This window comes from Glycine soja, chromosome 18 (assembly GCF_004193775.1).
Source record: "Glycine soja cultivar W05 chromosome 18, ASM419377v2, whole genome shotgun sequence".
Taxonomy (NCBI): domain Eukaryota; kingdom Viridiplantae; phylum Streptophyta; class Magnoliopsida; order Fabales; family Fabaceae; genus Glycine; species Glycine soja.
Genome location: NC_041019.1, coordinates 10,379,238 through 10,451,326, shown reverse-complemented (window position 1 = coordinate 10,451,326; position 72,089 = coordinate 10,379,238). Strand labels below are relative to the sequence as shown.

Sequence of the window (72,089 nt, the reverse complement as noted above, 5' to 3'; positions counted from 1 at the left end):
CGACTAAAGTCCACAAATATTGGTATTCTTAAAAATGGACTTTTGATTAAGCTCAAACTCAGTCAAACTTATTCTGTATTATTTCTTGCTTTTTTGACACAAGGTTTTTTTCCCCTCCAGCTAAGTATCTAAAATTTAATATGATAAGTATAAGTGTTATTTGATAGATATTGCTTCTTTATTATAGACTTTCATTCCTAGTTTGATCGTCTGACCTTGGAACAAAATGTACTTCTAGGATGAATCAATTGAAAATAGCCTGGGTCTAGGTGCTTCTTTTTATCCCTCTCCCATTTCTTGAGTATCATTTCGAACTCATGTCAACCCTTGTCATACACATTTACTTGAATCTCCTTCGTAATATATTCCCTTTCTTCTAGGATCTAAAAGAGAATATCTTTGAACTTGGGCATGTGCACTAAGAACAAGTTCGACTTGTCACTGGTGAGTTGAGTCCTTTATGGCATGCTCAACTCAGTCTTTCACGATTCCCCCATTCAACACAAATTCTGGTTGTTGCTAGTACAATTTCTCTTTCTTCTTAGGCCAAGTCCTTATCCCTCCCTGAACTTGAACTCAAGGAGGGCTCTGCCATAATAACTCTTCTAAACTTAAAGAAGTTTTATTGTTTAATTAGGTCATGGTAAATTCGTAGTGTATACATACCATATATGCATGTGAAACCCTCACTTGCGTCACTCATGACTCATGAAAAACCATATATAGTAAGCTAGGGTTAGAAACTATTTAATTAGAAGCATGCACATGTTTCAAAAATAAGCAACACAATGAAAAAAGGGAAAAAATAATAAAATGCATGAATGATATTGAGAGAGGATTCTGATAGAATCCATGACTTTTACCTTGCCACCAAGTGAATTCCTCACCTGAAAGACTGTTAATGGATTCTATCAAAATCGTTTGTTAATATTATTCATGTATTTTATAATTTTTTTTCCTTTTTTATTGTGTTGCTTATTTTTAAACATGTGCATGCTTCTAATTTTTTTCCTTTTTTCATCGTGTTGCTTATTTTCTAACCCTAAGATACTATATATGGTTTTTCATGAGTAACAAGTGATGCAAGTGAGGGGTGCACATGCATAGTATATATACACTTTGAATTTACCATGACCTAAACAATAAAACCTCTTAAAGTTTAGAAGAGTTATTTTGGTAGATCCCTCCACAAGTTTAGGTTCAGGGAAGGATAAGGACTTGTCCAAAGAAGAAAAATAAATTCTAGCTAAGGGCCAACAACAACTAGAATTTGCGTTGAACATGAGAATCATGAAAGACTATGAGTTAAGGATGCCATACAGGACTGAACTCATCTGTGACAAGTTGAACTTGTTCTCAATGCGTGTGCCCATGTTCAAAGATATCCTCTTGAAGCTCTTGGAAGAAGGCGAAGATGTTATGGAGGGGATTCAAGTAAATTTGTAGAACAAGGGTGGACAAGAGTTCAAAATGATGCTCAAGAAATGGGAGAGGGATGAGATGCTTTCTACTTTAACTCCTAGATTGATCATCTAACCTTGGAACAAAATGTACTTCTAGGATGAATCAAGTGAAAATGGCACTAGAGAGTTGTTATAACTTGTTATTGGCGCAACTGTTGCACACTCCCATAAGCACCTATAGATATGCCACATTAATGAAGTCCATTGAACCAAAGGAATGTTCCCTAATGGGCTTTGCTTTATTATTAGTTGTTCAAAATTGTTACCATTTCGGCTTTCAAAATCAATACTCAAATATAATATTATTGTTGAACATGGGAATCGTGAAAGACTACGAGTTGATGATTTCATACAGGACTGAACTCACCTATGACATGTTGATCATGTTCTTAGTCCGTGTGCCCAAGTTCAAAATTTACTAAGACATATATTTTCTCCCAAATGAAGGGCTTGTTCCAAGTTGTAGCAATACATGGGGATTTGAACAAATCGAGTATAGAGCAGGTGAGAAGAAACCTAATACATTAGGAAAGCAAAATGTTCTTCATCAGATACTTCCCCAGTTTCTTTGGCATTCTTTTCGATGAATGCTCCATTGTATTTGGTGCTTTAGTTGATTTCAATTTCACTCCTCTCTATTTGATCCTTGAATAAACCAAGGGCATAATTTTTCCCTAAAGGCTTCAAACTAGTGATGGAAGCAATATCCATCAAAGTGGAAAAATTAAACCACAATGAAGTTCGAGGGCATGTAGGCTTCAATTCCAAAATAGAAAAGAGGCCATTAACATAGGCATATCTAGGCTGACCACATCATATTTGCTCAATTGATTCAAGTCATAAATGCCTATGTTTTTCTAGTGTTGAGCTTCTTTTGCCTCTAAATGTTTTAACCAAGTAATGTAATTCTTTCTATCCTTTGGAGGAGAAGCTCTAAAAATTCCACTCTTATCCTTTAGGAAATAACTTCTAATATCATCTTTGTGAACAAGAGGTTGCTCACCTTCATGAGTTGGAAACCAACCCTTAATGGTTTCTAAATCTATGTGAGGATGGTAAGGACCTGCAAAGCAAATGTGTTCAATATCAAGAGATGTTGGAAGTAATAAACCAGCCCTTAATGGTTTCTAAATCTATGTGAGGATGGTAAGGACCAGCAAGGCAAATGTGTTTAATATCAAGAGATGTTGGAAGTAATACCTGAGTCTCCCAAACTCTTTTGTATTCTTCATTATGTTCAAGTATAAGAATCAAATCAAAAACCCTTTGCTTTTGTGTTCTAATTGTGGACAATGGGGTTTGAGTGCTCTTTTCATTGTTAGTCGAGGTTTCTTGTTGTTCTGTTGGTAGATTTTGGTGAGATGAAGATGCCATTGTGATTACTGGAAGTAGTTCTTAACGAGAGTGAGAGTGCGATTTGAGAGGTGAAGAAGACAATGCATAATGTTGATTTAGGGATTTGAAGGAGAGAGGAAGTGAAGGGCGAGTATGCTAAGGTCGGTTTGTATTTATAACCATTAAAAGATAATTTCAAATATATTTAATTTCAAATTAATGATAAGAAAGGATAATGTGATTAGTGGGGATTGACACTAATACAAGAAATTTGTAGAACATGATATAAGCCGAGCTTCAAATATCGATCAAAAGTCCATGTATTTCCTTATGGTTTACATATGCTTTTACGAGCAACGAGTCATTGTGATTCAATATCAAAGTCAATGTATCCCTTTCATCAAACAATAAAGGTGGTGCTCGATGTTTAGTTATGTTGGTCCTTACTCTGATCAAGATGGTAAGTACCTCCTTGGCATGCCTTCTTCTAGCATTGTTTGAGGGCCTCCCTCCAGCATATCCCTCTACTACGATATATATTATTTTTTGAATTCTTTGAGGGGAATTACCCCGGCTTAAGCTCATCGACTTTGTTTCTCTCGTGTTCCTATGAGGAGAGACGTAGCTTGACGTTACTTCGTGAATGACCTCCTTAACTTGTCATTATGGAGATCTTTTAAGTCATTAAAGGGGTCAATCTTTGTCTCTACCCTGATGTCAAGCCTTCTAGATCTATGTCAGATGTTATTCTGATGATACTTTTCATAATTATTTTTTTCTTCATAATTTTTCTTCTTTATGAAGAATTTCAACCTTCCTCTCTTTATCAGCATTTCAATTGCATTTTTTTTAACTAAAATTAATTATTTGTGTCATGGATGGCTATCTTATGGTACCTGCAGTACTTAGATAGATCTCTTCCTCCTTGTTCTGACCTAATGGATTTGGGAGTGTCTAACTCTTCCTAAAGCATTTCAATATCCAGCCTGGTGGTGCAATTAGTGGAGTATTATTTGTATACCATCCTAGGCCTGTATTGGTCTCTGCTATCAACTCGAGGTGATCTTTCTAACTTTGGCATTATTTCCTTCTTTTGACTAGCCTTATTCTTTATCGCCTTCATTTTTCCTACCTCAAGGATGTTTTCATAGTTAATATATTTTTCTGCCTTCTTCAAGAATTCTTCCAACGTTGCCAATAGAGTCTTGGATATAGATACGTATAAAGGAGATCCTTCCTTCATGTTGTGCTTTGCTAACATCTGCACCACTTCTGGCCGCAAATTCCCCACCAACCTAGCTTCTTTATTGAACTTTGTAAGGTACTCTCTCAATGGTTCATCAGGTCCTTGTCTTATCCTTCTCAAATCGGCTTTAGATTTAGGTCAGCCTTTTTTTGTTGCAAAAACATATCTAAATTTCTTACTTAAATCCACTTATGAATTTATTGATCGAGGTGGTAAAGATTGGAACTACTTAAGCGTATAGCATTTTAACAGTAGCGGAAAGACTCGACACATAATTTACATCATAACTCCATTTTATGATAGCAACAATTCCAACACAGACAAGCTATCTTTTAGATTGAAAGATCCATCGTAAAGTTCCAATGTAGGAAGTTATAACACCGTATTTTTCGTAAAATAAATTAAAAAAGATTTTATTTAAAAATAAATAGAATTTAAAAAAAAAAACTAATGAGATTTTTATAATTAAATACATAAGGAGAAATAATTTTATTAATTAAAATAATGGTTTGAAAGAAATAAAAAAATATTTTATTTATTCATTTATCCGGGCTAGTTGTCCCCATAGTTGTCAACATGCATCCGTCCCTGAACACCATTGCTCTTTGGATTGCTATGCTCACCATAACAATGAATCTAGAATAGTTCCAGCAGATTCTTAATCATGTGAATTCGAATCTAGTCCCACAGACAATGCCAATGTTATGATGTAAATCATTGGAATGTTGTGAGCGTGACCGATAAAGATAGTTTTTTGGTTATGAATAAAAGTGTTATCTTATTTGTACATGATTATAGTATTAATAGAGCCACGAAGGGCCTTTTGGTGGGTAAGTTCGTTATGCCATGTGTTGCCTATGGTTTGCGTTACATAGCCTGCACTTATAGCTATACATATGTCGGTCGATTTCTCGTCATACATCGGCAAATGGAAATGTAAGTCTCGTCATTGTTGCTTATCCAAAATTTGGAATAATGAGTAATCGAATTTGGATAAAATAAAAGAAGATAAATGCGACATCTTTTACTGTGAATCTGAAAATAGGGCACCTAAATGTATCTTTCGTGGAACATAGACATGATCAACACCATTACAGTCCTTCAAAACTACCAAATCATTAAATTATTAAATATTAAAAAGCACTTCACAAATACTTAGCTTGATAGCAAGGGAGGATGTGGAGGAATGGGATGTGGCGCCGGTGGCGGAGATGGAGGAGAATGAGGGGAGTTTGGGGTCGAGGGGCGTTTGGCTTCTCCCTTGAGGAATTGGCCTGTTGTAGTTTAGAGTTCCAAACTACGCCTTCTCTTCCAGTTCTCTCCCTCTCGTTTTTTTTGGCAGGGTTAGAGAAAATGAAAAACATTAGAATGACAACATCGCTTTTTAGTAAAACCGATGTTGTTGTTTCTTAGTTAACATTAGTTTTTTGTAAAATCGATGTTAAGGAAGAAAACACAATATTGGTTTTTAAAAAACCAATGTTAATTGATAAACAACAACATTGGTTTTTCATAAAATTGATGTTTAAGGGATAAAATACAACATTGTTTTTTAAGAACCGATGTTAACAATGACATTTTATTTACAAAAATGCCACCATGTATTTCCAAAGTCAATTTTCGTCACAACCGATGTTAATTGGGCAATGTTGAACCCTTTCTTTTCAGTAGTGTAGAGCAAAAACTTCATGGAAATCCAAGCCAAGTTTTTGCAAAAATTCTTTGGGCACTAATCTAACCTTGTATTTAGCAATTTCTCTAGTTGGCTTTACTTTAACCTTATAGACCCACCTTACAGCTATAGATCTTTTTTTATGAGGCAAAGAGACCAATTCCCAAGTCTGATTTTTCTCAATTGACTTCAATTCTTCTATCATTGCAGCCACCTAATTAGAGTCTTGTAGAGCTTGCTCAAAACTCACAAGTTTTGTCTCAACAAACAAGTCAAACTACACCAAGTCTCCTTCTACAATAACTATTGTATTAGGAAACATTTCATAATCATTCAAAGTTTATGGTGTAGGCCTCTCCCTTAGAGACCTTCTAGGCTGATTTCCAACTTTTACATCGCTCTCTTTGTGTTGATCATCTTTAAGATTCACAACCACAGTCTTTTCAATGCTTCTGGCAGTATTTGTTTCCCAATTCCAACACCTTGTTTCATCCATAACATCTTTATTAATGACAACCTTTCTTATTCTTGGATCATACAACTTGTAAGCACCAGTTGGATGATATCCAAGAAGCACCATTTGTTCAGCACAATCATCCAATTTTCTTCTAGTTGGTTCAAGTACATGCCGAAAGCTCAAAGATCCAAATATACGAAAGTGGCTAACACCAGGCCTGTTCCCTGGCCAAGCTTCTTTAGGTGTTATTCCCTTCAATCTCCTAGTTGGACTTCTATTCAAGATATAGGCAACAGTAGATATTGTTTCCCCTTTAGAAGTGATGAGGCATATCCTTCGTTTTCATCATACTTCTGACCATGTTAAGAATTGTTCTATTTCTTCTCTCAGCAACACCATTATGTTGAGGTGTGTAAGGAGACACTTCATGAATTATATCCTTTTTATCATAGATTTTTTAAAATTCATGTGAGTTGTATTCACCCCATTCATATGTTCTAAGTACCCTAATCACTTTCCCACTTTGTTTTTCAACAAGCAATTTAAACCTTTTGAATATGTCAAACACTTAACTTTTTTCTCTATGAGATAAATCTAGATTTTTCTAGTAAATTCGTCAATAAAAGACAAAAAGTAGTTTTTACCTCTCAATGTTTTCACTTTAAGGGGCCGACCACACATATGAATATATCACCTCAAGCTTCTCTTTCGATCTAATTTGTACTTCTGACTCGAATGAATGTCTTGGTTGCTCTAACTCACAACATTCAACACAATTGCTTTGGCATTCCAATTAGAGGAAGACAATGCACAATACTCTTGTTTCTCAATAGATTTAAGCTTCTGAAATTTAGATGCCCAAATCTATGATGCCACACCCTACTCTCATCACTTATTGTTGTGGCTAAGCATTGGTGTTCCATAATTTGAATCCCAATCTTGAAGGTACTATTTTTTGAAAGAGGGGCCTTCAAGATTAGTCTTCAATGCTATCAAACATCTTTAAATGATTATGCTCCATGTTCATTGAGTAGCCTTTCTCCAATAGTTGTCCAAGGTTGAGAAGATTATTCTTCATGTTGGGAACATACAACTGTTAACTCATTAGAAGTGCACCAAATTGTCCCAACTAGTAAAGTTAAACGGATGTCCGAGTGTCGAGTCCACATAGATTTTGTTTGTACTCAGAGTTGTGCTTATCCAATTTTTCAAGCAATTAATGAATGAAATTAAAGATTTGAGAGATGGAAAATTAAAAGTAAATTAACATAAAATTAAACTAATTAACTAAAACATGTAAGAGAAGAAAAACAAACACTTTGGGGCTATAATGCAAAGGTTGATTTAGAATACAAATATTTTGGGCTTTAACCTACCAAAACTACTCTTGATGTAAAGTTAATTATTTTTCTCTATTTCATATTATTCCAATTATCACCTACATCTACTCATATACTCTAACTATGATCCCTCAAGTGAAAGAGTCTAATTTACCTAATCCCTTAAGAGAATAAACTAGTTAGATTACATTATGAAAAAAGATGCATAAAATAGGCTAAGCAATATTATTCTATCCCTAGACATGAATCATTTGTTGGATCGAGTGGCCTAAGAATAATTAAGAAGGGGGGGTTGAATTAATTATTCCTAAACCTTTACTAATTAAAAATTTACTCTTCTAAGGCTTTTACTTATGTTGTTAAGAGAATAAGGAGTAGAAGAGAAACTTAACCAAAAGTAAAAACGGAAATTAAAATGCACAGCGGAAAGTAAGAAGGAGACAAACACACAAGAGTTTTTATACTAGTTCGACAACAACCTACGGTCCTTGAGATTTCTTTTCAACCTTGTAAAAATCCTTTTACAAGCAAAGATCAACAAGGGGTGTACCCTCTCTTGTTCTCTTTGAAACCCTAGTGGATGTACCCTCCACTAGAACTGATCCACAAGAGATGTACCCTCTCTTGTTCTCAGCCAAACCCAAGTAGATGTACCCTCTACTTGTACCACAAAGGATGTACCCTCCAATGTGTTAAGACAAAGATCTCAAACTGTTAAACCTTTGATACTTTGTGGATAGGGATACAAAAGAATTCTCAGGCGGTTAGTTCTTTGAACACTTTTGTATTAGGGAAAGGGAAGAATCAAAAGAATTCTCAGACTGTGTCGTTTTGAATTCTTTGACAAGGGAGAAGGGAGACACAAAAGAATTCAGGCGGTTAGTCCTTTGTTCTTTTGGAAAAGGGAGAAGAGAGACACAAAAAGAATTCAGGCGGTTAGTCCTTGGCGAATTTTTTTTGGCAAAGGGAGAAGAGAATGAAAAAGATGAATAGCACAAGTTTTCAAGGTTTGGAAAACCAGAAAACTTCAGAAAGCTTTTGGTACAAAGAAGAAGAAGTTCAAAGAGATTCAAGGCTTGTAAAGGATTGTAAGAGATTGATTGGATTGTTAGAAAGATTGAAAGAATGAATTGATTGAAAATGCAAAACAAAGCCTTGCTTTTATAGACTCTTCATGTCTGGTCAAGAAGACCATTTAGAATAGTTATAACTTTTAGAAAAACTTAAAACCAATTTGTAAAAGTCAAAACCTTTTTGAAGAGTTACATCTTTTGATTTATTCAGAAACAGTCACTGGTAATCGATTACCAAATAAGTGTAATCGATTACACAAAGCTTTTATGTGAAAGGATGTGACTCTTCACATTTGAATTTGAATTTCAACGTTCAAAGGCACTGGTAATCGATTACTAAAACATTGTAATCGATTACAGCTTCTTGAAATTAATTGAAATGTTGTAAATTCAATTTGAAAACTTTTTCAAAACAATTTTGCTACTGGTAATCGATTACAACAATCTAGTAATCGATTACAACAATCTAGTAATCGATTACCAGAGAGTAAAAACTCTTTGGTAAACATGTTTTGAGAAAAATCATGTGCTTTTCAATTTTTGAGAAAAACTTTTCATACTTATCTTGATTAAGCCTTCTCTTGATTCTTGAATCTCGAGTCTTGAATTTTGATCTTGATTCTTGAGATCTTGAACCTTGAATCTTGATTCTTGACTCTAAACTTTCTTCTTGAGTCTTGAATTCTTCTTGATTCTTATCTTGACCTCTTGAATTGTTCTTGATTCATTTGAGTTGTTCTTTGATTGATCTTTGAGCTTTTTGTCATCACCTTTGTCATCATCTTTTGTTATCATCATTGTTATCATCAAAACACCTTTGAATCACCTTTGATTCATCATGAAGCTTTGCTTCTACACAGAGAGCATAATTATAGTCTTCTAAATCAATATTCGTCATTAGCAGTACATCATCATTAGATCAAAACCCTCATCATGCACCAATTTAGCTTCATCTTCCTTTCTTAGCACTTTCTTGCCCTAACATTCATCAGCAAAATGACCCCACTTTTGACAATTATAGCATTTGATACCTTTCTTGTTGAATTTCTTCTTGCCACCTTTATTGTTTCCACCATTCTTCTTGTTGCTTTCTTTGTTATGATTCTAATTCCAATTGCTTGAACCTTCATCAGAGTTCTTTCCTTTGTTCTTCCATTTTCCCTTTCCTTTCTTGTTCTTGCCACTATCATTAGAATTTCCTCCATATGTCTAAGCTTCTAGGGCTTGATCAAAGGATCTCATGAGTTTCTTTCATTGAGCCTGAATTCTTGTACCTCAAGTATCCCTTGCAACTCTTCCACCTTCATCCCTTTGAGATTTGTGCCTTATTTTATTGCAACCTTCTCTTGATCTTGTCAATGATCATCACATCATATACTTTCTTCTTTAATTTGGGTTTGCAATTTCAGTTTCTTTAATTTGTCAGCACCCCCATAAGACTCATCAAGAATTTCCCTTTCCTCCTTTATAGTATTAGCATACATTACTTTATCAAAGTTATCTACATCTACACTTTGATGTATGATGAACAATGCCTTACCATCTTTCTTATTTGCATCATGATAAGCTACCCTTTACACCTCACTAGGATTTGTCCCAAATTCTTGAACATCTTCTTGTACAATTTTTGTGACATCTTGGAAGCGAAAGATTGCTCTCATTTGGACTCACCACCTATCATAATTCTTGCCATTGAGAATGGGTAGAGAAGCTAGGAGATTTCTATTGAAAGATGCCATCATTGTGCGTGGAAGCATGTGATTCCAAGAAATGAACAAAACTCTAAATACCAATTTGTTGAAACACTGATATATTAATTTTTTTTATCTCTAACGTCAGTTAAGTGATGACATATCCGTTAAAAATTTAAAATGTGATTTTGAGTGGTTTCTAAAAACACTATTATTCATTTAAAAATTAAATAGCAATTTCTGGTGGTTAAAAAACATAAATTTAATTCAAGCCAAATATATACAAAACCCAAATATTGACTTCTTCTAGTCATCTTCATTAAAAATTAAAGCAAATAAAACACAAATTCAACAATAAATCCCAAAATCAAACCAAGAATCGATGCAAATATTACAAGAAAAACATTTCCTTCACCAATCTATTAGATCCTTTACATGCAGGAACAAGATTCAAAACCAAAACCCCAAAATATTGGAAATAAAATCTGGAAATTAAAGTTGTGGAAGACAGGTTCTTAAAACAACAACCCAATGCACCTAGTAAACTTCCTTAACCTCTCAACATTCATGTTCGACCCATATAACTATTTCTCCCACCGATCGATTTTGCTAATTTCCTAATCGCACGTTGCAAACACACCCTTTGTTGCCACGGCAATTCTTGAATGCAAGAAGCATGTCACCAGCGAGGACCACGACCTCCTCCCAAAAACCATGTGGTTGGTTGACTTTCTGCGTGTTGTCCATATAGGGAAAATCATTGGCGACACACATGGCGAAGATGGTGGTGACCTCATTGTCGTCGCCGAGGTCGTACACAATGATGCATAACACTGAATGGACCTTTTTGCCACCGATGAGGAGGGAGTAGTGCAATGGTTGTGTCCAAGGCTTGTTCCACTATGTGGGCCTTGGCGAATATGTAACCCTTGAAATTGAAGTTGAGCGCTTCTTCAATTTCCTCTGTTGTCACTATGTATTCCTTAATGGGCACAACAAAGACGTGAAAAAAGGAAATAGAAGAAAAAAAAAGGCTAAATTATTGTTTAGGTCCTCTAATTTATTTTTGAAGTTCGATTTGGTCCCCTAATAATTAAATGGTTCAATTTGGTCCTTTAGTTTTTAAAATTGGTTTAATTAAGTCTTTCTGTCTAAATTAAGCTAACAATATTGAAGCAGTAGGAGAGATATGTCACTTTTAGACATTCTGGTAGTTTAAAAATTGTCAGTAAGTGTTTTAATAATTTATTTATTTATTTCTTATACTAGAAAATAATCCTACTGTCCAGCAATGAGGAATTCCCAAAAACTCAAACCCCTTACCTTCTACACCCTACCCAAACCTAAACAACAACTTATACAACACCAACCCAATCAATCTTCGAAACCCCACACAACATATTGGTTCCATTAAATTCCCAACCTCTAGAAGTTTATCTTTTTTATTTATTTCTTATTTATCTTTTTGCATTTGTATGTTCTCGCTGCTATTACACTTCTTCTGTCTATAGCCCATCCAATTGTTAATATATTTATTTTTTTCTTTCTAAAAGCATTGATGTGAGACATGGCCATGCTCCAAGATTTAGAGAACTCATCTTTAATTGATTGTGGTGAATTTTAACTATTAGAAATTATAATTTAAGTTTTTAATTAAAGACACATCATCACTTAATTAACAACAGGATTCTAAAATAAAATTTTAACAAATCAGGTATCTAATGCAGAAAAAGATATTAAAGACCCAAAACAAGATTTCCTAACTTATCAGAGACTTAAAACATGTTTTAACCTTACAAAAATATTAAAAAAACTTTAAAACCAAAAATTATCTTCAAAAATAAATTTTAGATTCAAGAGTCAATATTTATACATAAAAAAAAGTTGTAACAACTTACAATGTTTGATTATCCTTACTATTTTAAGCATGCAATTTTTTGGTATAATATGTTAACTTCACGTCATATGTACAAGAGATGACAATAAGACAGGTAGACACACTTAAAAGAGCATCTTTAGAAGATCTCATTTTGATATTTTAGTCACATTTTTTGTAGATCTCACAGTGTCACGTCACTCTTAATATCTCCTTTATTTTTACTCCAATAATAGATCATATTTTGAGATCATAAACTATTTTTTTAAGTTCTACAAGAATTGAATTCAAATAAATTTTGTGGAGAAAGGGAAAAAAATCAATTATTTTTAAAATGGATGCAGATCTTGCCAGTTCTTGCAAGAACTGGATCTTCACATAAAGATTAAACATCCTCCTCCAATAATGAATCTTAGCCAGATCAGATCTTGAGACCAAGATTTCTTATTGAAGATGCTAATAGCCCCTTGTCACCCACTTATATCCTTACAAGTATTCATTAAATGGATATCCAACTTTTGTAAATATCTACAAGTAAAATATAAAATTTTTAAAAAGTAAAAAAATAAAGTTTAATTAAAAATTAACAATTTCAAAACAATTTATAACCTAAAAACAAATAATTTTAATATATATATATATATATATATATATATATATATATATTTATAATAAAAATAAATTAAATAAATTATTTCATATATAATAAAGGCATTTAAATAATTCAAAATTGTAAGTACCCATGGATACAAGTACCTCATTGTTTAATTTTTTTTTTTTCATTAATCAGCATATATCCAATAATATATCAAATTTCAACCCATAATAGGTTTAACTTGCAAATATCTGCATGTGTAAGTTTTCTTTTGTTGTCCCTAATGTGGATTTTTGATGTGAGATTCTAATACTATATGAAAAAAATATGAAAAACATTTATTATGAAAAAAAAATATCAAAAGGCCAGGATACTAAAGACCTGAAAAAGCATGGTAATCACTACAAAAATGACTCACTAATTAAATATTTGTATAATTGAAAGAGATAACTAAAACTAATAACCTTCAATAATATGATTTCAAGCCACACAAATGACTTCTATGAGTATGCTTCCGAATTCCAATGCGCAAATGATCCCGGAGTTGGTGTAATCGGATATTTATATTGAAATAATATCAAGGGAAATAAAAGCAAGAAAAAGATGAGGAAAGCAAAATAAAAGATAGAGACATGATCTTGCACTCGAGGTTTGGTATCTAGTCTCGCAATCAAGAAAGATCAAGAGTATTTGAAATATTAGGTTCATGTAATCGGAGGCCCATATCATCATGTTTGGATATTTTTGGAGGGTTTTAAAGTATTTTTATGATAAACAATTGTGACATCCTTTATCTCGAACATTTATCATATAACCTGTGTAAAAATAATTATATGGAGGAAAGCGCGTTCGGGTCAACCGTATAAATAATATGGATCTAACATCATACCATACTATTTTAATTTAAATATATATTGTTTTTAGGAGAAAAACTGAATATCATGAAAGAATTTTCATACGAAAGCCACGAATGATGTGGCAAGTGTCTTTTTTTTATCCTCTCATGTTTCAATGTTGTACATGAGTTTTCGTTCCTCTTTTTTCTGTTGTGTTTCAATTGCGTTTCCGTTGGTTGCTTATGCTCTTCCGCAACATCGAACTACAATCCCGTTCATGTATTTTTGTTCTTCGCTTATGCTCTTCGACGGACCCGAATCACAGTTTTCGTTCGCACGTTTGTGTTCCTCACTGAATCACACTCCTCTCAATATCATTCATGTGTGCGTGCCCCATTGATAAGGTGTTTCTATCTAGACATAGAATCGGTCTATCTTGACTCAAACCACCAAGGATGGCTGAAGATACTTGTTGTCTCATGTTTTGGGGTTTTCGAGAACAAAAATGCAGATGCGTGGACTGATTTCGTTACTCTTCTTAAATTTAGAGGCATCAATATGGATAAAATAGGGCATGCCAATCCTATAATAGTTACTGTAGTTACTTCAATTATTGAACCCCTAGGAGAATATCCTTTGAGGAAGGAGCTTATAGGGACTCCAAGTAGATTTGTGGTGAAATGGTTACAATGATCGGATATGCTCATTAATGATGGAATAAAGTTGTCGTTAATTGATGCTTCCAAATTTACTTATTAGCAGTGGTTGTAGGGGGGAAGGAGTGATGATGTTCGGTACTGGGGTTGCTGTGTGGGAGCACGTACAATATGGAGAACCTTTCGTTCATACGGCGCTGTAGTTTCTAATTCTGTTAAGGCTCATCACCTTTTTTTTTAATTAAATTAAGGAAAGGAAAAAAAAAACGAGCGTGGGAGAATGAAAATTCACGCGTTTGTCGCAATTCGTGCGAAAGGATTTTCGTAAGATATAACACTGCTCTTTTCTTAGTTTCTTTTATTCTTTCTCATTCTGCACAATCAAACCACTCCTTAGGATTCGTTAATGTGAAGTCCCAAAACACTCGTACACAAGTGAGGCATGCATTTTTTACCCACAATTAGAGTGACAAATGGATGGATTGGAATAATACTAATTCGTATTCTAATGAATTGAATCAAAATAATCCATAAATCTATTTTGATGCATTAAAAATTATTTAATGGATCCGATTCATTTGATAAAAAAATTCTTTCAATCCATTCATTAACACTTTTTTATGGGTGGATATCCCATCCAATCCATAAAAAAAATTTAAAACTTAATTATTTTTAGTTTAAAAATAATATAATTTAAAAAATTCACAATACTTTCTAAAATAATAACAACTTCAACAAAAGTTGATTGAGGTTGTTTTCGGTTGACCTCAATCTAGGTTAATTTTTTGTCGACATCAGCCGAAACTATTTTTCGGCCAATGACCGATGATGGTTTTTTGGCCAACATTGGCTTAGTTTTTTCGATCGACGTCGGCTTGAGATATTTTTCGACTGATGTCAACAAAGTGTCTTTTTGGTCAAAGTTGGTCAATGATGTTTTTTCACCGACATTACCTAGGGCTTTTTTCAGTCAATGTCATCAGGGTTATTTTTTGGCTGACAACGACTAGGTTTTTGTCAGGACTTTATTTTTGGCTAACACTAGCTAGGTATTTTTTTGTTGATATTGGTCAAGATTATTTTCTTGCTAGTGTCAGCTAGAGTTTTTTTTAGTTGATGTTAATTGAGGCTATTTTTTGGCCAACATTAACAATGGCTGTTTTTTTTTGCCGATGTGGTCAAGACATTTTTTTGTTGGCATGGGCTAGGGTTTTTTGGTTGACATCAGCTGATGATTATTTTTGGCAGCCATTGGCCATGGCCATTTTTTGGCTAACATCGATTAGGTTTTTTCTATCAAGATCGATCGAGACTATTTTTTGATCGATGGGGAAATTTTTTGGCCGACGTTAGCTTGGATTTTTTTGGATGACATTGGCCGGTGATATTTTTCGGTTGACGTCTATCTAAATATAGCACCAACTAATATTGACAAGAAAAAATCTAGCTGACGTCAGCTGAACAACCCCTCGGTCAACGTCAACAAAAAACAAACTTAGCTGATGTCAACAAAAAAATAACAATGATTGATGTTGACCCAAAACCCTAGCCAATGTGAGCAAAAAACATATCCATAATTGATGTCAACAAAAAACCATAGCCAATGTCGGCCAAAAAATGGCCTTGAAAAACATCAATAGAAATAAAACCTTAGCTGACATTGACCAAAAATAGCCTTGATCATTGTTAGCCAAAAAACATCATCAGCCGATAAGTTCTATCCTATTTTATTGTGTCCTTTTTTTACTCTTAATGTTTTCTTTGGCCAGTCCAACCATTTGAATGATGTAAGAATAGATTATGATTGGAAAGTTAGGATTTTATTTGGAACTGAAATTGGATGGTTGATGTGTTATGATTTAGGCTTTTTCTTATCGACATCAGTTAGGGTTTTTTGGTTGACATCAGTTGATGATGATTTTTGGTAGACATCGACCATGGCTATTTTTCGATCGATTGTCAATTGGAGCAATTTTTTGGTTGACGTCAACTTGGATTTTTTTGGACAATGTAGGCCAGTGATATTTTTCGGTTGACCTCGATCAAAAAATAACACCAACTAATGTTGATAGGAAAAAACCAAGCCGACATTAGCTGAACAAACCCTCAGCCGACGTCAACAAAAACAAACTTAGTAGATGTCAGCAGAAGAATAACAATGATCGATGTTGACCCAAAATCCTAGCCGATGTGAGCAAAAAAAAAAACTGTAATTGATTTCGACCAAAAAAACCTAGCCATTGTTGACCAAAAATGGACATGGCAAACATCGAAAAAAATAAAACCCGAGCTAGCATCGACCAAAAATAACCTTGACCATTGTTGGTTGAAAAATATCATCAATCGATGAGTTCTATCCTATTTTATTGTGTCCCTTTTATTCTTAATGTTTTCTGTGGCCAATCCAACTATTTGAATGATGTGAGAATAAATTGTAATGGGAAAGTCATCATTTTATTTGAAACTAAAATTGGATGGTTGATGTGTTATGATCTAGGGATGGGTTTTAATATATTAGCTTTATAAGAGGCTTGCTTTATATGTATCAAGATTTTATGATTTATCTTTCTATGGATATGTGGTAAGTTGTAAAATTTAGAATTTGTTTTCCAATAAATTAGGGATAAGAAGCAATGGTGTCTCCATAACCACAAACTATGAAATTGGGATAGAACACCTCTTTTATTATGTGAGATTGATGTTTTGGGTAGCTCATGATTCTTAATGGTTTAAAAAATATAATCATTTTCAAACTCTCTTTGAATCAACAGTTTTAATAAAAAATATATAATTTTGTTTCTTCAAAGATTCTTTGATTTAATCATTAAAAAAATCAAGTTTTAATTTCAAACCAATCAAACAAAATTTTGATAGTTTAAATACTGGATAAATTAAAAATGTTGGGCATTGAGACAAGTTGTTGTGGGAACGATAGTCTACTTACCTTGTTTACTTGTATAGGAACACTTGCTTAGAGGTCAACACCCAACCTATTGAAACTCATCCAAGTATGGATTGGGTCACGAGTGTTGATTTTTAAAATCATGAACCTAACCCATAGACCCATTGATGCTACATGTCTTTAAAATTATTATTATTGTTTATATGTATACATATTTTTAAATTAAAAAAATTCAAATATTGGTTATAACACATTCACTAGAATTCTTGCATGATGCGCTAGCTAAGTGACTAGCTTCAAGGTAATTTTCATGATTTGTATTTTGTCCTTATTTCAAACTTCAGCTTTTAAAAAATTTAAATATTTAGAACCAATTCACTCAATCAAAACCAATCCATTTGTGACTAAGTTGTTTTGGGTTGGGTTTCACACAAACATAATCCAACTTACCTTCTCAAGGTGGAAGCTACAGGATTGAGCCAAATATATAGGTACAAAATTAATAAAAGGGACATTATTCTTGTGTGTGAAGGAAAAAAAATTAGCCAAATCTATGTTTTCTTTTTTAGCTTTAAGTAAAGGTTTCATAGAAAAAACTGGAAGGAAAAGAAATTTTTGAATTTCATCATAATTAATTTTTTATTTGATATAGATAAAAGATCTTCCTATACTATGCATTATTTACTCTTGGATGATGAGTCCATTTGGTAACACATTATATTTAAATTATGTTTGTCTCTTTTAATGTATATTAATTACATATACAAATACCTTATTCATATCTATTAAGATATACAAATATATAGACACAAAATAACATAACATCTTGATCATAAAATTTAATGAGATTTTGGAAATCGAATAAGACAAAAAATAACTGTTAACATATTTATAGCAGGATATAATGAACATATTGTATATAGCATGCATAGGTTGATGCCGTATGATATTATAAAAGTACATACCTATCTACATGATACAACGACTTGATGTCTCATGTAAAATAATAAAAGAATGGAGAAAATGGGAATTGAATGAGAAGAAAAATCACAGTTGAGAAGCATTAAATTAGACAAGTCTTTGCAAAATACAGCAAGCTTCTTGCTTTCTTGCTTCTAAAATCAATTTTGGCACTAGAATCTTGCATGCTATAGTAAAACGCAAAACCACGAGAATAAAAAAATAGCCTAAATTTAGTTAAAATTACTAGTCCATGTTTGAAACAAAGTAATGCATACTCAAACATGTAACACCCTAAAAATTTACAAGTAGAAAATAATAAGTGGATGTGTTGGTATACCAATTAATGATAGTTTTGTAAATAGAAGCAAGTTTAGTCAAAACCTTAGAAATTAGAATTTTAAACACCAAATTAACTATTTAATTAGTGTAGCATTATATAATTAATTTAAATAGACTAATGCTTAATATAATTAATAATTAGTTAAATAGAATTTAATTAAGCTTAATTGTCATAATTAAAGCTACTAGAAGCTAACTAATAATAGATTACTCCCCCTGTCTCAAAATAATTATTGTCTTAGGTTGTTTTATCCAGACTTAGAAACAAGTAATAAATAGAGGAGAAAAAATAGTAATTTTACAAAATTATCTTATATCATCATTAATTCATTTATAGATTTTTTTTTTGTCTATCATCAATATTATAAGGGATAAAAGCAAAAAAAGGTGATTAATGTTACATTAAAAAGCTAAAATGATAATTATTTTAATTTTTTTTCTCTTGCACGACAATTATAATGGGTTAGAGAGGAGTAGGATATAATGAAATTTAGAAGCAAGATTATTGGCTCTTGCAAGATGAATAATGACACTCTAATTAACCTAATGAAACAAATTTGGACCCAAAAACCTAATGGGCCAATTGGGCCCAAAACTCTAAGATTTAGGGTCCAGCACAACAAATGAAAACACCCTCCCTTACTCCTCATTCATGTGCAACCACTTTTAAATATTTAGGAGACAGAAGAGAGCTTTTCTCTCTTTCCTTGTGTTCTCTCTTTGACTTCATGGCCATCTTCTCACCTTTATCACACAAATCTTGTCCCTTGGCCTTCAAATTCAATGAGGGAACTCTAGAAGGCAAGGGTTTTTCATCAATCCATTTTATTTTTCATTTTCTTGAGATTTTCAAAAATCTCTTAAGGCCTATTGAGAGTTTTTGTTTTCTTTAATGTCTATTTTTGTTTGGCAGATTATCCTCCGTGAGTATGAGTTCCTATATCCATTTCTATATTATCTGGTGTTGAAAGTTTGTGCACACAAGTTGTTTGAAAAATTTCAGCTTTGGCATACTTCACATATTTTGTTACTTTGTTCGATTCACATACTGATTGATAACTGCTAAATAATTGTATTTTGATAGTAGAAAATTAGTCAAATATTGGCTTGAAATTAATTATTTAGCATTTATTTGTGATTAAAAGTTAGAAAATTAATTAAATTGAATTTTTGGGTGCAGATATAAAAATTGGAGGTGTAACAAGCAAAAAGGGCAGAAAAATTGAAGAAAAGAAGAAAATTTGAAGAAGGCCCAACCCAATACGCGCACTCAGCGCGCATCACGAGCTAAGCGGGCCAGGAAGTACACGCGCTAAGCGCGGGGTGTCGCGCTAAGCGCGCCTACGAAGGCCCAAAGCCCACTTCAGCAACTATAAATAGAGAGTCAATCCAAGGGACATAGGACACCACCACAGAACCCCCTCTCCTAGGGGTTTCATTTACTCCCTTTCTTTCACCCCTCCTCCCATTGTAAAGCCCTCATGACCATGAGTGGCTAATCCCCCTAGCTAGGGCCTTGCAGGCCTAAAAAGCCAATGATGTATGGAGCATTTCAAGAGTTATCAATAAAAAGAGGAATTCCCTCCAGGTCCTTTATTTATTTACCGTTCTTTCTTTTTACATCCTGTATCTCTGAACTTGCTTTCTGTTAGGGTTTAGTCCACTCGGGAGAGGGTAAAGCCTAATAAGGGGTAAGGAATGAATACTTGAATCTGTTTTAAGGGTTAGGCCACTCGGGAGAGGGTAACGCTTAAGAGAACACTAAAAGGAGGAAATTATCGGGTTATCTTTTAGAGGGTTTTTCTTCCAGTATCTTTTATCTGCTTTTCTTTCTTGCTTATTCTGCATCTCGGACTTTGTTTTCTGTTAGTCTTTAGGCCACTCGGGAGAGGGTAAAGCCTAATTAGGGGTAAGGAATGAATGCGTGAATCGGTTTTAAGGGTTAGGCCACTCGGGAGAGGGTAACGCTTAATAGAACAATTAAAGAAAGAAATTATTGGGTTAGCATGACTTAATGCCCCAATGCCCATGCTTTAGCAAACATCTAGAATGTAATCCTAATGCATCTTAGTTATTGAGTCTTCGCAAAGGGCATTTGGAAGATAGGTAATTAAGGTAGGCTTGTCATCGTGAGGCATCAGGGGCAAGTAGATGGATAGATGTGGGGCAGAATTAGTTCACTGGTATTGATAACAGACAAATCCTGAATCCATATATCTAGGCTGATTAGACTTGTTAAGTTTTAGCAATTTTATTATATAGATTTTATTTTTCCTTTATTTGAATTTCGTAGAAGTAGTTATCTTTATCATACCGCAATTTAAATATTTTATCTTCTATTTTGATCTTTCAATCTTTTATTTTTTTCTTTTCTCTTCCAATTTTATCTTTAAGAATCTTATCTTTTCTTTTCTCTTCTAAGTTTATCTTTAAATATCTTATATTTTCTTTACTTTATCTTCTATCTTGCTTTATCTTTTATTCTAAATTCTTATCTCTTGCTTTTAAATTGAGTTGCATTAATCTAAGTACAAACAAAGTCCCTGTGGATTCGACACTCGGACTTCCGAGAACTTTACTACTTGTGACGATTTGGTACACTTGCCAACGAGTTAACACTGATGAAAATAAAATTATATTTGAAAAGTACATTGTTGGGGAGTATGAATATATATAAAATACATTAAATTTGGTTCAAGCATGGGAGTATTAAGCCAAGAAAGATCTGTCAATTTCCTATGAAGTTGCTTTTATTCAGATCATTGGGAATCTCTTTTTGAGATGTTTTTTTACAACTTTACCAACCTCAAACAAAATAAACATGAGGAAATTGACAAAGAGTGTACTTTCTAGAAGCAACTTCATAGGAAATTGACAAAACATGTGTGTGTTTAAACAAAACTGATTGAATTTTGTCAATTTCATCTTTTCATTACTTTTTTCACTAATTTGATTCCCACTATTTTAAATGTACAATTTTTTTATCGATTTGCTAAATTAACATCCACTATTATGATATTTTGTACCAAATCCTTTATGCATACATAAAATAGAAATCTTTATTTAAATTCAACATCATATTATGACTTTAAGCATTACAATGGCTAGCTATATATACATGAGATGATATACAAAATGCAAGAATTTTCCGCAACCAAAGTATGAAATACATATATTGTCTTTCAGACATGATTAAGTAGCAAACAAATTAAACTTGTGAGAAAGAAGAACTAGAAATTAATGACCCCCTTATATCTTGGCACGTTGTGGCACTTTCTTGAAAATAGCCCTCAACAGATCAAAGTACAATGAAAATTACATCACTACATAAAAGGTGACAGACAAGCAAGTGGCCCCATAAAAGGGGAACAAATTGTTCTTGTACTTGTCCTTTAGAACAAAGAAATGTGCTGCACAAAAAGAAACGAGCATCGAACCAATGGACACAAAGAGAGAAGTTAGGCCAAAAAATGCATCAATGACAAGCTCTTGCGGAAGTCTTCAACTTGTTTTCTAGAAGTTGGTATTGCAAGAAACATTGTGAGTGTCGTGATGGAGAAGCTAAGTCCAATTAGTGAAGCAATCGCAAATGCATCGAATGCAGGTTGCCCTTCCAATTTAGGTTTACCCTTATTCGTACTGCCAGGGGCAGTGCTTGATGTTGCAAGGCAAACACTACCAATGAGAGCAGCTACAACTGAGCATGGATTTGATGTTTCCTTTATCCACTCATAACTCTCTTTCATCAAGCCCTTGTGATTTTGTTCGAAGATTTCCCTTGGGGTTTCATCCTTCTTGTTGTTTATAAAAGAGAAATGATATGGCACTAAATCTTTGATGTACTGCTCCATGCATGCATGGTACAATCAAGGGATCAATATACATGTATATATTTGTTAGGACAAATTAATATAGCATTTTTATCTAAGGGTAAATAAATGACAAATAATGATAGACAAATAAGAGTTATTGATCCATAATTATTGTTAGAAATTTAATAGTGACTAGTAATATATATGCTCAAAATAATATATATAATCAATATATATATAAACAGGAGTATTCCTATTTTATGAGATAATTAACATATATCATTGAGAGTAGTATAAAACTGCTATAATATTTAATAGTCTATGTAGCGTGCAAAAGGAATGAAGAAGTTTTGGCGCGAAATTCTGTTAGTAGTGAGGGACACATGGCTCACAATCCGCAATGCAAGGGAGTTAGGCATAGCACGCGGTTGAGGAGAGAGAATATAAGGCTGAAGGATTACACGTTTTCGGTAACTGGAGGTGACCCCTTTCTCTGATTATCATCTTCCTCTTTGAGAGTTTTGATTCTTCACTTAACTTCTCTCTGATCATTCTCTATTCTCACTTTACCCATTCTTCTCAGGTGATTCCGTTGTTTGTTGACGATCGTGGATAAGCCCAAGATCATAGTTGTTCCATATTTCGTTGTCTTCGTTGTTTTTTTGACATTCAATGTTGATTGTAGTTCTCTTTCATTGTAATACATTGTTGTGAAAAATTGATACGTTTCATTGGTGCTTTCGTTGAGCTTCCATGGCTGAGAACACGCGTTTGAAGGAGTTGCAAATGGAAATTTGTACACATTCAGATGATTTTCGTCATATCGGTCAAACAATGGATCTGCGTTATCAAGAGCAAAATGATATGATGCTTCAGATCCAGACTTCCATGGATCAGATGCAGTTAGCAATGAATCTGTTATTGTAGAATACTTCTCAACCTACTGGAAGTCCTTCAAACAATGGCTCCCTATTGGTGCCACCGATTAATGCTTCCTTGCCTATTAAGGAGATCTCACTTGGATTTCCTCATTTCGATGGAACGACGCCAGTGATGGAGTGGATCTTCAAGGCAAAGAAATTTTTCACTTATTATAATACTCCTGATGCATCTAGAGTTGACATTGTTGTGATGCATTTTGATAAGGATGTAGTAGTAGTGTGGTTCCAGATGTCGTAGAAATTATCTCTAGTGTCTACTTGGTCTGAGTTGACTCGTGCTCTAGAGTCTCAATTCGGTCCTTCACCTTTTGATTGTCCAATGGCTGAGCTCTTCAAGCTTCAACAAACAGATTCGGTGTCAGATTATTACCTCAAGTTTATGTCTCTAGCTAATAGATCTCTAGGATTAAGTAATGAGGCTTTCCTTAATTGTTTCATTAGTGGTTTAAATCCTGATATTAGATGAGATGTTGTTGCTATGTGCCCTCCTACCTTATTGTGTGCAGTTGCTTTAGCTAAACTTTTTGAAGAAAAATATGGTCATGTTTCTAAGCCATTTTTAAATTCTTATACTCACAAATATTCCTAAATTTCTGCTACCCTAGTTTCTATTAATGCTCAACCAAAAACACAAATCAAATCCATTTTACCTCCACTTTTACCCACTCCACCAGGTCCTCCACTTCGATCCTCGAATGTGAAGAGGATTACTCCTGTTGAAATGCAATTGAGAAGGGAAAAAGGATTGTGTTATTTTTGTGATGAGAAGTTATCTTTTAATCATAGATGCCCTAATAGACACTTTCTGTTGTTGCAAATGAAAGATGATAATGAGGATCCTATTAGTACAACTGTATCTCAGGGTGCTCGAGAAGATGAGATAGTAGAACCTAAAGATCATCATTTGTCTTTCAATGCTTTGAAAGGTGGTAGGGGAGTTGGTACTATCAGGTTCATAGCTTATATTGAAAAGTTACATGTGACTGTGTTGATTGATGGTGGCAGTTCTGATAATTTTTTGCAGCCAAGGATGGCCAAGTTTTTGAAATTACCTATGGAACCAACTACTCAATTTAGAGTAATGGTTGGCAATGATAATTATATGTCTGTTGAAGGATTGGTTAAGCAATTGAAGGTATAGGCTCAAGGCAATACTTTTCAGTTGCCAGTATTTTTGCTTCCTATTTCTGGTGCTGATCTCATTCTAGGAGCTAGTTGGTTGAAGACTATTGGCTCTCACATTGCTGATTATGATGCTTTGCAACTGAAGTTTTTGTGGAAGGGTAAATTTACTACCTTACAATGAGATTGTGAACTGGTACCTGAGCAAGCTTAATTACATCATATAAGAAGAATGGTTGCCACTAATGTCATTGATGAAGTTTATACTCTACAGCTGATGGAGCCAAATGTTGTTCCTAAGTCTATGCTTGACTTACCTGTTAAAATGGAGCCTAAATTAGCTTTAGTGTTGCACACTTACAAAGTGGTTTTTGATACTCCTAGCAGCTTACCTCCACAGAGATCCCATGATCACTCTATTCCCTTATTGAAGGGTTCACAACCTGTTAAGGTTAAGCCTTACAGATATCTTCATAGTCAAAAGGAAGAAATTGAGAGACTGGTGTTAGGAATGTTGGATGAAGGCATCATACAGCCTAGTAAGAGTCCCTTTTCTTCTCCCATTATATTGGTGAAAAAGAAATATGGTTCGTGGAAAGTGTGTACTGATTATAGGACTCTTAATGCAATTACTATCAAGGACAGCTTCCTTATTCCTACTGTAGATGAGTTGATTGATGAGCTTTTTGGAGCTTTTTTTTTTTCTAAATTAGATTTAAGGTCTGGTTATCACCAAATTTTGTTAAATCCTGATGACAGGCATAAGACAACATTTAGGACTCATCATGGTCACTATGAGTGGTTGGTTATACCATTTGGCTTGACCAATGCTTTTGCCACTTTTTAGAGTCTTAAGAATGACATTTTTGCTAGACTATTAAGAAAACTTGTACTGGTTTTCTTTGATGATATTCTGGTGTATAATGCTAATTGGAAAGATCATTTACACCATTTGGAAGTGGTTTTAAGTATCTTGAAGCAACATCAGTTGTTTGCAAGGTTTTCTAAATGTTGCTTTGGAGTTCAGCAGATTGATTACTTGGGACATACACTATCTGGTTCAGGAGCAGCTATGGAGGAAACTAAATTGGAAGCTATTCAAAAGTGGCCTGAGCCTAGTAATTTGAAGCAGTTGAGAGGATTTTTAGGACTCATAGGTTATTATAGAAGATTTGTCAAGTCTTATGCTAGCATTGCTGCCCCCTTAACTGATTTATTGAAAAAGGATTTTTTAAAAAAATGAGTATTGCTGCATTAGAAGCATTTTAGCAACTCAAAATTTCCATGGCATCTGCTCCTGTCTTGGCTATTTCTAATTTCAAGGAAATTTTTGTATTAGAGACTGATGCCTCAAGAAGTGGAGTTGGCGCTGTCCTTAGCCAAAATAAGCATTCAATTGCTTATTTCTCTAAGAAATTGTCCTTAAGAATGCAGAGCAACCTGCTTACATTCGAGAATTCTATGCTATTACTCAGGCTTTGACAAAATTCAGACATTATCTTGTGGGTCATTAGTTCATATTTAAAATAGATCAGAAAAGCCTTAAAGAATTGTTAGAACAAAAGTTGCAAACTCCTGAACAACAACAATGGCTTCCTAAGTTTTTGGGGTATAACTTTACAATTCAATATAAACCAAGGAAAGAAAATATATACCTACTGATGCTTTATCTAGGAGTTTCATGATGGTTGTATCTACTCTTGTACACTCTTGGATTAATAAAGTGATGGATTTGACTCAGAGTGATCCTCAGTTATCCAAAATTTATCAAAATTGTTTGCAAGGTCAACATTCATCTTCTGAGTATAGTATTCAGAATGGCTTATTGTTGTTTAAAGGCAAAATTGTGTTACCTCATGATGTTATGTTGCTTCATCAGATCATGGAGGAATTTCACAGTTTTAAGATTGGTGGACATTTTGGAGTTAATAGAACAACGACTAGAATTGGTGCTCAATTTTATTGGAATGGTATGAGAAGTGATATTAGTAAATTTGTGAGGGAAGGCGTCATATGTCAACAAGCTAAGGTTGATCATGTTTTGCCAGCTGGGTTGTTACAGCCTCTTCCCATCCCTCAACAAATATGGGAGGACATAGCAATGGACTTTATTGTTCAATTGCCTCCTTCACAAGGATTTACCACCATTTTTATGGTAGTTGATAGGCTGTCCAAATTTGGTTACTTTATCCCTATAAAGTCTGAGTGTAATAACACGGTTATGGCTAAAGCTTTCATTACTAACATTGTCAAAATTCATGGTTTTCCAAAAACCATTGTTTCTGACAGAGATAGAACTTTTATCAGCACTTTTTGACAACAATTATTCAAAGCTCAAGGCACAACATTGGCCATGAGCTCTTCATATCACCCTCAGTCCGATGGCCAGACTAAGAATTTTAATAAGACCCTTGAGATGTATCTAAGGTGTTTTGTATTTGAATATCCTAAGAGTTGGGTTGCTATGCTTCCTTGGGCTCAATTTTGGTACAACACTTCCTTCCATCAAAGCTTGGGTATGACTCCTTTTCAAGCAGTTTTTGGTATACCTCCACCATCGGTGATGCACTATGAGGCTGATCCTAAGGATCCTGGTCCACTCAAGGATTTATTACAACTACGTGATCAACTTTTAATCAAGCTTAAGGGTAATTTACTAAAGGCTCAACAATACATAAAGATGCAAGCTGATAAGAAAAGAAGAGATTTGCAATTTAAGGTTAGTGATTTGGTTTTGGTTAAGCTACAACCCTATAAGCAACATTCGGTGGCTTTAAGGAAGCATCAGAAGCTAGGCATGCGTTATTTTGGTCCATTTCCAGTGATTGAGAGGATTGGTAAAATTGCATATAAAGTACAGCTGCCCGAGTCTGCTAAAATACATCATGTATTTCATATTGCTCTTTTGAAACCATTTCATGGCAAGAGTCCTCCACCATATCTTCCTTTTCCACTAACTTATAGTGGATTGGGACCAATGCTTTATCCATGGAAGGTGTTGGATGTTCAAGTTGTCAAATGTTTAGAAGTTACTGTGTTGCAATTGTTGATTCAATGGGAAGCTACTGAAGCTAAAGATGCTACTTGGGAAGAATTGCAGGATATACGTGAATCTTATCTTCAGTTCAACCTTGAGGACAATGTTGTTTTTGATGGGGAGGGTAATGTAACGTGCATAAAGAATGAAGAAGTTTTGGCATCAAATTCTATTAGTAGTGAGGGACATGTGGCTCACGATCCGTAAAACAAGGGAGTTAGGCGTAGCACACGGTTGAGGAGAGAGAATATAAGGCTGAAGGATTACACGTTTTCGGTAACTGGAGGTGACCCGGCCCTTTTCTCTAATTATCTTCTTCCTCTCTGAGAGTTTTGATTCTTCACTTAACTTCTCTCTAATCATTCTCTATTCTTACTTTACCCATGGATTCCGTTGCTGGTTGACGATCGTGGATGAGCCCAAGATCATAGTTGTTCCATATTTCGTTGTCTTCGCTGTTTTTTTGACATTCAATGTTGATTGTAGTTCTCTTTCATTGTAATACATTGCTGTAAAAAAATTGATACGTTTCAGTCTACAATAGAATTCATAGCACAAGAAAGAACTATAGTATATACGTTAACGATTCATAGGCTCATTCCCATAATGTACATGTGTCATGCAGATATATATTATAAATATTCATACCTTATACCACTTTATATCCCACATCATCTGCATGGCACCAGCTATTTGCCAAGTCCTTTCCCTCTTGCTTGGTGCTAAGTGTAACACAGTAATCTCCATGTTATCCACATCAAAAATTAGGCTATCAAAGAGTTCTTTTTCCAAATTCTTCTGCAACACCTCAATAACCTCGGTTTGCCTATTCTTCACTGCCACAAGTAATACGTTTTCATTGTTATAGTTAGTTTCATGTATGGTACTTGGTATTGCTTTTTGAAGTTCAAACACAATCTCGATAATGCCATTTTTCGCTGCTGCCAAAAATGCAGTCTCCTTTTTGTTAACATCATGTTCTTTTTTTGGCTTCTTCCCTGGTGAGCAATCTGCTGCCACCTTTGAACATTCTTCTTTGACTCCTGTAAATAATTATGTAAAACAGAGAGATGAGACCAACACCGATTAAACATTAATAATACAAACTAAATCTTTGTATGATAGTACATATTAATCAAAATCTGTTCTGCTCAATTAATATCTAGTCGCACGAAAAAGGCATTAGGTCAAGCAAATAAGTTATAAAACCGTATTTAGTTCATAGGTCCCTTTTGATTCTTTTTCACGTGTTTTATTTGTAAAATTGATGAAACATGATCCCATATATCATTAAAGGGTTCTCAAACACCCATTTTTCCAACAAAAAATTATCCAAATATAGTTAAACACTACTAAAAAAGTTGTTTTTAACGACGTGGTATCTACAACGGTCCTTTAATAACTGTTTTTGTTTGTATAACGGTAGCAATTTTGTAAATATTATGAATATTGTGAATATTTCAAAAACGGTGGTAGCGGACCCCGTCTTTGAATGTCAGCAATTTTAATTTTATACAAGGCTCGCGTCTGTTCTTCTTCACGTCTATTCCTCTTCTTCTTCGTGTCTGTTCCCCTTCTTCTTCTCTCTTCTTCCCCTTTCCCTATCTCCACCTTCTCCCCGACGCCACCTTCCCGTCCGTTCCTCCGCCCCCATTCTCCTATCCTCCAGTGGAACCGTAAAAAACCCTAACCCCAAAAAACCTAAACCCCCCACCTCTCTACGGACTCCGCCGGAGAACACGCCACCAGGTCCACCACCGCCCTCCTCGCCTCCCTCTCAAGCATCAAATGCTCGTTGCTCATCCGTGGAAAACTCTCGTCCAAGGCCTCAAAGTAAACCCTAAACCACCTCAAACACTCTTCAAACCCTTTGACGAACTCAAACCCTTCCAATCCAATGTCCAAATCAGCCTCCTTCTCCATTCTGGCTTTGATTTCCTTCATGACCTTCTGCACGGTGGCTCTGATTTCCTTCATGAACTCGAAGGGGAAGGCAGTGTCGATGCCGGTAGTGGAGGGAGGGTGGGGTTGATAGGGATAGTAGTGCCTGGAAGAAATTGAGGATAAGTCTTCTTCATCCATGAAAAAGTTGAAGCATTATTTGTCGTCTTCTTGTGGGTATGGATAGTTTTGTTCTTGTCTAGAGGATCCAGAGCTGCTGCTTGTGGTGGAGTTGTTGAGGGATTGATGATCTTGATCACCTTGGTATACACACATATATCTATTCTAAATGTCCATTCAAAGTTGTTAATTTGTAGATTTGATTTGATATTAACTTGCTTGCTAGCGAGTATTTCAGAAGATTAACAGGCTTGGATATAAAAGGCAAGCTTTCAGAAGATATCGGGTTACTGTCTGAATTGGAGACGCTGTAGGTTTTTAATTTATTGCATTCAGCATGCTTCTGCAATAAATTATTTATGATTTCAGCCCTTTTGATTTCCTTGTTTCTTCTTATTTATAGAGACCTCTCTAACAATAAGGGTTTAACTGGTTCACTTCCACATTCAATTGGAAATTTGACCAAGCTGTCAAACTTGTAAGGGGAAATTGGTGGAATGTTGTAGTACTAAAGATTATACCCCAAAACCGAATTAATTCCTAGTGGAAATTAAATGTTGTTTCTCCTTTATGTTCATGTTTTAGATTTCTTGTTGATTGTGGTTTCACTGGTCTTATTCCAGATGAAATAGGATCCCTTAAGGAGTTGGTCTTCTTGTAAGTACTTCTTCTGACTCTTCCAGCAAAATATAGTATATATGATCATAATAGAATGAATTAATATTTTGTTATGCGAATTGATAGTGAAAGCAATTTAATTTGTACTTTTAATGGCAGATCTTTAAATTCTAACAGCTTTAGTGGAGAAATTTCGGCTTCTATTGGTAATCTACCAAAACTGAATTGGTTAGATATAGCTGACAATCAGCTTGAAGGAACCATTCCCATATCAAGTGGCAGTAAACCTGGTCTTGATATGCTTCTCAGTACCAAACACTTGTATGTATAACATTTTGCTTATTTCAGCCAAGCAGAGATTGTGAGAATAAGCTCTGCACTATGCAACCTTACTATGGATGCCTTTTATTTTTATCCTGATGAATATGAACACTATGGTATGTTGGTATCTATTTTATTTTCCACCTGGTATATATATATATATATATATATATATATATATTAATGCTGTTGATTATTTCAATGCTCCATTTTTATGACATAGCTTTTGTCTCTTATCATTTAGAAGAACCTACCGAGTCAAGTAAATCATCAAATGCTGGTTTCATAATTAGAGCAACAATTGGCGGTGGTTCTTCCCTACTTGTGTTACTACTCCTCACAGGGGGTTGTGCTTTATGGCTAAAGAAAAAGGTAGAAAAAGCAATCCAACAAAATTACCTGTTTGGTATGATAAATTATATACGTACTTAGCTTCTACTTTACTAGTTTGTTTAATTAATATAGTGTTTGTAGCTATTGTTGCAAGAAGAAGCGTTTGAATGTGTATCGAGTTTTTTTTTTTCTATTTTTAAGAACCAATCTATTTTGCCATATTGTATAAATCTATTAGAACTTGATTCTTTATTCCCCCCTGCAGGTTTATGTTAACAAAAGTCGGGCGGAGTTGACAGGCCGCAATGGTCCACATTTAGTCATGTTAACTACTTAGGCCGCAATGGCTAACCTAAAAGTATAAAAGACGATTATGGGCACCAGTGCACTAGACAACCCATCTGTGGTGAGTTTAATTTCTAAGACCCTTCTTCTAAAGACGACTATGGGCACCAGTGCACTAGACAACCCATTTGTTGGGACACTAATTCAATTTTTCAAATAAATACAGTAGTGGAAAGTTAAGAGCTACATTCCAAGACATGGTGGAATGTATCTAAGTTCTTCGAGAACTTTAGTACCATAATGCAAGGACGTAGGTAGAGAGGAGATAATTAAGAATCACTAAGTCTCATTAATAATAGAGTCATGAAGTAATTAAGGTAGGCTAGAGATCGTACTCGTTTTACCCACAAATGCTATCAACTATATAATGAAGTAATTTTATGGAATATAATGTTATTGTTGTCTTTTTAAATCACATTGCCTTTTTTTAAGAAAATTTTGTACACATTTTAATAACATTTTAAAATCTGGATTCTTGGTGGATCCATTGATCATGAGTTTTTTCACATATAACTCATTTCAACAATCTTAGACTTATGATCATCTAAAGAGTAAAAATCTGATAAGTCATATATATGATAATTAATTCTCTCATGGTTCAAAAACTGAACGAATTATTTAACTACATATAAATGTGCAGTGTGCAAGAATTGAACTTCCTCCATAGACTATAATCTTGTCTACAATCAAAGAGAAAGAGACCAATCATGAGATCATTTTGTAGTAGCAACAACACTGTATCCAAAAATTGAGTACCACGAAAGTAAATGTAATTGATTAAAATGGCTGGTACCTGGTGTTGTAGCAAGATAAGCTAGAGGTAGCAACTTTGCATAAGTAGCCACATTGGCTGGCTTGTGGCTCTAAGAAGTATTGTAATTTATAAATTTTTGTTTGGACATTTTATAACATAGGTACTATGTATTTTCCCAAAATTTATCTAAATTTTGTTTTGTTTTATTGTTTGATTTTAGTTCTATTTATTGGCTTTGTCATATATTGTTCTCTTTGCAATTTATAAGTTTTTGTTTGGACATTTTATAGCATAGGTACTATGTATTTTCCCAAAATTTATCTAAATTTTGTTTTGTTTTATTGTTTGATTTTAGTTCTCTTTATTGGCTTTGTCATATATTGTTGTTTGTTTAAAGTGAATAAGCTTGGTATTTTTATGTGTTTTTGATATTTGTACGTGTAGATTATGATTATGACATTCATATAGTTTTTAAGTATAGTATCTTAAAAGAAAAGTGGCAAGAAAGTAGAGCTCATTTCACCTTTGCCTAAACCTCCAGAGGAGAAAAAAGAAGAAGAAATAACCGCAGCAAGAGGAGAAAAAGGAGGAGGTAAATCATTCCCCCCTTATTTGGCTTATTGTCTCCATTAATTTTCATATTAGACATTAAATTCTCCTTTTATTTCTGGTCTGTGTACAATTAATTCTTGTTGAGAGATTTTAATATTATATAATAATATTTATTGATTATTAGCAATATTGATGATATAAATTTTGATTATTAATTAACCTAAATTTTAATTGTTTGCAGGTTATTCAACATTTAACATCGGTGCTTACGTCACCAACGATGTTAAACCACACAGGTTATTCAACATTTAACATCGGTGCTTACGTCACCACCGATGTTAAAACACAATTTTTTACATCATTCACGAATACAACACCGACTTAGAAGGTATAATTTCTACATCGGTGATCAGGATAGCACCGATGTAGACAATATTGTATTTCTACAACAGTCGATTGAGGAACAATGTCAAAACTTTTAACTTTCAACAATATCATATTCAAAAACGGTCCAAAAATGATGTAAAATGTCATTTTCTACCGATGTAAAAACTGTAATTTCTAGTAGTGAAAGTTTATGAAATTTCATGAAGGGTTGCATCTGAACCCGTTTTGAAGTATTTTCATTTTCAATACTTAATTGGCCCCATTTTCTATCCATTTTTGGAGTGTTTTTGGCCTGAAAATTGTACAATTCTAATGTACAATATGCCAAATATTGATTACGATAAAAAATAAAGTGAAATTAAAGGTGTTAGAGATGTCATAAATTTTGCTCCAAACATGTACTACAACAAAATAACATTCTACATTATACAATTAGCATTAGTTATATGAGAACTAATGTAAAAAAAAAATGTAATGACATGTAAATAAATTAATGTTATTAACATTGGTTACCTCATAACCGATTTTACTAAACGTATATAACGTTGGTTATATCTCATAACTGATGTTGTGCATAAGTTTTCTTACCCTTCTTTCACTTTCATTATCACACACTTACCTCCAAACCCTCATTTTCTTTCCTCTCTACCTCGAGCTCTAACTCCCCGGTCTCCTTTGCAGCCACCAGTCAGTCTCAGCCTCCAATGCTTTGTCCATTGATCTAATTCCGCGCTTACTGCTAATTGCATTTTCACCATTATCGAACGTCATTATTCCTCGATCTCTACAGACTATTCGAACTAGTTGGTATGTAACTATCACAAAATTATACTACAATATGCATTACATGGGTACAATGATTTGATGATCATGTTAATAAGAATGATTAGCTATTTACATTGCTACTATGCATTATGTTAGATCAATGAATTAGGAAAGTAAGTACTATTAACCCTTTCTAATTATTTTTATATTCTAATTCATGCAACTACCATTCAACTTAATTATCTATGATATATAAATATTGAATATATTACTTAAAATTAAGTAGCAACTTAACTGAGTGGTTAATTGCTTACTTTGTAATTGTTGTTGAGTATTAAAGGATTGCACCAAATGTATGTCTTCTCTATCATATTTCTCAAATGGTCGATCCTCAGTATTCCCTATGTATGACTCAGAAGGTGTTTCCATAAAAACATTCAAGAGCTGAAGACTCCATTTGTTCTTTTCATTATTAGAAAATATGCTTTCTACATCGGTTATTTATGACTTTCAACATCGGTTTTTGAATCGATGTTGAAAGTACCGACGTTGATAGTATTATCGTTAACATCGGTTTTTTAAAAACCGATGTTGCTAATATGAATTACACCCAAAAAATGTATATTAATGTTTAGTTAAGATCGATTTTCTGTAAAAAAAAAAAAAAAAAAAAACCGATATTAATGAATGTGTTACTATTGACAGTTAACATCGGTTTTCTGTAAAAAAAAACCGATGTTAACAAATTTATTAATGTTGACAGTTAACATCGGTTGTTTGTAAAAAATTGATGTTAACGAATGTGCTACTATTGACAGTTAACATCGGTTTTTCCAAAAAACTGATGTTAACTAACGTTAACATTAGAGAACAACTAGAAATGCATTACCGAAATTTCATCAAATTAAACAAAATAATTTTAACCTTAACACATGAATCTACCATAAAAATATCAGTCTCTCCAAACTGTCCAAACGAACAATTCAAGATTGAATACAATGATTAATGCAAACTGTCCGCAAGAATCATTGCATCCAATCTCAAACGGGAATCTAAGGTTCACTCATCATTAACACAATTTGTATAGCATATATCAATTGTCATTAATGGAAGTGAACACGTAATAAAAATATTCATTGGTAACAAACATTTGTACCTGCGATGATGAGCAACACGGTCCAAAATGAAAGCAAGAATCAAAGAAATAACTGAATGAACACCTACATCAATCATCATTCCGAAAAACAAATATCAATATGAAAGCTACACTCAAAAGCAAAACTCTATAGTATCGACTCATGTAACTGCTACTCAAAGTTAGTTTAGTTGCTAAGGATATAATTCATATTTAATAAAATCTATAAATGCCTACTTAAGTGAACTTTGAGTCCTGACATCATGTGTGTGGTAGTTGGTTACGATGTTGCAATCCATTTTAGTAAATTAAAATATGATATCTAAAAACAAAAAAAATTTAAATTTTGTTCTCTTTTATTTTTTTTAATTTCAATTTCAAATTTTTCCTTCTTTCACTTTTTTTTTCATCCAACCAAACTTATCATAAGAGTAAGACTCTAAAGTTTTCGTATATTAATATAATTACTAAGTTTATATTGATAATAAGATGTATCATATTAATGATGATTAATATATATTACGAAATGCATTATATTATCAGTATAATGTATTTCAATGATAGTGTAAACTTATAATGTCCATACCAAGGGTGCTTTTAGAAATCCATTTAGAGACTTATAAATAAAAAATCCTGTTATTCAAATGTCACTAACTTCACATGGAAAATCAATTAATATCTCCATAAATGGTCTTCTAGTTGTCTGTTTGCGATGACAATGCCATGACTACAAGACTTATCCTTCATGCATGTCTTTGGTTCGTGCCATATGTTTTAGAAAGGTAAAAAAAAAAAATCCAATCCAATTGGATATTAAATTAACACCTAACATGTGACACACATATATCTAATATCATTAATATCATTAAATGAGAGAGATCGAAGGATAAAATAACTAAAACTTAAGGTTTAAAAAAATTACTATTAATTTTTATAAAACAAAAAAGATAACATAAACTAACAAAAAGGACTAACATAATTTTTTAAAAAATGTCTTAAAAATTACCTTAGACTTCAATAACCATTGAGTCACCTCTGTGCTAAACCATAAACCTTAAATACTGTACCTGAATATACGAAGGAGTTGTCGCAGCTCGAAATCACCTAGAAAGAGTGGTTGTTTGGTGACAAATTCAGCTACAATTTATAAGCAATTAGTATTATTAGAAAAACCTCTATAACTCTTCCTAATATACAAACCAGAAGATCCTTGAATCCTCATGTTCTTACCAAATATGCAGCCAACGGACCACTTGTTGACTGTTGAGTAATGGGTAGCTCCCAAGAGGACTTCAGGAGCTCTATACCACAGGGTTAGTATCTGAAAATAGATACATATATTGGCATACAAAGGTTTAATATTAACCAAGGTAGAGAAAAATAGACACAAAAAAAAATTCTAGATATATTTGTGGTATTCAAATTTAATTATTACTATAAAAAATAAATAAAGAATAAAAATATAAGATAATATTTGTATAATGATTCTACAATCTTATTTTATTTCGACTAATAATAATTTTTAAATTTTTCTCTTATAAAATAACTCATGGCACGAATATTAAAAAATGATGGTAAAACATTCTATAACAATATAATTTTATAAATGTAATTTTTTTATGATTTTAAATTCTACTGCTTTTTTGTTAGTGAATGTAAACATTTACACACAAAATACATGTGTACACACAACCACTCATAGAAAGAGAAATGAAATGAAATCCACCAACGTGTATATCAATACTTTACAGCATCACCATAAAGAATTTGAATATCATTCATAGAAAGAGAAATGAAATCCCTTAAGTTTTGCATTTATCCAATCCCAAGATCTATATTTGATTTCAGAAGTCGCAGAACCAATTAGCTTCTTCGCCACCCAAGATAATCTAATTTTGGCTATATATAACATTCGAAAATCGATATATATATATATATATATAACATACTATTTACTTAGGATCAATCTAATCTCGATTATAATATTCGAAAATGTATAAAAATACAATGATGAAAGCATTAAGAAAATCGATATAACATTGTTCTAACTATATTATCGACGCAATTGGAATTAAAATGTGAGTTTGGAAGGTGTGGCTTTGCACTTACAGGACTTCTGTTGCTGCTGCTATGGCTGCACTCCGATTCCGTCCACGCTGTAGTGGCGGAGGAAAAACTAAAAAAGCCCTAATTCTAAAACCCTTCATTTTGTTTTTATTATTTTTAAAGGGTTCATTGCAGGTTAACCCATTAAACTATTTGACCCGAATAAATTCAACAAGTCGCACCTAATTACCCAACTGAGAAGGGGCTTTCCCAAGTTTAACATGACTTCCCCAAAAGAAACAAAAACAAGACCACCTTTGAGGTTGGTTATTGGAAATTAGAAAATAGAAACTAAGCTTAAGTTTAAAATATACGGACCTCAACTCTCTCTCCTTAAATCTGCCTCATTGTTTTAGCCTTGGAGTCCGCGTTCCGTTAGCATCAGTTCATCTCCCTTGTCATTCACGTACCAAAAATAAATAAAACATAAGGCGCTGTCAGATTTTGAATTTTCTTTTATTTTTTATGCAGTGACCATTATATATTTTTCAATTCTAAAAATACTGTTTTCAATCCTACTCCAGCTTGATAGAATTACAGGAAGTTTGTAAATTTTTGTTTTTAATATACAACCCAATCGCAAGATTTACGATTTAACGTTAAGTTAAAATAAATTTAGGTCAATTGATCTATATGTGTAATTTCCTAAAACTAATTTAAATTATTAACAAATAAAAAACAAATAATTCATACAATATAAATGTTTTGTAATTGTGTTCAAAGTAAACTGTTATATACCATTTTTTTTTTGTTTTTCTATAATCACTCTAAAAAAATATGTCAAAAGTGAATTTTAATTAATTAACAATATAACAAAATTATATTCACATAATCACATTACATGTTTATTGTACTAAAAAATATTAACGAGAAGTTAAGTCTAACAAATGAAATTATATTCACATATTCAGCATTTACAAAATTAATTTTAAATGGAATTGGTTTTGCATATTTGATTTTGATTTTGGGTGATATAATTCATGTTTAGAGTTTTTTATTTTTAACACAAGTTAATAATAAAATTCAATATATATTTTTTTATCTAACATGTGATAGTCTCGATGTTTATCATAACATCATTTTGTCAAACAAATAAAGTTGACGGCAAAATCTAAAGATAATAAAGAAAAGTTTGAAGACTTTGACAAGCCAAATATTTGTTCAAATATTAAAATTAGAATTTAAAAAAAATAGAGACTAAAAACAATTAATCCGAAATGTTTTTTCTTTGTTTCTTCTTTCCTAAATGAGTATTAAAATAACTTTTAACAAAAACAATTCATCACTATTTAAATATAATTCTTTTTCTTTGTTTCTTCTTTCCTAAATAATTTTTTTATTAAATTTATTAACAAAAAATTCACATAATTAACAAATGAGGTTAAAAATAATAAAAAAATGAAAAATGTAATAAAAATAAATTACATGTGGATTATAATTAACTCTAAATTTAAAGACTTAAAACATAATTTTCGTGTCATGAAAATATTTTTATTTTCTGAAAAAATTGTTTAAAAATAATGAAAATTTCATTTTTTTTTAAATCCTACAAATATATGAGATAACTATAATTATTTAAATTAAACCACTATAACATATATTTTTAATAAATCAAATTAATATATACAAATATTTTAATTTACTTTAAATTTAAAGATAATACGATAATATAAATATAGTAGGATTTCATAGAATTTTTAAACAATATTCTCCATTTACCTTTTTAAGAAGAAAAAGACTAATTTTTTATTTTTATAATAATTAAATAAAAATATAATAATAAAAGATTTTAATTTTTTATGATATAATTGTTTTGACCAACATTCTATAAAAATTCTATAAAAGTAAAACTCTATTATTAAAAAAAAAATTTATTTTATTTTCAAATTAACTAATATCAAATAATTTATATAAATGTGTGTTATATTTAAATGATGATCATTAAATAATAAAATTAAAATTACAAAAATTCATTTTAAAAATTTAGTTTAATTTTTAAATGCTTACCTTTTGAATTTATTATTGTTTATTAATTATTTTATTTTTTAATTAAAATATAATTAATAACGCAATATTTTATTTTTTAAAAAAATATATGAATAATTAAAAAAAATTATATTAACATCGGTTTTTCAAGCAACCGATGTTAATGCATACACGTTAACATTGGTTTTCAAAAACCAATGTTAACGTGTATGCATTAACATCGATTTTTTGGAAAATCGATGTTAACATATCATACGTTAACATCGGTTTTTCAAAAATCGATGTTAACTAATGATGTTAACATCGGTTTTTGAAAAACCGATGTTAATGTCTATGCATTAACATCGGTTTTCTTGAAAATCGATGTTCAGAAGGATATTTTATTTACAAATATACCACCGCATTTAACTTAACATCGATTTTGGACAAAATCGATGTTAATAAGCCGATGTTAAAACTACTTTTTGTAGTAATGTTTGTTTGATCTTCTTTATTGCTTTGAAGTCTTGAAAATGAAGTACATGCACAAATAGGAGAAGTTGTGATAATTAAACATATCAGATTTTGTTCAAAATGACTGTTGCTAGTTGACTAAATATAAAAAGTAAGCAGCAACATATTAAGAAATTAAGAATAATGTTATTCTACCTAAAATTTTCATATAAGTTTGACATCAAGGAAAGAGATGTGCAACATATGGAAGGAAAGGATGTATCCTTTTTGCATTGCTTTTATTCTGACCCTATGATTATGCTAACACCACTTGTTAGACTTTAGTTGGTACAGTAGATGCCAACTTGAGTTTGCTTAAAAGAACCTAGAATCAAGCAGGTGAATGTGCTTTGGTGAAAATATCGATTGTTTTGTCCGCAGAGGAGATGGAAATCAACCAGATGGTGGCACTAATTATTTAACATGTTGATGTACAATGTGTTAATTAATTTCCATGTGCTTCATACACTCATGAAAAAAATTATTGCCAAAAATTTATATTGCACTTTCTATTGTCAAAATGAAGCGTAGTAGCTAAATGGTGTTCGGAACCCATATAACGCAGGGAATTGGTTAACCAATTAAAAGGAGAAAATTTTTAATGTGGGAATTATTGTACAACGCAAAAAAAATCATATGTAGCATAATTTTACGCAATTCAATAAATTTTTTTTTCATTTTAGCTCCTTAACCCATTGTCCTAGCATTTTCCATGAGATAATAAATGTAATTTCAAGTACAACTATACATGTGATGTTTAACATTTTTTTTTTTGCCTAATTCTTAATAAAAATGTTCCTAAAAACTTTTGTCAACATTCAAAAAATATCACCAAACTATGAATAAATGTTACTAATATGTTTTGCAACATTTTATCAAATATTGCATATAGTCCTTGTTACTAAAGCCTTTTCATGATATTTTCAAGCTTTAGCAACATGGGTTATACACAATATTTGATCAATTGTCAAAAAAAAAAAAATTAATAACATTTATTCATAATTTGACAATATTTTTTAAATGTTATCCAAGACTTTTAGTAATACTTTTACTAAATGTTAGACAAAAAAGTTACTAGAGGTCACATAGGTAGTAGTAGAGGTAGCATTAGCAAGAACCCAACATTAATGTTTTGTGCTAGAGCGGGATACAAAAACTTTAATTTTGCTAGGCCAAGAAATAAGAGAATTTTCCAAAAAGAAAAAAGAAAAAATAACTAGTTGTTGACCAATTATATATTGGATCACTAGCCATTGGAGTATTATAAGACTTAACTACTAATTTGGTTCCTAAATTATTAAGATGTCTCATTCAGATCTACTAATTTTTTAAAATGTTTCAATCCCATCTATTTCATCCAATTGAGGATGACATCATTAGGATTGAGAATTTCAATAATTTTTGTTTAAGAGTTGTTGTCATTTTTAACCATTACTATATTTATTATTTGAAAATTAAAAATTATAAGAAAAATTTATAGGTTATGAGGGCACTCCTTTCATTTGTAGATTCTTCCAACTCACAATAGAGATCTAACCAGATCTCCTATTTTGGCAACATAATTGAATGCTCTTGGATGTGTTTTGCTCATTTTTTAAAGGTGAAGAGAACCCCTCAACCAATTTGATGAAATAGGTCCAAAAATCAAGATAGAGAAAAGACAAAACGAAGTTGGGCTTGACATGTTGCAGTTGCCAGGGACCAAGTATCTCGGCCTTTTTACCAATTAGGGGTAAAAAAATTTCCAATTCTCCAATCAGGGGTATATTTTAAAAAATTATCCAAAATGGGATAAGTCGTAATAGGTATTACGACTTCTAACTCAGAAGTCATAATACCTGTTACGACTTGTTATTTTTTTAATTTTTTAACTGAAATCGTAAAAATATTTACGACTTCAATGCAAATCTTTTTTTTTTACGACTTTCATTTTTAAAACGAAAGTCGTATTTTGCTTTACAACTTTAAAGTTATAAAACTATTTTATTCTTTTTTTAAAATTTTTTTAAAGGTTTACGATTCAGAGTTGTAAACCTATTTTTTTTAAGAAAAAACTACTTTTTTACTATTTGTAGACATGTTTTTGTTTTGTTAACCTATTTTTTTTCTTTTCGTAAATCTTTCTCTCAATTGTAATTCACCGGCATTCGTCTTCTTCGTATCTCTTTTTATTTGTAGACATGTTTTTGTTTTGTTAACCTATTTTTTTTCTTTTCGTAAATCTTTCTCTCAATTGTAATTCGCCGGCATTCATCTTCTTCGTATCTCTTTTTCTCAATTGATTTGCGTAGGGTTTTGATTTGCACATCTGACCCGCCTGAGCGTCATTAAAGTTCTAAGTCTCATTCTTCTCCTTGGTCACCGCTTCAATAACCGTAAGCGACTTTTGAGTACTCGTTATAGTGTCAGATCTCTGCTTCATCTGAAGCTTCCTCCAACAGCTTCACCTTGTGAATGGGTCTATGTCCTTCTCTTTGGCGAGAGCACTGAACTTATTTTGAGAATGATAACCTCAACGTACGTCGTCGTTTGGGTCAGTCTCGTGGCGGTGCATGCATGACGTAGACAACGAAGGTCGTCGTCAACAGGGTTTGGTGGAGGATATGGGAAAGTGGGAAGAAGAGGGTTTGGATTGATGAGGATTTGATGTTGCAGTCATGGGATTCGATTTGTGAGAGAGAGAGAGAGAGAGGAGAATCTGAGAAGGAGCTATGCAGCACAAGTTTTGCTGTAAAGGAGTTGCCACAACTAATATTACGTTTAGAGGTGAGAATATTTACATTGGTTACTAACCGATGTCAATTTTGCAGCAAATTACGGAATTGTCACTGCATGTTTTTTAAGTCATTTTTTAAGCAATCATTGTAAATTCGTGATGTAAAAAGTGTTTTTTTTTATACGGTGTGACATATAATGAGTTATTGAATACACAAATTTGAAACTCTACATGTTTAGTGTGCTTAATTTTAAAATATATTTTAGTGTTCCTTTAATATGCTACATAAAATTATAAACTATTTTTTCCGCTCAAAACCTCAGAAATTAAAAAAAAATATAAATATTATCATATTAAAATGAATAATATAGTAAAGTAATGTGATGAAAAAATAACAGAGATGGGAAACTGGTAAAAAAATAAAAATAAAAATAAAGTGAAGAGAAAGATGAAAGAATGCTTATTTTGAATTAATCCCTTTCAAAAATACTTGATACAAACTAAAAGAAATTATAAAGACTAAAATAAAATTAAAAAAACAAATATATTACAATGACTAAAACAAAATAACAACTAAAATAAAGAAAATTGATAGCTCCAAAAGTTAAGTAATTTTTTTTAATGGATCAAAAGCAAATATGACTATATTTACGAGACAAAGCATATTTAAACAAAAATTTTAAAGTCTTAGCTGTTAATTTTTTAGTAGATGACATTCTTTAGTAAGTCCTTTATATATATATATATATATATATATATGATAGTTAGCAGTGCCCATTTTCAATTGGTTGGCATCTGATGATGGCTATTAATAATGAGATGATATACAATGCAAGCAAATTACAACCACCAAAATATGAAATTGGTATACTGTTTTCCAGACATAATTAAATACAGATAAGACATTAGTCTGGTACAAACATTCCAATTAAACTAGTGATCTGTTTAAATTGATCAAGGAGGATGGAGTAAGAAGAACCAAAAATGGCAACCCTTATCTTTTGGCGCGTTGTGGCACCTTCTTAAAAATAGCTTTAAGTAGATCAACATACAACGGAAATTGAATCACTGCATAGAAGGTCACGGGCAAGCAAGTGGCACCATAAATGGGGAATAAGATGTTCTTGTACTTATCCTTAAGCACAAAGAAATGAGCAGCGCAAAAAGAAACTAGCATTGAAGCAATGGACACGAAAAGAGAAGTTAGGCCAAAGAGAAGCTTTAATGGCAAGCTCTTGCGAAAGTCTTCAGCTTGTTTACGAGAAGTGAGTATGGCGAGGAACATTATGAGAGCCGTGACGGAGAAGGAAAGCCCAATTAGCGAAGCAATGGCAAATGCATCAAACGCCGGTTGGCCTTCCAATGTAGGTTTACCTTGGTCGGTGCCTCCAGGGACAGTGCTTGATGTTGCAAAGGAAACCCCAGCAATGAGAGCTGCCACAACCGAGCAAGAATTTGATGTCTCCTTTAGCCACTCCGAACTGTCTTTTATCAGGTCCTTGTGTTTTTGCTCGAAGATTTCCCATGGGGTTTCGCCATCCTTGTTGTTTATAAAAAAGAAATGATCTGGCACTAAATCTCTGATGTACTGCTCCATGCATGGTATAACCAGAGATCAATATACTTGTGTATTACATCAAATTAATTTATCTACTCTATGTAAGGGCAAACAAATGACAAAATATACAGACAAAACTGTCAAAATTGTTATTAAAGATTTAATATTGACTTGTGATATGATCATCAAAATAATATATATAAAAATGAATAATCCTTGTTTTATGAGCTACTTTTCAATAGTTGAGAACTTCATCAAATTTAACATGAGTTTCATGTCTAATAATGACTTAATTAGCCAGTGACCCGCTGCTTCCTCCCTTGAGACTTTATTAATATGTATAGATTAAAATAAATAAGAAAAATAGGATATTTGAGATAGTGTTTGCTTAATATAATTTCCTTCTAGTAATGGATCCTACTTCTAGTTTTACAAATATAATTAATAATAAATATTTTTTATAAAATTCATTATTTATTAAAAATTAATATTTATATTATTGTGGGAAAAAAAATTGGGGCTTTAATATATTTCCAGATCCGTCCCTGAACTTAACTATCCTATGGTAATAGTTGAGAACGTCAAATTTAATAGTTGAGCTTCGGAAACTAAATAAACACATAAGAGAACTGCTAAAATATTTAGTAATCTTAAATAGATTATCATAGCTCAAAAAAAAAAATTGCTGATAAAAAAAATCATAGCACAAGAAAGAACTGTAGTATATCGTGTGCACGACTTATGGTGTGGCATGCATAGGTTGATGCGAATATATATATATATATATATATATATATTATAATTTGTAAATATACATACCTCATACCACTTTATATGCCACATCATTTGCATGGCAGTACCAGCAATCTGCCAAGTCATTTGGCTGTTGCTTGTTGTACCTGCCGCCAAGTGTAACACAGTGTTCTCCTTGTTATCCACTACTAAAATTAGGCTAACAAAGAGTTTCTTATTCAAACTCTTCCGCAACTCCTCAACAACCTCAGTTTGCCTATTCTTCACTGCCACAAGCAATACGTTTTCATTGTTACAGTTAGTTTCATGTATGGCACTTGGTATTGCAGTTTGAAGAGCAAACACAATTTCGACTATGCCGTTTTTCGCTGCGGCCATAAATGCAGTCTCCTTTTTGTTAGTATCATGTTCTTGTTTTGGCATCATCTCTGATGAGCAATCTGCTGCCTCCTTTGGAAATTCTTCTTTGACTTCTGCAAATAATTAATATATAAACAGAGAGATGGGACCAACTACAATTAAAATATTATTAATACAAATATAAACTAAGCGCTTGGGTAATATTTAGGTAGCATGTTATAACATGTGAGCCCATGAACTCAGACAGTAAGTGAGTGTGTGATCTTCACATATCTCTTTACTTTCTCTATAAATATAAATATTGCGACATATCCATGTAGAGACTTTTTGGTCTACACACTTACGCATCATGTTTGAGAAAGAAGGAGGACGAAGATCCTATCCTACAAATCTAAGAAATGTAAGGCATTCAAGGTAATTAAATTAAGTCTAAAATCAATGAATTCAGAAACTAAGTACCATTGTCTCTTTCTAATTAGTTAATTGGTATCCTAATTCGTGTAATTACGATTCAATTTAATTATTTATGAAAATATAAAAATTTAATATATTACTTAATTATGTAGCAACTAAACTAAAGTGATTTATTGCTTACTTTCTAACTGTTGCAGAGTAATAATGGTTTTCCATGGAATTGCCATGCTTGTGTCTTCCTTTCCGTCATATTTCTTAAATGGTGGATCTCCAGTATTTCCTATGTACGACTCAGAAGGTGTTTCCATAAAAACATCCAAGAGCTGATGACTCCATTTGTGCTTTTGTTTGATCTTCCTTATTGCTTTGAAGTCTTGAAAATGAAGTACATGCACAGAGCAAGAACCGTTGTCATGGTTAAACATTAATTAGAGTTTGCTCAACATCACTGTTGCTCGTTAACTCAATGTAACATATATAAGAATAATGTCATTTCTATACCTAAAATTCTCAAATTACTTTTTACATCAAGAAAAGAGATAAAAGGAATAGAGAGATGTTAGATAAGATGAATGATATGTGAATGCACAAAAAATTGCATTACGTTATAATTAGTAAAAGATAGTGTAGGTTGTTTTGCAAGATTACAATTTAAACATTCGTTGGGATCAAATTTGGTAAATCCTAATAAACTATGACTCGGTTTTAAATTATGGCTCAGAAAATCTTTACATTGTGAGCAATTGAAGTTAATGTGATCGTAATTACATTTGTAATGTGATTTTGGAATGTCAAAATATTTTGATGTTGCAGCCGTAACTACACTTACGGATCGCTATTTAAAATTATAGGTTATGATAAATTAAAGGCTAAATTTTGCTAGTTGAGGCATGGCCAATCTAAAGATGTTGGGGTGAATGGAGGAGGTAATAGTAGTTATGGACACATTTTAAAGGAAGATATATGGAGAGATTGAACTCAAATAACTAACCCATCCCGCAACTCATCCCAATAATCTATTTTGTTTATGGATCCTATTAGGGATGGAATAAAAAAGATGTTAGGAGGGACAAAAAATTTGTTGCTAAATTAACATTAATTAATTGTGATGTATATTAATGGTATATAATTATTTTTTGTTAAAGTAAATGCATTTATTATATTATTAAGTATATTCATCAATTGAAAAAATTATTTTTTAAAAATAATCATCACTTGAATAATTAAATATTATGAGTAGAATTGAAATAAAACTAAAATTTATGATATTATTAATTAAAATTGACTAATTTAACAACTTTCATTGATTTTAATGAATTAAGTAATTGTTTCTTAAAATTAACAATGATATTAGTTCCTATTATTAGTAAATTTTTAAATGACTCTAACAAAAATAAAAATATCATATACCCTATCCTATAAAAGTAAATATAACTATTTTTTATGCAAAGAAAAAACATAAAACAATAAAGCATTTCTTTTTGTATATAATTTAAATTTTGGGCCATTAATTATATCGCGTTAGTGTATGGCCTAATTGGCCTCATTTTGTGCAGCGATCTTTTTATTTGTAGTTTTTCTATGAATCATGAATGATGAAAATGACATAGGCTAACTAACGCAGTGGCTTAGGACCCAATATTTTCTTTCAACTGCCTATATTAGGAGGTTTTGATATTTCAGGGGGTGCAGCTGCCCCGGTAATCTACAACCTAGTTCCGTCCCTGGATCCTATACCTAGACACCAAAAAGGCGAAAATGGATCATTTTTTTTCCAGTGTTAAGTTAGGAATCAGACTACTAACAGAAATTAGATTGAGTGTCAAGTTGGGGATAAAATATAGATGTCAAGTAGACTGAGTTTAGAGGTAGATATATGATCGAGTGAGTGATGTATATTTTAGTATCATTTGTTGTGTGAAACTGTCAATTGGTGGTTGCAAAAGGCAAGAGCTTGATGTTAGCTAGTGGTCATATGGTTACAAAATGCAAAGTCAAAGAGTCAAGAAGAATTACACAAAGTAGCATACAAGGAAGAAGAGGTATTGGAAGAGAACCCATTTTTAATTTGAAGATATCCGCCTTTCAATCATGGAGGGTATAAGGGACAGTGTTCAAGAATGTGGCCATAACCATGACAATACCCTCATTCTACAGTAAGGCAAGTACAAAAGTTATAACCACTTTGACGAAAAATGTTACAGTGTTAATTGTTGGGTTTTCAATGTGAGGATCGAGAAGTTGCAAGAGCTGCACCAAATTGAGGAATTTTATCCAGATTGAAGCGAGTTTCTTCAAAAAATAATTTCCTAAATAGAAATATATCTAATGATGGAAGTGGATAATGTCAATGCAAGAGGCTTGAACAATTTCATATTCTGGTTGAAGAGCCGTGAGAACCTAAATGAGAAGATGATCTTCACTGATTTTGGCAACAGCTACTTGATTCCAAATTGGTTGGACCTTATCAATGAAATCATTCATCCATCTTAATGAATGTTTTAATCCCTCAATTTGGAAGTTTTATCTTTTCTAGATCCACAAATTATTTTTTTTAAATAACTGAATTTTAAAATTTATTCTTTTTAATCGTTCTTTTTATAAGTGTATGTCAAACAGTGAATAATAAATTAACAATGATGATTTTAAAATATAAATTTGGCACCTATAAATTAAAAACCAAATTGTTGCGAAAACCACCCCAAATTACGAATGTATTATTCTCTGTTTGTTGCACACTCATAGAATAAATTAAAAAGAATAATTTTCAAAATTCAATGAAAAATAAATAAATTTAAATTTAAGAAACTAAATTAATAATTAAACCTAAATTGAAAGGAAGCCTATGACACACCATGTGATAATTGTGAGTGAATCTAATTGTTTTATACCATGTAGCCAAGAAATTCCAGACTTCTATAGAATCATAATCAACAAATTAAACATGAATTGAAAGGATAGAGGTATATCTGATGATTTTACTCTCCCAAACAGTCTCCAAATATCAGTGTCATCTTTAGCTTTAGTTGGCTTAGTAATACCTCTAATAACTACACGCAAAAGCTTACGACCTATTAAGAAACTTCTCAATCCTTGAATCCAAAGGTTAATATTGGAGTATAAGTATTTGTTCAAATCAGACATTGAGTAGAAATAAAAAAAATTGAGGATAAATGATTAAAGTATGATATAGATTTACTTATTATTTATGATTGATCGATGCATATATCTTAATGTTTAACTTTCTTGTATGCACAATAATTGATATTCCGCTTGAGAAAAAGATTATCATATACAAAAGACTCACACTTAGAGAAAGATTATTTGACTCATGTGTACAATTAGGGAGAGATTGTTGAACTTATGTGCAAAAGTTATAGTTAGAGCAACACGAAGTGTGTGTAATAGATTTGAGACATCATATTTCCCCATGAAGGAAAAAAAAAAAGCATTGTTGGAAACAAAAAACAGAGAAACAGAATGAAAAGGAAAAAAAAAAAGGAGAAAGGAAAGGGTTTTAGAACCTAAGCTCTAGATAGCATAATAGCAGAATATATGTGTAGAAGGTAAAAGTGTATCCTTCTTGCATTGCTTCTGTACAATGATACAATTCGGATATAAACAACAACAAAGCCTATAATTGAGAAAACTATGCAAGAATAATATTCTGATTAAAAATTATTTCAGAAGAGAGAAACACATACCCCGTGGGGTGACACCCAAACCTGATAGGCTAAGGCCTTCAAATGCTAGTCGAACAACGTTCTTTGCACACCGAACAGAAGTGGCATACTTTTGTCCGACAAAAGTTTGTGCTCTTCTCATAGTACGTGCTTTCTGGGCTGCACTTTCAACCTGTATTGTGACTGGAATAATACAACTCAACTGACTAAGTGTAACAATATTACGAAACAAAATATACTTAGTATTTGTTTTAATAAACTTCTCAATGTGTATTTTTAAAAGAAAATAAAAAAATCTTCATAAGTTAAAATTAATCTATGCTTGAGTTAATTTGTAAAAACTCTTTTATATAACTTCTCTAAAAAAATAAATTTTAAATTATACATAACGCAAATTTTAGATCATGAAAAAATTCTTTTCATTTTTCTTCTAAAGGTACTTTTGAATAAACTTATTCAAATATGTCCTTAAACTGTTAAAGTAGCAATCAAAAAGTCATCATCTATCCATTTCTCAAGTCTCTAATAAAATATATCAATTAAAATATAATGAGTAGAACTAGGATATGAATTCGTTTAATGATTAAGCTCTACTTTAATTTTTTGTTATTCTCCTACCACAATTCTGTCAAGCAAGGATGCATGATTGGGCTTTATATATAGTTTGCACATAATGCTGGATTTGGTACAAATTAAAAATGTCACCTTGTTGTACTGTATCCAATAAGGATTCTCATTCTTGTTAATAAAAAAAATTATGAAACAGTTTCATTGCCTGCCTTATTCCAAAAAATAAAATTTACTATCCCCTTTAAAAGAGATTATTTTGGTGATTATATATATGCTTTATGTATTGAGCTTTTAGATTTTTAACTAGTGAAATTTTTTAAAATATAATTATTCCCCTTCATTAAATAAAATATACAAAAATCTTAATTTTGTTTCTAATTTGCATTAACTCAAAGTATCGTTTCTCACAACTATTTTTTAAAAAAAAAAAATGAATTTGAAGAACTCATGTTGCATATAAAAGGAAATATGTTTGATGACCATTTTAGTTTCTATAATTGCAATAACTTCCTCTTTTAGTTCATGTGATTTGAAATGTCTTATTTTGACTTTTATGGAAGTTCTTTTCCTGGAATTTTATTAAATTTTTGAGAATATTATTCCTTTTTTGTATGTAAGAATTAAACAAAATATCAAAGGATTTATAATATTCACACATCTTATTCAACTAGCTGAGTTAGATTCTCTTGTTTTATATATATAAACACACTAGAACCATTACAAAACACAAATTGTCTAAAATTTTTAGCAGTTTTTTTGCTTTCAAATTTAGTTTTGTAGCAATTTTAAAGGATTCAAGTGTCATTAACCACGTTAGGGGATTATAGACGGGATGAATAAAAGAGTAGAAAAAAAATTATAACTGCAGCAACAACAATAAGATATTTTAAACTATAAAAGTAAGAGAGAAAATTGTTGCAACTATATATAAAGATCAAAATTATAATTAAATCAAATAAATAATAGTTAGCCAGATACATAAAAAAATTGCAATAATATAAGAAACAAGAAAAAGTAAAACGTAGCTATAAAAATATCGAAAAATTAAAGGAACTAATATTTTATATTGTTCTAATAGAATGGAATCTATATAATGCTACACAAAATGCTGTCAAAAAATAGTCTTAAACAAAATAGGTGGTAATTAATAATAACAAAATAAACAAAGCAAAGGTACCTTATATATGATGAAATTCACTTCCACATGTGACTGTTCAATAGAGTTATAACATTGAGATATATAGTCATTGGAAGTTTACCTTCGCCTAGGTCCCCAGCTTTATCAATTTTCTCCTTATATGATTTTATTGCTTTTTTACCGTCTAGATGTCCTACGAGTATACCTTTGACACGAAAATAATAGAGATAGTCTTAGAAGGGTGTCTTGATTACCTTAATTTGACATGAATAACAATAATTCAACTAAATGTTATTTTGGTCTCCTAGAAAAGTATAAGTTTCATACGTTCTTTTTACTTAATTGTATTTCTTATTTTTCATATAGATTATTTAATTGCAAGTTTAGTTTCCTATGTTTTTATTAATTGAATTCCTTTATTTTTTTTAAATTAAATAAATTTAGTCTCCATATTAATTTTATTCTACTTAAAACTCTCAAATTATTATTCTTAATTCGATCTCTCGTTATTTGAGAGTTTATGATGAATTCCATACAGTAAGACTAAGTTTAAAAGATTATAAATAATAAATTTAATTATTGGAATAATAAGCTAGTGGACTACCTTTCAAAAGAGGGGGGGGGGGGGGGGGGGGGGGGGGCTAGTTGACTGGCACGGAAATATTGAACAAATAATACCCAAATAGCTAATTACTTTTAAGACCAATAAAAAGCTCATTTGGAAAGAACCTATTAAATCTTATGGAAAAATGACAATAGCCGTTCAGATTCTTTTGTTTTTAAATGAATGGGTAACATTTACCCAGGGTACCTGCTGGAAGAGTTAATAATATTCGTTAAAAAGAAGAAGAAAAAAAATCATCAGCTACTTTTGGCCAAAGCAAGTATTTGAGCTTTGCTTTAAATAACACCTATTATTCCTCGTTATATCTCTCTTTCCTATTTTTTTTTATGTCTTATCTTTTTTTTTCTTCTTTTTCATCTCTCTATCACTTGATGTCACTTAATCTTTTGGATCACCAAGAATCATTTTTCTATGTAATCACTAAAAACCAAACCATTTATTATATAATAAACTGATTTGGATTAAAAACCAAACCGTAAGAGTGATTCAATTTGATTTAATTTGTTTTTTTTTTTTAAAGCACAACCCTATCTACATTTAATTTATTTTTTCTTATAAAAATTCTTGATGCTCGGTCACCACGCAATATATACTTACAATAATATAGAATTTGCTTCCACCATGGGAGACTCCTTCCACTCTTGAAGGCCGAAGGCTTGCTGGCAAGAACTTTGAGAGGAGTGGCTCCGTCTTTGTTTCGTGTGTCAACAAGTCGACCAGGATAGCAATGAGTTATTATAATTGCCAAATCTGTAAAATTAATCACCACAGGAATATTATTAACCAATAAAATCAAAATTTTCATTGAATCAAGCTGAATCATTTCTCATTCTTTTTTGATTAAAAAAATCTCATTCTTTGTATTTTATTTTTTAATTTAAAATAATGATACATATATATGTGAACTAAATACATTTTAAGTCAACAAAATATAATGTTAGTAAAAAATTATCATTGGTAAAAAAAATTGACTAAAATCTAAACAACACCATGGTTGATTGAAACTTTTTAAAACAAGAGGATCTAATTAAAAAATTTAAAATAATTTGATTATCAAATTAAATATTAAGTCATAAAATAATAATAAAATTAATGTTATATCATCATTGGTGAAAGAATTATTTTAAATTTATTTGTAAACATAAAAGTCAATATGTGTCATTTAAAATATAAAGGATAAAAATGAAAAAAATTACAAAATTAATAGACTAAAAGATATTTTAACCTACTTAAAAATAACTTGTATGGGTAATTAAAGGATAGATGGGGATCAATTGCTTGCTTACAAGAATAAAGTAAAATAAATAAAAAGTAACATTGCTTACCGAATAATTCACCCCAAATGGCACGGTGAAGGATGGTATCACCCTCATTGTTTGTAAGTGAAACATCTAAATCCTTGGAAGCATGATAGAGGTACACAAAGGTCTTTTTGTGGTATGTGGCCACAGCACGGAAGAGAGGTGTCTCACCCTTGTTGTTCTTTACCTTGATCAATTCCTTCCTTTCCCCATGTTTCCCTATGATGCACTTGCACATATCAATGAACCCTCTTGATGCTGCAAGGTGCAAAGGAGTGTCCCCTCTCTCATTGGTTGATTTCAGTGCACTTTCATCGCTCACCACTTCCCTACCTTCGTGCTCCAAGATTGCACCAACAAGTTTATTAACAAGTTCCATTCTGCCATCATTCACTGCCACGTGAAGTGCAGTGCCTCTGCTTTCGTTGATTTTTATTTTGTGGAAGTCGCTGTTGTTTTTATATGCCGGAATGACGTATTCTTCCCATGCCCCTTGCAACACGCACCGTCGGAACAACGAGTCCCGATTCACATTGTCAACTTCCGTTCCTTCAATAATTGTTGCTGTTGATTCTACAGTAACCAATCTTGTTGATGATTCTAGAGAAACAAATTATGGATCCTTGTGAGAATTAATGGAATAATCGTAACATCCCCACCACGTGGTGAATGCAAATTATTTACATTATACATATATATGGGTGTGACAGAAAATTTTGATAGATTAATCCTTCATTCAAAGATATCACAAACCAGTCATACCAAAAAGCATAAATTATATATTAACTGAAGATACATCTATGATTTTATATTTGCATTTCTAAGACGATGGGGACGACCAAACTCAACTACATAATGGTCATAGAGATTTTGATACACAAAAAGCATAAGCTGTTAGGCAACTCATGATTTTATATTATATTTCTTGTCATTAAGAATTCATCCAAAAGACTTATTTTGGATCGAAATTATCTCAGATATACACTAATTTAAAGGTGCTTAAATAAATAAAAATGCTGAAAATAACGCGTGCATTGAAATTACGTTAGATAACTAACAAAATATAATGAAGAGATGGTCAATCAAACTAATTAGTACAAGGAGAATATGGAAATATTCAAAAACTTGTTTACAAATGTTCTAATCTACATTCCATTTTGGACTCACCAGTTGTAGTCATTTTGCGAGGTTGAAACGAAGAATGATGGGAAGGATGATACGATATAAGCGAAGTGGCAACTGCATGTAGATACTGGAAGGAACCTACGCAAGCTTTCCTTTATAATATCTCACGCTTCTAATTAATTAATTCAGTTAATTGTAGCCTATGGTGATTTGGAAGTAATTATCTATTGCATTTTTCATACTCCTATTTGCTTTATAATATTACGAAAAAAAATAGATGCATTAACAGTATAAATATTTTTATATTTTCATTCAGTGACAACTAATATTTATAATAAATTTATTATTAAATTTTAAAATAATTATCTTAAAATATGAGAAGCATGCTAATAAAAGGAAAAAAAAGTTGCGTCGATACTGATTTCTAATTAAGTAATTAATTGACAGCGTGAAAATTATTACATTAATTAACAGGGTGAAAGTCATCATAGTGATTTGATGAGTTGGAATTTTGGAAAAAAGTTGTGCATGTTAAGCACAAATGTTGAGTAAAGCGCACAAGCTTATAGTTAAAGCACAAACTAAAGGTACTTTCTTTTTCATTTATGTTCTGGCATTAACCAAATATTAGGCTTTGTATCTAATTGCCGTCTTTATTGTGGCTTTTTAATTTATTTTGTTCTTCAGTTCTTCAGTTGTGGTCTTTCTTTTGTATGAATTCTTTTTGGCTGTCTTAATTTTTTTATTAAGTTCTTTATTGTGGTTTTTTTTTTTGTTGAGTTCTTTATTGTGGTGTTCTTTTGTCGAGTTCTTTATGGTGGTCTTTTGTTTTTGTTGAGTTCTTTGTTGTGGTCTTTATCGTATTGGTTCAGTCATTTTTCTTGAAAGAACGCTATCTTGAAGTAATGCTATGATTTTTGGATAAAATAATACATGGGTAGCAAATGACGGATAGTATCATAGGTGGCAACCTCGTTGAGATATATGGGGGCGTGCTATTGTAATGTGTTATATAGCATACCTTAACTTAATTAAAAATAAAATAAAAAAAGGTAATGCTCTGATTTTTGTCGGGTAATTTTAAGATCTATGTTTGCTGTTGTAAATTTGCTTAAGTCCCTACTCCCTACCATACAAAGCACACTAAATGATAACCAGCAGATCCGATAACAAATTAGTAACTTAAAAAAACCATAAACACATAATATAAATATATGATAAGTAATATGACGTGATAAAAAAATTAAATAATAAATTTTGATAAAATATATAATATTTTGTTTGTGGTATATATATATATATATATATATATATATATATATATATATATATATATATATATATATATATATATAAAAGTAAGATTATCAGGAAGGATTATTTCGGTGAGTAACCAAGATTTTTCTCACAGATTAGTTGTCTCTTTTCAACAAGAGTGTTTCTCTATTTCACCACTAATATATTAAGATTTAAATTTGAAATTTTGATCAAATGTTTAAAGAACACAATTTTAGTGTCTTGGACCAATCACTTAGTCACTTCTTTAATTATATTTGAGACCATAGAAATATATATAATATATATGAGTGTCAATATATTATTATTCTGTACAAAATCCAAAAGAGACCAAAACATGGTATATGTAGCATAGTACAAGACATATATTATATATTCAGGTACAAATTACCCAAATAAAATTATTAATAAGTAGGATGAAGCAAAAAGAACAAAAGAATCCCCTCTAAAATTGGCTGCTGCTAATACTTGGTTGTGGCACCTTCTTGAAAATGGCTTTAAGTAGATCGGCATACAGCGGAAACTGGACCACAGCATAGAAAGTCACAGGCAAACAAGTAGCAATATAAACGGGGAATAGAATGTTCTTATACTTGTCCTTGAGCACAAAGAAATGCGCAGCACAAAAGGAGACGAGCATCGAACCAATGGACACGAAGAGAGAGCTTAAGCCAAAGAGAAGCTTCAAGGGTAAGCTCTTGCGGAAGTCTTGGGCCTGTTTTCGAGATGTGAGTATGGCGAGGAACATGATGAGTGCCGTGACGGAGAAGCAAAGGCCTATGAGCGAGGCGATGGCGAATGCGTCGAAGGCGGGCTGGCCTTCAAGTTCGGGTTTGCCCTTCTCGGTGCCACCGGGGACGGAGCTCGATGTGGCGAAGGAGACGCCGGCTATTAGGGCAGCGACGACGGAGCAGGAGTTGGAGGTTTCCTTCAGCCACTCGGAGCTTTCTTTCACGAGGTCCTTGTGTTTTTGTTTGAAGATTTCGCCTGCGGTTTTGTCGTCCTTGTTGGTTCTGAAAGCGAAGTGCTCCGGCACTAGGGCTCTAATGTACTGCTCCACATGGCAGAATCAAGGGATTAATAATATGAGTGTGCATATATGTTGTATTGTTGTATATGTTACATCAAATTAATTTACTATTATATTTGAGGGAGAAAGGGCAAAATAATGACAAACAATAATGGGTGGGCAAGCTTGCATAATCTTGTCCATGTAATTGTTTGGTTTTTATCCCTTTCTTTTCAGTTAGTGTAAATATACAAAGAATAATATAATTGGACATCCAAAATGGCATTTAATACAAAGTAAGAGAGACAGAAAAAAAAAATTATAAGTAAGGTGGATAGATAGATAGGTAGTATATTATGATAGATAGATAGAAAGGTAGTATAATCTGATAGGTAGGAAGAGAGATAGAGAAAAATAAGAGATATTGATAAAATGTTTAAAATAAAAATTTGTCTAATTGATTCCAAGTAAAAATGAAATTAAAATAGTCCCATCTTAAATAATTTATTTATAAAATTTAAAAAATTATCTTATTTTAAAATTTATCATTAATGTCATGACTATCACATTTAATGTATCATCTTTAATTTCTCTTTTATATTATTTATGTGTAAAATTAAAATTTTATATTTGTTAGTTAAAAGTTAATAATTAAAAGTATAAAGTATTAAAATCTCAATAATTATTTTTTTCATTCACTTTAGGTAAATAGTTATTATAAAAAAAAATTTAGGTAAATAATCTTCATTTATTTTACAACTTCTAAGTATAATATTTTAAATATTTTTCCAACGCTTTTATTATCATTTTTAATTAAAAAAATTTAGATAAAAATTATAAAAATTAAAATTACAGCCATATATATTTTTCCTAAGGTGAATAAAGAATATAGTGATTAAAAAATAATTATTAAGATTTTATAATTTTATTACATATACATTTACATTTATGTATTTTGATATAATTTTAATTATTAACTTCTAATTAACAATTATAAAATTTTATTTTAGATATAAATGATATGAAAGAGAAATTAAATATAAAACATTAAATTTAAATATGATAATCATAGCATTAATAAGTAAATTCAGAATAAGACAATTGTTTAAATTCTATTAATTATTGAATATGAGATTGTTTAACGATATTTTTATCTGGGACCAATTAAATAAATCCTTAAAATAATGTTATGTTCAAATATCATTATTCAATATGCAAACTTAATTCATCAATATTTGTGTATATTTATGCCAATATACACAATATTTTTACAAGGGAAAGGATTCATTCCCCCTTTTTGAATGAGCAAGTATTAATTGGTAATTAATTAGTAATATATCTAATGGGATTTAATCATATACTGGACAAATTGTATTTAAATTTTGCTAATCTCTCTTGATAGATATTCATTACATACATACTCATTTAAAAATGAATCTTAATTGGAAAAAAATGCGATTAGTACGAATCCAAATTGGTGAAAGTTTATGAAACAAATATGAAAATATGCATACCTGATACCACTTGATATCCCACATCATTTGCATGGCAGCACCAGCAATCTGCCAAGTCCTTTCAGTGTTGCTTGTGGTACCTGCTGCCAAGTGCAACACAGTATTCTCCCTGTTATCCACTTCCAAAATCAAGTTATCAAAGAGTTCCTTATCCATATGGTTCCTTAACACCTCAACAACTTTGGTTTGCCTGTTCTTCACAGCCACAAGCAGCACGTTTTCATTGTTGGAGTTGGTTTCATGCACGGCACTTGGTATTTTGGATTGAAGTGCAAACACAATCTCCACAATGCCGCTTTTCGCCGCGGCCAAAAATGCAGTCTCCTTTTTGTCAACATGGTGCTCTCCAATTTTGTATTTGATGTTCTTCATTGCCACAATAAGCAAGTTTTCCTTCTCAGGGGTGGTAGTGTCATGGAGGGTACTTGGTACTTTATTGTGAAGCTCATTCACAAGTTCAACTATGCCGGCTTTTGCCACTGTCACAAATGTCTCCTTTTCCTCATTTTTTGCTGCAGATTCCACTGTATTATTTTCTTGTGGCCCTGAGCTAGCTGCACCACCCACCACTGCAAATATATTTATGTAAAGGGAAAATGCTATTTGGTACGAATTTGTTCATGCTCCTCGAAAAACATATATATAACACAGCAACCACCACACCTTAATTTCCATCAAAGATTGAACTTTCTGCTTTTAGTTTAGAATTTAGCCAAGAACATTTAATTGCCACATGTATTCGTACAATCTTCGTCGTGCAAATGGTATTCGTACTACCGTATAGCACTACTCATCTTTTCAAGGTAGGAAGAAAGCAAAGAAAAATACTAATTTCTGTAACACATAACATACCAACATTCAAGATTAATTTCAATACTCCATATTTTCAAGGATGATTTTTTAAAAAATATAAATTAAATAAATCACCAAAAGAATTGATTTCAAATATGATGATCACATTGAAGTGAGGCACACATACATACATGACATGGGTGTATGATCTTATTCCACATTAATTGCAAGAGCAAATATAAATAACAGGAGACCCAAGTGTAAAATTTTGTCATAGAGGGAGCAAGGTGCGTTCTTATCAAATCATTCGTGCATGAACTATTAAGTTATCCTACAATTAGTCTGAAAATTAACACACGTCCAATTTTCATAGGTTTTATTCTTCAATTTAAATCAGTACACATCACATTTAACATCATTTTTATCTAATACCTAATAATGTTACTAGAAGTTTTTGACGAAATTTGCAAATATTGTAAAATTATAAATGAATGTTATTAATATAATTTTGTAATATTTATCAATTGTTACGTATAGTTCCATGTTGTAAAAGTTTTTTTATGTCGCAAAAATATATTAATAATATTTATTTATAATTTGAAAAAAATTTAATGTTTTAGTAATATTTTTACTAATTGTCAGATAAAAAATGTTGTTAAAAGTTTATTATGTAGTAGTGGTATATTACTCAAATAATGTAACAACTAAATTAATTAACTGAAGTGATTTATTGCTTACTTCGTAACTGTTGTTGGGTAATAACTGGTTGTCCCAAGTCTTTGTCTTCTCCAGATTTGACAAATGGTCGACCCCCAGTAACTCCCATGTACGACTCATAAGGTCTTTCCATAAAAATATTCAACAGTTGACGACCCCATCTGTGCTTCTGCCTGATTTTCTTTATAGCTTTCAAGTCTTGAAAGTTATAATTAAGTAAATGCACGAAGAAGAGAAATTAATTGTGATTATTAAACCCACTAGATTAAACAACATATATTAAGAAAAATAATTCATGCTATATCCACTTAATTATAATACTCTTCAATAATTTTTATACAAAGAAGTGTAAGATAATTAGATGAATGATATGAAGAGAGAGGGAAAAAAATATTAAGTGAGAACAATATTATTGATTAAAAATTAATTCGAAAGAGAGACCTACGTACCCTGTGCAGTGACACCCAATCCTGAGAGGCTAAGGACTTTGAATGCTAATCGAACCGCGCTCTTTACAAACCGAACAGAAATGGCATACTGTTTTTCCACAAAAATTTGTGCTTTCTTGGCTTCACTACTTTCTAAATGTATATTAACTGGAATAATGCAATCCAAATGAGTAAATGTAATATCAAGTAACCAAATTAAATACTCTTAAATTAATTGTTTAAGTAATTAAGAGTTGAGTCCTCTATCTTTTTTTCAAGTGATGTCTAATCAAATATATCAACTAAAAATGTAAAGAGCAGAACTAAAAGGATTTGAATTAATCAAATGATTAATCCATACTGTTTTTATATTCTCTAATCACAATTCTGTCTATGGGAAGGCTATGATTGGGCTTTGTATTGCAAATAATGCTACGTTTGCTACAAAATTAATAATGTCATTCAATATTTTTGTTAGTAAAAAATTATGCATGAAACGGTAATTTCATTGCATGGCTTATTTTTTTATTTATTTTTTAAAAAAAGTCACTATCCCGTCTAAAAGAGATTATCTCTGTCACTATAAATATGAGAATTGGAGAGAACTTTTTGAGGGAAATGTTAATTATAAATCATCTATTAGGTGGAGGAGATCTTTGTTTAGCTTGTGGTGGTAAGACTCCATGGTATCTTGGAAACTTGGGGATGGTAGTAGAGCATGCTTTTGGTTAGACAATTGGTTAGGGGAAGATACCGTTGCCTTTTGTGATTTCTAACCAACAACAACATCTAGTTTCGAATATGGGAACATGGTTGGTGTTGGCAATTGCAATGGAGAAGGGATCTCTTTATGTTGGGAAGACAACTTAAAGAGTTGAAATCCTTGATGAATGGTATTGGTGTAGGTGTACGATTGGAGATGGGAGGAGGACCAAAGTGGCTTTGCCTGAAACTGAAATTGATCGATGGTGTTGGTGACGACGTATTTATTAGAAGGGTGTGGAAAATCCAAGTAAAATCCAACTAGGAAAAATCTCATTAGACAGAGGATCAACGTGGAAGATCTCCAAGGGTGTGGACTACACTTGTACATCTTTCCAAGTCTTTGGCCAGTTGTAATACATTTATTTTTCTGACCAAAAAAAATATATATATATCATGAGGTTTTTGAATTTTTTTTCTTGACATACTGTTAATTTTCTTAAGAAAATATAATCATCGCCCTTCATTAAATATAATCTACAGTGATCTTAATTTTGTTTTTAACTTATTATAACTTATATTTTTTTTTCTTAACCTTTGAGTTCATCAAAATAAAATAATTCTGATTAATTTTGAATTTGACTGAAAAATAAATAAATTTTGATTAAGAGTTATTTTCATCAAAAAATTAAATTCAAAGACTATCCAAACTATTTAACTTTAACACATTAATTCTAACTTATATATTTAACTTAATGTATGTTTCTTACGATTATTTTAGAAAGTTTTAGTTGAACTAATTTGCAGATGCCGTGTTTCCATATATAAGAAAATAATATAGTTAACCAAATACATTAAAAAAAAATTAAAATTATGATATTATAACAAATGAATTACCGATACAAGATCTCACAAAATTAAAGGAACTAATATTTTTATTATTCATCAATAAATTTATATGATTTTAAACAAAAAAGTTAAATAATAACTATAAGATCATAGAAGGGGGGGAAATTAAAAGCATCAAAAATAGGTACCAGATCTGATGAAATTCACTTCCATGTGTAAGTGACAGTTCAGTAAAGAGTTATAATATTTGAGATAGTAGTTGGAAGTTTACCTTTCAGTTCATTGTCCTGATCATATTTTTCAACTTTATCCATATAGGATTTTATTGCTTTTTCAGCGTCTAGATGTTCTACGAGTATACCTTCGACATGAAAATAATAGAAAATAATCTTAGAAGTGTGTTTTGATGGTCTTTAACATAAATAAAATTAATAACTCAAATAAATGTTATTTTGGTCTACCAAACTATAAGTCTTATAATGTTATTTTTTTACTTCATTTTACTTTTCATTCTTCTAGTTTAGATTATGTACATGATTTTTATTATCTAAGTTTTTAAAGTTAAGTAAGTATCTTTACTTTTAAAATTATGCAAATTAGTCTTCATGTCAATTTTTCTATTTCAATATTTACGCACATTATTATTTTAAAAAATATATTTTAGGGTTGATGATGAATTAGATATATCATATATAATTTAGAAGTTTAGAAGTTTAGAAATAACAAATTTAATAAAAAAAAATTGATAAAATTTGAAAGATTATAAGATGAAGATTTAGAGTTGGAAGATGAGATATTTTAAGATTAAATATTTATATTTTAGATGAAATTCAATGTTTTGTTTGGTGAATTTTAAGTAAAATATGATTAATTGGTTCAATTTATAAAAAAAATGAGTGAAAAATAAAAAAATTGACGATTTTAAGTAAAATAAAATCTCCCTAAAAAAGGTAAAACAAAATCAATAGGTGATCGATAGAGTTGCTTAATTTTTAAAATAGACATGATTAATGATTAGTTTGAAATGATAAAAAATACAACAAAAAATCTTTAATAAAAATTTGTATATTGAGGGATCATCATTCCAAGGTTAGTTTTTGAGTTAAAATCACTACTAGGTTACATTGATTAAGAATTCCACTCTTTGAAATTATTTACTTTATTTAGATGGTATAAATTTATAATTATTGATTAAAAAATTACTGAAATTAATTTTTATAATTAATTTTGTAATTTACTACACACACATACATATATATATATATATATATATATATATATATATTAATAATGACTTTTTTTAAGTCATTAATATACTCAAAATAATCTATTAACCTATGTAATTAGGACAGTGTCTATCACAGGTAAGATTTATTAAAAGTATTAAATGCAATAAATTAAGAAGAAATAATTAAGGAAGAAGTAGAACAATATGATCTAAGATAGTTAATTGTCAAAAGGAGATCAAACTGCCTTGTACCACCACAAATGCTGAAGCCTGAAGTGCTGAACACTTAAACTACTATGAGATAAAATCTCCCAACACAATAACAATAGCTAACGGTCTGTTAAAAGAAAAACTAACGTAAAAATGAAAAGGCTATACTGTTCCAAATGCGACACTTATTAATTATTTAGGAAAAATATATAAAAATTAAACTAGTGGGATAATGAGAATAAATTAATGGAAAAGTAGACTAGTTTACATTCATGGAAGGAAGCAATACAACAAAATAATTTTTTTAAGAAAATAGTAAGATCGATAATTAATATGTAAATGATAAAAAAAAGTCAATTTAAATTGGACTTAAATTTTAAGAGATTTTTTACGTATGAAACATTTTTTAAGGGAATAATTATAAGAGAATTTTGTCGAGGAAACTAAAGCAAGTGTTTCTGTGTTTGGAATATTACTTTAGGGTTGAGCCACCCCTGAAATTTAATTCCATTTTTGTAAAAAACAGAAGAAGAAAAATCTTATGAGCTCAGCCACCACGCACGCAACACTTACCATAATAAAGAATTTTCTTCCACCATGGGAGATTGATTCCACTCCTGAAGGCCGAAGGCTTACAGGCAAGAACTTTGAGAGGAGTGGCTCCATCTTTGTTTCGCATCTCAACAAGTCCAGGATAGCAATGAATTATTATAATTGCTAAATCTGTCAAATTCAAACACCACAGGAATTATATTAACGAGTAGTTATGCAATCAAAATTTAGATCCAATCAAGCTGAATCAATATGTTTTTAGTTCGAAGACAACTGAGCTCAAATCTCATAATTTAAATCTTAAATTTAAGTTATTTGAGAGAAAATGAGGTTAAAAAGAGAAATCAAATCACTTTAATTCTTCTCATAATCCAAAAACTAAGCTGAATCATTTCACATGAATTTGTTGTCTAATTGTATTGCATATATGATTATTTTGTTAATTTAAAAAAGTGATACGAGTAATCTAAAACATTCTAGGTCATTCAAATTCATGTTTAGTGCTCCATTTTTTAGGATCCAAAAAAAAGTTTATCATATAAAAAATAATTATTTTCAGATTCATCCCATTCATTCAAATTCATCCAATTCATTCTCCCACAGTCTTAACTAAGAATCAACACAAATTCAAACCAATCATGAGTAATAAAAAGGATGGTCGAAAATAGAATTAAAAGCTTGCTTACCCAAGAATTCTCTCCAAATGGCATGGTGAAGGATGGTATCCCCATCATAGTTCCTAAGTGGAACATCTATATCTTTGGAAACATGATGGAGGTACACAAAGGTCTTTGTATGGCATGTGAGCACAGCCCGGAAGAGAGGTGTTTCACCCTTATTGTTCCTAACCCTAATCAAATCCTTCCTTTCCTTAAGCTCCCCTATGATGCACTTACACATTCCAATGAACCCTCTTGAGGATGCAAGGTGCAAAGGGGTGTCCCCTCTCTCATTGGTTGTTTTCAGTGCACTATCATCCCTCAGCACTTCCCTCCCTTCGTGGTTTAAGATTGCAACAACAAGGGTGTTAACAAGTTCCACTTTGCCATCATTCACTGCCACGTGTAGTGCTGTGCCTCTGCTTTCGTTGATTTTTATTTTGTGATAGTTACTGTCATTTCTATATGCTGTAAGAACGAAGTCCCATCTCCCTTCCAACACGCACCCTCGGAACAGTGAGTCACTATCCACATTGTCAGCTTCAGTTCCTTCAATTGTTGTTGTTGATTCTACAGAAACAAGGGATCTTGTTGCTGATGATTATAGTGAAACAAAGAAAGATGCATTAATGATTTAAATTTATTCGTGCATGCGCATGCACGATAAGTTAAAGAACCAATAATATTAAAAAAAAACACTATATTCAGAATAACTTTTATGATCAACAAAGTTAACATATAAAACAACTTTTTTATACATAGTAATTAAAGATAAGTATAACGATTAATAATAACTCATACATGTTTAATCAATTGAATTAAACTCTTCTCTAACATATAAAACTATCTATGATTGATTGACACTACAAAAATATTTAGACTGTGTACAAAATGAATTCTTCTAATTTTAATTTGCATTTCTAAGAGGTCGAGGACCAAACTCTACCACTTGATCATATAGATTATGAGTATCATACACAAAATGCTTAAGCTGTTAGGTAAGAGGACCCATAATTTCATATTAAATTTATAACTAAAATTAACTATAACAAGTTCACTCAATAATTATAACAAGATAATCAAGAGATAATAAAAAAAATTAATACCAATCATAGTAATTAACCTAATTACAAGGAGAATTTGGAAATATTAGAACCAGTATATAAATGCTCTCATCTACATTCAATTAATTGGACTCACCAAATGTGCTCATTTTGCGAGGTTGAAACGAAGAATGACGAGAAGGAAGATGATAGACTCGAAATGGGAGATGTAATACTGGGGGGAACGCAAGCTTTCCTTTATAATACCAAGGTTCTAAATCCCACGCTTCTAATTCACATGTGTCTTGTAGTGAATGGAAAGTGTGTATTTATTTGTTCTATAGAATTATTCCTTTCAAACTACATTTTTAAATTTTTTTATTATACTATTTATTAAATAATTGAGTCATACGGCTGTCTGTTACCACTTCCACCACATAAATTTCTAGTTCGCCATTATGATAATTTTAAACATGGAATCCATGCATTTTCCATATAGTTTCTTCTATATTATAATTTATTTTTAAATTCTGTTTATGTACATTTATGGATTAAAATTTAAGAATATTAGAATTCTATTTATATCTAAAACCCAAAAAGTTTACAAGTAATCATAATGACCTGATGAGTTGGGGTGCGTCGAGGAAAATTTTCTTGCATCACAAGCACAAATGCATATCCATGTTGAGTAAAACACAAGCTTGAGCAAAACCAAAGGTACCGTCTCTTTTTCATATTTGTTTTGGCATCAACCAAAGATAAATGATTGGTATCTAGTCGTCTTCATATTGGTCCTTTATCATATGATCTGTCCTTTTCTTTAAAGTAGCCTATATTGAAGTGATGCTATGATTTTGGTCCGTTAGTTTTAAGATGAAGACTTGCATCAAGAAAAGCGTTTTAAGATAAAGATTTTTTGTTTTAGTTGTACGTAGAGAAACAAAAGTTACAATATTACTTAAATGAGAGGAAAGAATTATGCTTCACTTCAGCAAGAAGACTCAGTGTATGTTTGACTTAATATTAGTAAACTTAATTTTGAATAAAATTGATTTTGTAAAATTAATTTAGATTAAAAGTGAAATCATTTTTATTATGGATCACTGTTTTAGGTGGTTCATTTAGGATCACTTTATATTGTCTGTTCGATTTAATAATATAAAATTTAACGGCCAAGATTATATACCGGCAACAATTTATAAAAGTCAAAAGTCATTCTAGTTAATGTTTATTCTTTATATGAATTTGAGTAATTTTACTGGTTTGTCCTTTTCTTATGTTAGTCATTTAATTAATTTTAGTCTTTGGGTGTTATTGGTGTGTTTCGAGGGTTTTTTTTTTCAAACTAACTGGTGCTGCAATGTTTGTTGTGGGATTAGGTTATCCTTGAGTTGGAATTGATGAACACAATTTGGTGTTAAACCAGCTTTTTGCTTTGATAGTATAGTTTTGTGTTTTCCTTGAGTTCCAATTGATCAACTGATTTTTTTTTTTTTTTTTTTGCGTGCAGTGTTTGTTGTGGGATTTACAATCACGCTTTTTTATTGGAAGTTACAACCATGCTTCTATTTGCCTTAATATGGCAACCGTGAATTTACAATTTGTGTAAAACTAAATTTCACACATTCGATTGTTCCCCAAACGATAATTAACAAAAAAATTGACAAGCAACAAAATAACCCCAAAAAAGCATTCGAACCATCACAAACTATGAAACTATAACGCATATACCAGAAGGACTAACAAAAAACACTAGGAAAAAAACTCCCAATAACATTACAACAAAAGACCATAAAAAACATTCCAAATTTTTTTCACCCAACTTAACTCATAACCCTCCACAATCCAAAAAACGATGACACAGTCGCCAACAATACTGTGTCCAACCCGATGTGGAAGGTATGTGGAAGGTGCACAGTCACGGGACTCCCACCGTAATCCCTACCTTTCACCAACTGTTAAGCTTTTATCACAAAAAATATTATTTTCACAAAAAATAAAAAATAAATAAAAACTGGGAAAACTTACGATATTGGGTTATACTTCATGGTCCAATCTGGACCATTTCAATAGCTCGTCCATCGAAGCAATATTCTAAAATTAACTTTGAGGTGATATGATTTAAGTTTTGATGTTTTATTATAAAATAAAATTATGAATAAAATTTGTAAAATATTGAATCTAACGTAAAAGTTACTTAAAATTATTTTAATTGGGAATTAATTTTAATTTTTTTAAGTAAAATTAAACATGTAAAAATATATTTAAAATTAATTTTGTATTAAGAATCAATTCTCCAATGTTAAACTAAATATACACCGTAGATAAATACGTTTAGCTGAATTTTCAAATATTGGCATATATATACTAAGGTGGTGGAATTAAAGGGTGCAGAAATTTGGAGTTCCATGTATGCATGGTACACAACCACTGCAACCTACATGTAGGTTGAAAAAAAAAATAGGATAAATTACTTATTTGGTCCTTATAATTTCATAGTTTTTACCTTTTTAGTTTTTATAGTTTGAAAGTGATTTTTTTAGTTCTTATAGTTACATTTTAATTCTCTTTTAATCCCTGTAGTTTAAAAATGTTTTTTTTAGTCTTTATAGTTTATATTTTAATTCTCTTTTAGTTCCTATAATTTGAAAATTATAAAGACTAAAAAAGTAAGAATCATGAAATTATAGAGACTAAAAATCATTTTCAAAATTACATGGACTAAAAGAAAATTAAAATGTAAATTATAGGGACTAAAAAAGTAAGAATTATGAAACTATATGGACTAAATGAGTAATTTAACCAAAAATTTATATAGTCCCTTTCAAACATTATTTTACATAAAGATATAAATGAATGCAATATTTGAAAGTAGTCCTTTATATTGTGTTTGAAACAAAGTTTGAAAGTATTCTGTTGTTGTAGAGGTCCTGTCTAAAGCCATTTGAATGCACGATTAATTTTAGTCTTTCCTTCATCAATGATTTGCCAATGTGGGAAATTAACACATTAACATATATTTCGAATGTCGACATTATGTTCAACAAATTGTTCAACCACCTCCCTTGATTTCACTCAGCATTGGTCCCAAATGATCATAGGCACTTGAGCCTGTAACTACAACTGTGACTATCAGTCATTTTAAATTATGTATTACTAACATTATACAATACCAAAAGACAAGAAAAGAAAAAAAAAACATATTGTTTACTATATAACTAGCCGTTACTTCACCTTTGTCCAATGTTTTTATCCATGTTTGTTTTAGATTTTGAAATACTAAAATGGGCAACTTGGTTTACCAAGGCAATTTATGTGAATATGTGAACAAAACAACTCCCTTCTAAAGTCAAACAAATGCACAGCTAGCTGTGAGAACATTGGTGGAAGAAAGCTTAACAAATGCATATGAGAACAATTACAGAATCAATTAATGAAATTCTAAATACAAAATATTTCATTCCAAAATTATTGAAACAAAAGAAAAGTTATAACATGGTGCAAATTAGAGCCAATTATGTATAACCGGCCGGAAACAAAGAACCTATTGAAACTAAAATTAAATTGAGGTCGGTTCAAAGCCAACTAGTTATAAACTGATTTTAATACAATGTTGTTTGTGTTAGAATCCATTAATTATAGGGATTATATATATATAATTTGAATTTAAATTGTAATTAATTTAAATCCCTATATATTTTCTCTTTTTTTATTTGTGATTCTGTTTTGATATTTTGTCCTCAATAATCATGGAAAGATGGTAAAGAGGATAATGTATTTATTCACTGTTTCATATCAATAAAAATTACTAGATTTCATTTTCTTAACATGGTATCAGAGTCAACTCCAATTACCTTTCTTCTTTAGAAATTGAAGATTAGCTTCTGAGTACGAAAATGGAGAATAGGTCAAATGAATCAGATTTTGTTCCACATATGCAGGATTTGTCTTCAATCCCTACACCTGAGTGTCTTGATGGTACAAGTTATCCTGAATGACACCAAAAAGGAAAAAAGATGAAGTCTCCCAAGGACAACTCCACCGCTGCTACTGGAGTTGTGGCTAAGTCAGGAACATTTCAACCAATTTGTGGTTTTTCTGTTACTATTAAGGGTAGTGATTGGATAATTGATACAGGTGCAACAAATCATATGATTTGTGATAGAAATATGTTTACACAGTTTTCCTCTAATAGTTCTGTTTCAGTCATTATTAATGCTAATGGTGATTCTTCCCCAATTATAGGTAGTGGTACAACATCCATTTCTCCCTTGTTATCCATTTCTAATGTACTTTTTATTCCTTCTCCCAATTGCAATCTTCTCTCTGTTAGTCAATTAACCCAGTCTCATAACTGTGTTTTCTTGTTCTTTCCCACACATTGTACTCTACAGAATATACATACGAAGGAGAAGATTAGCAGTGGTAAAAGAAGTGAAGGATTATACTATCTTGAAGGTAATTCTCAATATACCAAAGGAAAAACATTGACTCACTCTATAAGTGATGAAACACAAGCTAAGAATAAAAGAGATATTTGGCAATGGCATAAGCGATTAGGACATCCATCTTTTAGCTATCATAAGAGATTATTTCCTTCATTGTTTAACCATTGTCATATCTCTGATTTTAAATGTGAAACTTGTGTAATGGCAAAAAGTCATCGCGTTATTTTTCCAATAAATAACAATAGAGCTAATGCTCTTTTCTCTATTATTCACTCTGATGTTTGGGGACCTGCCCCTCTTCCCACACATAATGGAATGCGATGGTTTGTGACATTTGTGGATGACTGTACAAGAATGACTTGGTTATACCTTCTTAAATGCAAAAGTGATGTGTGTAAGGTTTTTCAAGTTTTTCACAAAATGATATGCACACAATTTAATACTCCAATAAAGATAGTCAAGTCTGATAATGGAGGGGAATACTACAAAAATGAGTTGACAAATTTTATGAATTTTGTTGGTATTCTTCATCAAACATCATGTCCTAATTCCCCTAAGCAAAATAGAGTAGTCGAGAGAAAAAATAGACATCTTTTGGAGGTTACTAGATCACTATTGATTGGCGGTAATATTCCTTCTTACTTATGGGGTGAAGCTTTAAGCTCTGCAATTTATCTTATTAACAGAGTTCCCTCAAGTGTGTTAAACTTTAAGAGACCTCTTGATGCCCTTTCTCATCATTTCACCCTTAATTTTGTCAGTCATTTACCACCCCATATTTTTGGTTGTGTCATATATGTGCATTTCACTATTAGAAAATATACTTTCAACATTAGTTATGTACGACATTCTACATCGATTTTAAAACCGATATTGAAAGTACCGATGTTGAATGTATTATTGTTAACATCGGTTTTTTAAATAACCGATGTTATATATAAAGAACTACAACAAAATAAGTGTATACATGATGAACGTTGACATCGGTTTTGATATAAAACCGATGTTAACTAATAAATTAACATCGGTTTTTTATGTATAACCAATGTGAACGTCCATCATCTATACACTTATTTTGCTGTAGTTAATTATATATAACATCGGTTATTTATAGATAACCGATGTTAATGTTTGTATATTAATATCGGTTATGTATAAATAACTGATGTTATTAGAAATAATCAACATCGGTTTATTGAAAAACCGATGTTAAGGTGTATGTTGATATTGGTTTTTCTAAATAACCGATGTTGTTTACTATATTAACATCGGTTTTTATTAATAACCGATGTTGTTTTCAAGTTTTCTTTTTATATAAACTTTTTTTTATAATAAACCCAAAATTGTACCTGTAAAATGCAATTTCAGACCCAATTCACAGCAAATAAATATTTTATTATGCTTTCAAGCAGTTTTAATCACAATAAACAATGAATAATTGATTTATTATTAACAACTATCAACAAACGAATTCAATGTTCAAATAACATAGGAAATGACAAAAATGTTAAACCAAAGTAAACTAAGTTAAACTTAATGTCCCTGAATCCTAGCTCCTAGCTCTAACTCGGAGATAATATTGTGTCCACTGGATCCGAAGCGCCTTTAATCTCTCTGGCTCCAATGGTCTAGTATCGTTAAAATATTGCATGATGAAATAAATGATAAGTTAATAATGTAATACAAATTATAAAAAAAATCGAATTTGTTTGAAATAAACGTACCGCTTCCCAGTTATTCATGAAACTTCCTAATATGATGGTGGACATCCAATGCATGACATAATAGTCGCATTCAGTGCTTCCTTTTTGTCTATTACACTAAATACATAATGAAATTTGGATATTAATTAAACAGTTAGCGTACACACACATAAGAAGTATATATAAGTGGAAATTTTATGTAAATGACGTACCTTGACGACAATCCACCTAGTAGTAGCCTTTGATTTAGGTTGTGGAGCATCATCAAGACCTTTTAAAGTATTGTTCCAGACGAGTAACAATTAAAAACTGGTGTTGTTGAGGTATTTCAATGCAAATGTATTGAAAAGAACACTGACCTGTTAATTATCCCCTTAAGGTAGTTGTCTGGCCTGTTATGTAATGAACAAAACCAGACAACTAGGTGTTCCTTGGGCTGGATGACCACCATCTGCCAATGTCTGCTGCAGTGGAGACGAATATGGGTTAGTATATTAGTAAACATTAATTAAATTCAGTTATTTTGTATGACTTATCCATTCAGGTAGGCTCCAAGGTAGACATCGCGTTTTGAACTCTGCATCCAACTCTTTATGTAACTTCCAGACTCAAACTGCGACTGACCAGACCTCTGAATGGACTGTGGCTCGAGGAATCTATACAGATCATAATTTCTCGCTCACATACTTGTTTCAGTCAGATGATTGTTTATGTTAAGTCAAAGTTAAATATTTATGAATTGAAAGCAATAACTTAGGTAATTAAAAGTAATCTAAAATGACTTACAGAATTCACAACTATAACACTGATATGCTAAGACATTGACCACCATGTGCGATTTCAGAGAGGTATTCGTGCTTTATGTAGAGCAGGAAGTTTGGATTAAAGACCCCGAACATGGTGGCATCCCATGTAACCTGGTAAAGCCTCAAGAAAAGCTCTGGGATGTTCAATGTCATCAGATAAAGTGGATCATCGACCTCCGGATCCGGCTTTTGAGGTGGTTTTGCCGGAGACACAACTGCTTGTTCATGAAACAAAGTTAAATGGCCTAATTTAAGGCACGCTGAATGAATTAATTCAAAAAGAAGAAACATATAGTAAGAGAAAAGTATCTGCTGTGATAAAGACTTGACCAGATGTGTCGGCCATGCAAGCAAGGAAGGAGTGAATTGTCTACCCCACTAAGGAAACCTCATCAGTGGGTACAGGAATTGGAGCATCAAGATCTTTAGCCTCCTCCACACCCACCTTTACTTGGCCAGACAACAAAGGAGTGTTATGAACAACATTGGATCCCTCATAAACTCTTCCCAGGGCAACCAAGCGGGCAGGATTTGCTTCGATGTACAATTCGCACATGTCTGAGTCACCCGTCTCAGGATCATTTCCTGAGGAGTCAACACAACTCTCCTTTATGCTTACTCGAGGACCTGAGGGACCAACTAGAGGCTCCGGAGGCAGTGCAAGTCCCTGAGATTGCAT

The 72,089-nt window shown here is 31.7% G+C and overlaps 2 protein-coding genes across 2 annotated transcripts; both read right to left on the bottom strand.

The window, feature by feature from the left end:
* Positions 1-42,720: 42,720 nt before the first annotated feature.
* On the bottom strand, positions 42,721-53,562 carry LOC114395847. The gene is made up of 8 exons (XM_028357714.1): positions 53,497-53,562; positions 52,354-52,929; positions 51,626-51,778; positions 50,525-50,608; positions 48,717-48,878; positions 45,194-45,385; positions 44,305-44,711; positions 42,721-43,515 (listed from the first exon to the last, which is right to left on the bottom strand). Exons 1-8 carry the CDS (start codon positions 53,507-53,509, stop codon positions 42,922-42,924), a joined length of 2,181 nt encoding a protein of 726 aa, XP_028213515.1. The 5' UTR covers positions 53,510-53,562; the 3' UTR covers positions 42,721-42,921.
* A 1,480-nt stretch (positions 53,563-55,042) lies between these two features.
* On the bottom strand, positions 55,043-64,714 carry LOC114396050. Its single transcript, XM_028357943.1, has 8 exons — positions 64,611-64,714; positions 63,438-64,004; positions 62,773-62,922; positions 61,033-61,122; positions 59,232-59,378; positions 58,804-58,980; positions 57,274-57,842; positions 55,043-55,801 (listed from the first exon to the last, which is right to left on the bottom strand). Exons 1-8 carry the CDS (start codon positions 64,621-64,623, stop codon positions 55,196-55,198), a joined length of 2,319 nt encoding a protein of 772 aa, XP_028213744.1. The 5' UTR covers positions 64,624-64,714; the 3' UTR covers positions 55,043-55,195.
* Between the last annotated feature and the right edge of the window lie 7,375 nt (positions 64,715-72,089).

Bases quoted from the DNA above. Each gene is read 5' to 3' on its own strand.
- LOC114395847 (XM_028357714.1), bottom strand. The intron at 50,609-51,625 runs GTAAGTATATAT...TTCGTGTCAAAG, and splicing joins GAAGCAAATTCTATATTATT to GTATACTCGTAGGACATCTA. The intron at 43,516-44,304 runs GTATGTATATTT...TGCATGGAGCAG, and splicing joins GGCATATAAAGTGGTATGAG to TACATCAGAGATTTAGTGCC.
- LOC114396050 (XM_028357943.1), bottom strand. The intron at 59,379-61,032 runs GTAAACTTCCAA...GCATTATTCCAG, and splicing joins TCAGGACAATGAACTGAAAG to TTAATATACATTTAGAAAGT. The intron at 55,802-57,273 runs GTATGCATATTT...CATGTGGAGCAG, and splicing joins GGGATATCAAGTGGTATCAG to TACATTAGAGCCCTAGTGCC.